The sequence below is a fragment of the Nuphar pumila genome, chromosome 5, assembly GCF_984573655.1.
Source record: "Nuphar pumila chromosome 5, dmNupPumi1.hap1.1, whole genome shotgun sequence".
Classification (NCBI taxonomy): Eukaryota; Viridiplantae; Streptophyta; class Magnoliopsida; order Nymphaeales; family Nymphaeaceae; genus Nuphar; species Nuphar pumila.
In genome coordinates, this window is record NC_143253.1 from 20,348,265 (window position 1) to 20,420,353 (window position 72,089).

Genomic DNA, 72,089 nt, shown 5'->3' on the forward strand with positions numbered 1-72,089 from the left:
TTAAACAGGTCAAGCTCGAGCTAACTTGACTTGTTGTGTATCCCTACTCATACATATATTCATTAAAAAGTGAACCTACTCATACAATCATTCATTAAAGTTTAAACTTACTAATACATATATTCATTCCATTCATTAAAAAATGAATCTACTTATATAATAATTCATTTTATTCATTAAAAAATAAACATGCTCGTACATACATTCATGCATTCTCATATTCACACATCAGAGCACATCTACACATCCATAATATATACATTCAAATGAAACAAATGTTTATACAAATAAAAGAATATACAAATTGTGAATATATTTATACAACAAAAACAAATAGAAGTGAATATTATAGAGGCTACAACTACTGCCCTCATGCTCTTAGTTGTAATATCCAAAAATTTTATAGAATATTAGAATAAAATATGAAGAAGTTTGCTCATTTGAATTTTGGTCCACACTGGTGAATTTTGAGTATTTAACGAGTTATTATCATTTATGGTGACTATTGTTAATTAACAAATTAATTAGGGATTTACAAGGTTCATGATGAGGTATTTAGATCTAGATTTCAGTAGAGATCCAAGATGATAAACCCTCACAAACATAAGTCTAAACTATCTGATTATGCATAGTGGATCCACTAGATCTTAAGTTATCCATATTCAGATCTCTGAATGATTCAGATCAAACTAATTGAGTGTGGGTAGGGTTTAGACCCATATTTGGGTTTAAACTGGATATGGAGGAGTTTTGGATCCAGTTGAGACCCAAATGGGTCTCACTAAAGAGTTGGATCCACTGAAAACAAACAAATCTCACTAATACAAAACAATGATTTGGATCTATTGGAGACCCAAATGGACCTCACTAACTGCATGAGAATTTGGATCCATTTGATACCCAAATGGATCTTACTAACGCTAAATAAGGATTTAGATCCATTTAGAACCCAAATGGATCTTAATAAGGTAAAAATAATTTAGATCCATTCGGGACTCAATTCGATCATATGGAATAGAATAGAATATAAATATTATATTATATATATCATATATATACATATATGTATTAATAACAATGGGTTGGATTAATGGGACACAAATAGGGTCTTACCGAATCCAAAACCAAACCCAAGGCCTAAACCTATTCCATCTCAAATTTCAAGAAATTCAAAACTTTGAATTCTCAAAACCTCTTTCTCCCTTTTTCCTTTTTCCTTTTCACTTCCCCCCCCCCCCCCAAAAAAAAAAAGGCCCCCACTAAAGCCTATAAATACCCTACTCCTCATTTCTTTTTGCCATTCAAGAGTCTCTCTCTCTATCTATCTATTTATCTTCACGCAAGATTGTCAACCTCACTCGGCTCAATTCGGTGAGCAGACATCACTTCTCTCCCTTCTCTTTCTCTGGTGACCAAGGCCACCAGCCACTACAGATGACATCTCAGGGTGGCCAACCTCACCCAATTTTTTAGTGAGCAAAAGTCACCCTCCATCTGTTATTCTTCTTGCACTGACCTCTCCGCTTTTCGGGTTCATGTAAGCACCTTCTCCCTATGCACACCACCACCAACCTTCATCGGGGGATAGGCCATGCCACTGGCCTCCCTCTGCAATTTTTGGTGAGCAGACCCACCTGCTCAACCTGCATGCTCTTCCTCTTCATCCCCGTTGGACGGCCGCATATGGCTGCCCCTCCCTGCTGCAACCCATTGGCAATGCATAACTACACCATCCTCCTTCCCATTCTCTGCTATGCAGTAGTGGCAGTGACCACCACCTGCCTCAGTTTCTTCTCTCCCTCTGCAATTTTTGGTGAACAGACCCACATGCTGGGCCTCCTCCCTATCGTTGTAGAACTTGACACCACCATCGCCACCTATGTCCCTTGAGACAGTGACACCCGTGCCTCCATCCCAATCCTCAAGCAGTTGGACGTTGCCACCTCACTTTTTCTGTGCTTTTTCGACCATCAAAAACCCTTGAAGACATGCTCCTCCTCTCACTCTTCCATTCCTGCCTTTTGAGTTGACTCTCCCTACCGATAGTTGACCCTCTTTACAGTTCAACAAAGAAGAGTCAACCCTCCAAGCTGAGAGTTGACCCTCCCTGCATTTCAACTGAAAGAGAGAGTTGACCCACCCTATGGGTGAGTCAACCCTCTCCCCTTTGCTATTAAGTCAACTCAAGTTGACTCACCCCGCGGGTGATCCTATCCTCTCACTTTATTGATTAAGTTGACTCTTGTGTGGGCAAGTCGACCCTCTCACTTTGTTGATGAGTTGACTCACCTGTGGACGAGTCGACCCTCTCTTCTGCTATTGAGTTAACTCTCCCTATAGTTGAGTTGACCCTTCATGCTCTCTTTCAGTTGATTGAGTCGACTCTTCCTACGGATTGAGTCAACCCTCCTACCATAAAATCACCTTCTCTATTGTAGCCATCACCGATTGAGCCACCTTCATCGTCGAAACCATGTATCACACAAAGTTTGAGGCACTACTACTCATAGGATTTCATGGATTTCAAGGTAGGGAATTTCTACACCTCTCTACGTAGGATTTTAATATTAAAATATACTTGTGAGTATTTTTCATGCTCCAAATAAGTAAATATGCCTATTCTTGTGCATTTACCATGATATTTTCATGTATAACAACTTGCATGCATACTAATTTCAATGTTAGTTTTTCATGTGATAATTCACACACATGCTTATGCATATTTCCTTTACGTAAAATGGTTTGCATATATTACTAGCCATGATATATGTGAAATAGCTTGCATTTATAACAATACTCGAAAAAGGTACCAGTATGATCATAAATATGTGCTTACTTATGGGTTTACATGCATGAAACGATGAAAGATGAATAATATGTATGAAATATCTGTGGTTCAAATTTGAGCCAATGGTTTAAGGAACCGGTTATGTATTATCTATTGGAATATGTGTTTTTAAGAAATATAAGATGTGCATTGACATGAATGTACGAATATTGTTCTGAATGAGCATGGGGTCACTGAGAACCCAGTATGAGGTGCAAGGTGCCCTCGTTCATGAAACAAGAATGTACAAACACACAATTTATATTAAGATCACCTTCACAGGTAAGATGCTCGTTCAACTTCAACACTCGAGCATAATGAATGAGTTATAGAAACTTGTGACTTATTCGTACCTTGGAGAGGTATTTGGGCTAATGAACCTCGAGTCAGTGAATTAATGAACAAGCCTTGACTTAACAAAAAATCTAATAACCCATTCAATGTTTTACTTACCTTAGAGAGGGTATGGGGTACAACCTTGAGTGACCTATGTTGTTAGTTTTCGGGAGCAATGGCATCTCTTGGTCTCTAGTCACTCATAGGTTAGAAGACTGGAGCTATCAATTGTGTCTTAGATGATAGATCCCCAACTACTGCAGCTAGTCTTGGATGCATCCTACCTTTTTTGTATGCCTTAGCAGGGTTTTATCCAGAGTTTTATCCCGGTCACTAACTGCCCGCTTTGGGTCAACTTCAGTCAATTATTTGGGTAAAAATATAATTCTTGAATAATATAACTTCAAAATGTTCTGGACTACGACGGCGAACTTTCCCCATATACCCAGGTGGATACTAATAAGTGAAACAAAGTTCTCTTTACTCTTACATATTTGGTACTTAAGATATGTCTTATTTATTCAAAGTGATTAATGATCATGATGTACATGTTATTTTGTATGTTGTATGTTTTACTACTTTTGGATAATTGTATGATGTTATTTTAATGTTATAATTCTTGTAAAGTGGTGTGTACCTATGAAGCTTTCATGAGTCTGACCTTTTTAAGGAATTTTAGATGGTTGACACACTGAACAATGGATGGAGGGATGCGGTGACAACGTTAGGGGCCAATACTTTTGGAGGGTTCAGGGTCAGTACTTAGGATTTTGTGTATTTTGATCATAAGCACTTGTTAATTTTTTCATCTGTCATTTTGTAAAAAGAATTTTTGTAAGTAATACAAATAGTTCTGAGTTTTGTAAATGGATACTCTGATCTTTTGTGGATTCACATCTATAACCCGCGCCGAAGTTGTTTAAACCCTTGCACGATAAATATTATTTTTTGTTGATTAAAGTTTTAAAAAAAATTATTTTTTGCTAAATTTTTAGTTTTAGATTTTGCAAGGTTACATTATCTCCCCAATCTCCATGTCCTTCGTAGAGATCTCCTTATCCTTGCCAGAGAGCTTCCTATCCTTGCTAGAGAGTAGCGTTGCCTGAGTTTTTGAAAGCTCTTGTAAACTATGTATAATGACATCCTTGCTAGAGAGCTCTTTATCATTTGCTTCAAGCAGATCTTGCAACCTACGAATTTCTGCTCTTGTAAGAGCTAAGTCTACACTCTTTCTACTTGTAATCCTTCGTTGCTTCTATTTTCTCATCCTTATTTGTTTATCCTCCTTTCATTTGTAATTAAAGTATACATATAAGTGTACGAGGTAATAAATTTTTAATGAAGATAAATTTATAAACAAAGTTAATATATGTATAAGTGTATTGTCATCTCAATGCCCCGCTTCATCATGAAATTGCTTGACAACTATTGAGTGTTTGTAGGTACGTTTTCATATTCATGGAGTTTCATGGAATACAAGTCGATGTCATCGCTGCAGTTGTGCCAATTTTCATGTTCAAAGGAGAACAATGTGGGGTAATCATTCGACCAATCCTCCAAACAAACTAACACACTTATTATAACGATAGGAGGGTGACGGGGTTGTTCTTGAACATAACTAAACTGTCAGACCGTTTGACTGGTTATTTGGCGTTCAACTTCATTTATGTTGTGCAACCAAATGTCATTCCTCACGAGGTCCATGGATTGAACAACCGCATCCTCTTCCACTACATATTCCTTGTAAGAGCACCACATTATATATAGGATAAAGCTTCATTCATGGTTAATCCTATATTGCAATATTTATAAAAATATAACCACTTTTTCAATGTATACTTACATATGCTTTGGTGAGTATGTGCAACTTTTCTCTTTCTTGCTTTTCATCTCCAACGTGTGACCTAGTCCACGTAGCAATATGTAAAAATTGAGGGATTAAATCACATCCAAGGAGTCTTCCATTGGATATGTTCTCCCATATTCAAACCTTCAAAGACTGATATACAGATTAATACACAAATTGGTACATAAGGATAACAAAATCATGTTTTCATATCTATCAAATAAAATCAATATTCGTACCTCCAACGACACCAACATCCAGGTCAAATTTTTTTGTTTCATGCTTCACTTGACTTAATATTGTATACAAGTGTGCAAGTGAAGTTGTTTTCCATGCAAACTCAATGACGTGATTCAGGTCTTACAATAGTTCATATATGATGCATGAATCGATTTCACACCAATGTCGATAAATAAATAGACACCAAAGAAGTAGAACAAGAATGCCCTCAACTCCTTCTCTACCTTAGGATCAACTTTTTTCTCCAACATAGTGTATCTTTCCTTTATTTTCCTCACATTATCGTCATATGTATTTTTCAACCATAACAAGTTCAACCTTTCACCTTTGAATGCATCCTCGAGTGTTCCCAATAAAACTTCATATTGGTAGTTCAATTCTCGAAATCGATGTGCATTCACTGGCTTCCCATGACACTTCAGTTCGATGATGCATGTCACGTCTTCCAAGCTGATGGTCATCTCAAAACTAGTGATCTTAAACGTGTTGGTTATTGGATTCTATAACTACATAAAATCTATGCGACCATAACAATTTTTTGATGGTATGACCTTCAAGAAATTTTTAAAATGCATTTGATTTAGTCATTCATTTGCTTTATCTGATAGTGTTAAGAACCATGAATGTTCTTGAAATAATAAAATCAATGCATAAGGCTTGTGAATCATGCAATTACAATAAAATTTGCATTGAATCGATCAAATAAAATTTGTTCGAAGTTTAAAATATATTTGAAAATAAAATTCAAACTCAAATTAATTAAAAGTCTAAATTCAAAGCTTAAAATTTAAAATCCAAATTTAAGTAAAAACTCTTCAAAATACAAGGTTCGTAATCTAGATATCATTTTTGTAAAATTCAGTTTCAATTTCAACTTCAACCCATAATTCAATTCGAACTTCAATTTATAATCTTACAAACTAGTTATCTTACATATTCAATTCACAGTGTACAATTTAATTGAAATTCAAACTCAAACTCAAACTATCAAACTTCAAATTATAATCTTACAAACTATTACACATTCAATTCATAGTGCAAAATTTATTTAAAATTCAAACTCAAACTAAAATTTACACTCAAATTAATCAATGAATTATAAGAATCAAACTAGTTATCTTATAAACATATTTCACACACACATAGACATATATGACAATTTATTGAATGCATGTTTATACTCATACAAGTTATCTTAAAATCATGCTTCACACATATATGACAAATTAATCAATAAATTACTTATTTAAAATAGTGATCTTACATATATGTTTCAAACATACACACATATATAATATCTTAAAGATTGAATTGCAAGAATCAACATAAACACACACATATATATAATTTGAATGTATGTATGTGTATGTGTGTGATAATTTAGTAAATGATTTAATGTAATATTGAAATTGATCGCAAACATCTTACAAACAGATTGCATACAATAACTAATAAAGAGAGTACCTGTCCACAAGCACCATACCTTTTTCGCCTCTAAGACCTCATCCTCAAAGTGTGCACTTGGGATGATCTTCTAGATCTTAAAACTCTTGAACATACTCCTGCATGCTCACCACACCAGTCATCCCCTTTTGTTGAGGTACCTCCTCTACAAAAAGACCCTCACTCTCCTTTTCCTTTGAATGAGGACCATCAACGACATTATTCACCTCAACATATCTACCTTAGCCATGACATCCCTCTTGTTGAGGTACCTCCTTCGCCCTTCCCACCCTCATAGTTTTCACACTATCCCTCTGCATCTCACTGTTGCCATTGTAGGTAGTTGTGTCTCCTACTTCCTCTAGTCGGTCATCGAGGTTAGCAACAACCTCAGACTCAGTCAATAACTCATTCAATTTCTCCACCACTGACTGCACATATGAATCCCTTCTTATATGCTTTCGGGATGTGAGACATGATTTTGTCCACGAGCTTCTTAACCTTTTTCTTTTGTAATGCTTTTGACCACTGGAGGTGTTGTATGCTTCTTATTTGAGTATACCTTTCTTGGTCTCTTCTTACTTATGTTGCATTTATCATGGTATATGTTGGGCACCCATATTTTTTACCATAGAGCAGATTATTTTTCTATCCATATGTCAAACCTATTTCATATTGTATAATAGGACGAATCAACCAACTGGTAAGTTATCAATTGCTCTCTTTGCTACTTTAGTAGGTGTTGGTGTATTGTTGACTCCATGATAATCTCTTCAATCATTATTTTATAACCAGTAAATAAAAAATTTTCTGCAAAAACAAAATGGCAAAATGGACAAATTGGTGATTGAAAAATCATTTTCAAAGCAACTAACAAAATCAGACATTAACTCCTTACATTAAAATTAACATCAAATATTGAGATGCCTAATCACATGCATTGCAAAAAGATGAAAGAGATAATAGATATTCATTAAAATAGAGACACAAGTTTTACTATTATACTTTTCTTTTTTGTTTTCCTTTTTAGATATAATACAATCATCTGAACATGAGTTTATTCTTAATAGAAATATGTATAACATTTGATGATCATGAAATGATAGGGATAAAAAACAATTTATACTAAATAAAAAATGCAAATACTAAAAAATAATAAAAAACAAAAAAGATCATGGCCTTGAATTTGTTTGTCTCAACAAATATTAAAATATTTAAATTCACTAAAACAAAAAATCATGGCATCTAAACAAATGATCAATTTATAATAAGCAATTAACCTTGACTACTGAGCAATATCTTATCTTACACATTTGTCAATATGTTACTTGTGTGAAGAATTAACTAACAATTTTGCAGATTGGCATAGAAATCAAAGACTAAAAAAAGAAAAAATTTGAAAGAAATAACCCCATAATTAATACAAAAAACATTAATCCAAAATGACATCTCTTGCCTTTGGATATCCTAGTTGACATTGCCAACATTCACACTGTTCAATGTCAGCCGCATTCTCATGGGTAATATAGAAAACTAAGTTTGAGCAAATATATGAAGACAAAATTAACCAAAAATAAAATTTACCCTTAATTTTAAATATAATGCAACACGAGATTAATATATTTATTTTGCATAAGATAAATTTGATGCATAAGATACACATGCATGCCTAAAAGTCAAAAAATATGTAGAATAAGAACAAGAAAGCAATTTTTAGAGTTGCACATTTATGTATTCATTTAACAATAAAAGAGAATGCCAATATACATGACAAGTTTCAAGCTTGTTCTTGAAATTTTAAAGGCTAAGACAAACAAATTCATTAAAATAAGTTCTCATATTCAACAAATTTAATGATAAAAAACCTGATCAATACACTTCTCAAAAACAACAAATTTAATAATCAATGTACTAAATTCAAATTTTTAAATAATATGTTCCAGCATGAAGAGGTTGATGAAGTTTCCCAGTTCACCCATGAAAATATTTTTTTAGTGCATTTCTATTCTTTACTAGACTTTGCACTGTCAAAAAAATCATAGCAAATCTAGTAACTACACTACAAATCAACTCAACACCACTAGTGTACTTTATTATTAGGTTCAAAATTTATGCATAATTATAAATAATTTTAGTAATTTCTTGGAAACATTCAACTGTGTGTTTTATCTCATCCATGTTGTCGATGTCCTCAAGCATGATGTCTATGCAATGAGAAGTACAAGGGGTTTAAAAGAATTACTCATAATTTTTTATCAATTCTTTACCTTTCGCTATATAATTTGTTGCATTATCAGTAATAAATTGAATAATATTTTGAAGTTGAACCTCTTTCACAACTTGATTAAATTCTCTAAATAATATATTTGTTGTCTTAGGCATATTAGATAGATCAATTTACTTCAAAAACATAGTTTATTTGGAATAATAGACAATTTTTTTTTATCAAAGTTATTGACTTTCTACCTATCAACCTATCTGTCATGATGCTATAACCAATTTTTCTTCATGATTATCGCATCTCATCACAATATGCCTTCACTTCATTCACATTAATATATATTTTTTCTCTCTTAAAGCATGATATGAAGACATTTTATATTCAGGCCTGATACTGGTTATGACATCTGTCATAGTCTAAAAAATAAAAAAAAATTTGCCACATTGAAAAGAATGCATGCATCATAAAACCATGTTTAAACACGACATTCATCTCTTTGACTAAATATTGAGAAGTTATAGTGGTATAAATGTCGAGTTGTGCTCTAGGAGGAAAAAACTTCTAATAAAGCCTCTAGCTTCAGCTTCTCTCGAATAACTTTCTCATCCTCCTCTTTCTCTTTCTCGTCTTATTTTTGTGTTCGCCACACTACTACTAGCACTAATTACACTTTTCTCCTTTGCTATATAATTTTTTACTTCTGATGCTATGCTATGGACTTTAGGATCCGAAGTAGAGAGCCCATTTTCATCATACATATCCTTTCAGGGTAGCACATAACGTATTTTTGTCTCACTCCTCTCTTTTCTTGTCTTTTTCTCTCAGACCAGTAAGTAATTGTTGGCATTACCTTTTCACGACATTCAACAAATTTTTTGACATGCATGCTGCAATATTGAGATGTATATCAAATAAATGTTGCTTAAACCAAGCGATACCACTAAAAAAATATTATGACAATAGTTTCACTCAATTTTTATTTGGTTTTCACTTATTACTTGAGTGCCTTGTTGCCATGCCGAATCATTTGATGCCATCTTAAAAAAAACCTCAATAGGAGGAAATGAACATTAAATTTTTACCTTAAGCCACTTTCTTGAGTGAATAAATGGTGAAAATGTATTCTTACTTGAGCAAACTGCAAAACCCCTCTCTTTTGCCCACAAATCAACCCAAAATCGTTCTCACGACTTTACACAAATAAGAAAGTCGACCCTCAAGAAGTTTTTTAAAAAATAACATATAAAAAATAAGTTTGGACCCTTTTTAAAGTGCGTCAAAAGAGTATCGTATGATACAATACAATACAAGATTGTATCATACAATACACACAACACTGATAATACATACTAGTATCATGATATGAGTGTGTATTATATCGCTTTTGCCCACAATAACAATATGTATTGCTAATTGTTTTTGCTTCGAGAAAATTGGTCACAAGTTGACCTTGTGACACACAAACATGTTGTCATAGTTCTATTGCATCTTTTGCTTCATTTCTGGTTCTTCTTAAACAATCACGAATCTTTTTTCGATCATAGATTCGGGAATTTCATTCCCAACCTTAACATTCAATACATTCATCTACAAAAAGTTATAAACTGCTCGTAACATGAACAATATCTAAACAAAGATTCGACAGAAAATGTTGATCCAATAAAAAGGAAAAAAAAGTCCGACTGTAATAAGTCTGAATTCGATCCAAAACATCATCCATTTTAAGATCCATATCCGGAACATAATGCAGCGGATTCGGATCAGAGGTTCAACTGAAAACCACCCATTTGCACCCTGGCGTCTGTGTTATGTTGGGTCGCTTATTTTGAACAGCTGGCAAAAGAACAAGGATGGGACTTGACATTTAGGTTCAACCATATGACAAGCCACTCTATTTGAAGTTATAGATACGTCATTTTAGATATTCTAGAGGACATTCTCGACCTCTCACCAGACTATAAATAGCTCCACCTCTCCGTCTTCTTCCCAACATTCCCAGAGAGACCAGCGAGAAGGAAAGACGAGAGAGAGATAAAACCGAACGATCGTGCCCTAGATATCCCGATCGCCTTCTTCGTCTCTTCTCTCCTCGTTTTTTTTGGTGCCCTTTTTCTTGATTTTTTGCGATTTCTTGAACCGTTCGTTCTGATCTTCGCCAATCTAGGGCAAGGAAAGAGGGGGACCTCTCGAGGAAGGAACTGTTTTGTTTCCTGAATAGGAAAGAGGAAAGAAGAATGCAGCAGAGGTTGAAGCAGCAGCAGCAACAAGCCTTAATGCAGCAGGCTCTGCTGCAGCAGCAGCAGCAGCAGCAGTCGATGTATCATCCCGGCGTCATCGCGGCTGCGATGTCTCAGGTTCGATCGATCGTCAGTCTCGTTTCTCCTTTGGCTTTTTTTCCTGGATTGATGTTTCGACTGGTTTTCGGTCCTGGTTCTGTTCTTTCGTCTGTGGAAACGGCTGAAAGCGTCAATTTTCCAGTTTTTTTGGCCTTTCAGCGTTTTTCTTGCACTTTGCACTGGTTCTATGATTCTGCATCCTCATTTGATGCGAATGCTAGAGCTCTGTGTTCGTTAGGGTTTGTGTGATAGGATCTTACAGATTGTTGTTTTTTGATAATCTTCGCAATTTCGTTTTTTTGTGTGTTGTAGGTAGGGTGTTGAATATTTTCTCTTCTCGAAGTTTTTGTTTCTTCTTCTTATAGATTGTTGTTATTGTTGGATTTCGTATGCATTATTGTATATGTTTATCCCGTATCTACCCTGGGTTTATCAAGTCAATTAGATGATAATTTGTTGCCATCTAATGGGGGATGGAGTGGTGGTGGTGGTGGTGGGGTGCTTGTATTTGGGGGTTGCTACAATTTTCTTCTGCATTGCGTCTTTGTAATTTGTGCTTAATACCTAACTCTTTTGGTTCACTAGGCTTTCTCTTTGAATATCATATCTATTATTTGGTTTATTTTCTTCCCAAAACTCTTTTCTTAAGTACCTTGAAGTAGTTCAGCTTTATGAATTCTTGTTTGTGTTCCGTTTCCAACTATGTCTGTGTTGCTATTATCGGCTTCTGCTGATTCTTACTAGCCTTCTCTCAATATAAGGTTTCTTTGACATACATTGGAGAGGTTTGTGCCTCACTGTGCTTTGAACTAGTTATTTGTTGTAAAGAAACCTGTTTCACGGTTGTATGATGGAAAATATTGCATTTCCTCTTTTTGTTCTTGTGCTCAAGAAGAGAATGCTTATGCTTTATACTCTTCATACATTGGGTAGAAAATCAAAATGGTCTTTCTGCATTGTTCTTGACACGATTTATTTGGTTACAAAATGGTTGGAATTTGACAAAATTTTAGTTAATGTTTAGAATTTCCAATTGGTCAACTTGGCAAATCTGTTTCTCTAGGAAATTTCTTGTTCAGATCAATTTCAAAGACTAACTTTTTTGAGCCTTTGGCTGACTTAAAGTACAACTTTCTACAACATTAGTTGAACTGCGACCCTTATGGACATTAGATGAAAGACGCTTCTTTTCCTCCCTATTTTGGAGGTTTGCTGGTTTATTGTTGTTTCTGGCTGTTGGTATATTTTCTTATTTGCAGATGTTTATCTTTTTTTTATGGCCACACTGGGGATAACGTCCTCTGGCTTTGAACTCATGTAAGATAGTGTGACTGTGACCGGTCCAGCTATCTTATTCGTTCCAAGAAGATAATTTGTATTTATTAAAAAAATGTCTGTGAATATATCTTAGATGGCCAGAAATAACTTTTAATAGGATAAACTGATAAAGATGGATTACAGGGAAGTTTACTTTCACGTTGTATGTTATTGCTCTGTTTGAGCTGATTGCATGATTGTTGCTGCCTTCTATTGTATACTGTAAGTTGGAAATGTTCCGCCGACACTGTTTCTGCAACCAAATTTCTTGTAGTGAAGCAATTTGTTGGTTCAGCCTTTTGTTCTTTTGACTTTGTCAGACACTTTTTTTTTTGTTTTCAAAATTTCAAATTCCTGTGATATGGAGTTTTATTCACTCCTTTCACATAGAGGTAGCTAGGGTGCACCTAAAAAATTTAGGTTCAAAATCGGGGCTTTCTGTTTAGTGTTTTTTGTAGGCTTTTCCTAGGATTTATTTTCTTTCTTTTTTACTTTCATATTTTGCAGATGGAGCCGGTTCCAAGTGGAAATCTGCCTCCTGGGTTTGATCCAAGTACATGCCGCAGTGTGTGAGTGTTATTAGACCATGTTTTCTTTTTAGTTAGTTCTTTTGCCCCTTTTACCTAGTGTTTTTGTTTTTGGATGTGTATCATTTTGTTTGATGCTCTTTCACAAATCATGATAAGGAAAAAAGAGCTATACTTCCCTACTCTTTAGCTGGAGAGAACTTGTGCGGTCTTGTCTTGTAATATGCAATAATGGCCTATGTTCATATATTTACTATTTTTACTTTTATCCTGTTTTTCATGTTTTTGCAATTTTTGCACTCAATGCTATAACTTGATTTTGGGTTAATGACTTTGTTTAATCAAGTTACATTTCTTCATAAACTTATTAGTGGTGTCTTATTAACATTCCAGGTATGTGGGTAACCTTCATTTTTATGTCACTGAGGCGCTTCTTGCAGAAGTTTTTCAGAGAACTGGTCCACTTGAAGGATGCAAGCTTATAAAAAAGGATAAGGTTGTAATAAATGCTTAGCTGCTGTTTATTCTGCTACTTGTTTAACCGAGTCACTTTCTAATACAAAACTTAATTATTTCTTCTTAAGTGTCTGTTAGAAGCTCCTTGAGTGATCTTCCTGAGTTTCTCTCTGATCAGAACTACTACTTTAAAATTCCCTGTAGAAGAGGTCCCTTGCCGCCTTGTTTCTTTGAATAGGATGAGTTTGGGTTCCAACTTATTTTATATCTAAAAAACAGAGTTCGATAGGAATGCCAAAAACTTTGAGACATTCTTTACTTGCTCAATGGCTTTGGTTGGAAAAGATAGGGGCGTGCCTCCTCAATTTTGATTGATGGATATGTGATAATACCATCAGCTGCTTGGTCAAATATCATTTGTTGTTTGATTTCTGATTTTTATTTTACAAATTTCCTCATGCATATTTGTGTTTTCTTTTTTTTCTCCAGTCATCCTTCGGTTTTGTGGATTATCATGATCGGAGATCTGCAGCACTAGCCATCATGATGTTACATGGGCAGCAGCTGTAATGATCCTTATTCCTTTAAAGTTTGAAGTAGTGAAGGCATACAAAATCATATTTTTGGTTTTCTTTCTGGTGATAAAATTCATATTTGTAATTTAATGTGCATCTCATATTGCTGCTGTTTCTCACAGTTTTGGTCAGCCTATAAAGGTTAACTGGGCATATGCGAGTGGACAGAGAGAGGACACTTCAGGTTTCTTTTTGTATTCACCTTTCTCTTATTATTACTTGTTATTGGGTCATTTATATTGTCACTTTGCAATTTGCTTAGATTATTGATTTATGTTTCAGGACACTTCAACATTTTTGTTGGTGACCTAAGTCCCGAGGTTACAGATGCAACTTTATATGCATGTTTTTCAGTCTATCCCAGCTGCTCGTAAGTTCTTTGTGTCTGACGTCTGATCTCATGGCATTTTTTGTATTCTTTTTATAATAAAGAGATTTTATTGAAATATGAAAGGGTATACTAATCATAAAAAGGGTGAAAACTTGTTACCTAACAAAAGAGTGAAACACAAGGAAGTGAAAAAAATGGTGTGGGTAAGAAATTAAGAATCCAGTTTCAATTTCGCAAGGACCAATCCAGTTGGAGTTTTCTCTTGGCCATTTTATGTTGGCTTAAGTTTTTTGACTTTTGTTTTTCATGAAGTTATTGGAAAATGATTTGTTTCTTGAAGTTCCTAAAATTATTTGGTTAATAATTTTGCTGTCATGGGTAGACATTGCTTACTTGCTCAGACATGGGAACTCCCTCATGCCCATGTGTCACATTGTGCTTCCAAGTATACAGAATCAAATAACAGAAATGAGGATAATTTGCGTCCTGATATGGTACTGGTTGAATATGTTTATTGGTCTATGTGTCTACTATTTTACCAAGTTATGAGCCTCCATCCATTTTCATCATTTCATCCTTTGTCATGGATGTTAATTCCGAAATATTTTGCATGTTTGACATACCATTTCTGCTTCTTTTTAGAAGATTTGGGCATATTTTAGAACATCCTATATGTGAATAAATATTGCAGGGATGCAAGGGTTATGTGGGATCATAAAACTGGGCGTTCAAGAGGATTTGGATTTGTTTCTTTCCGCAATCAGCAGGTTCATTTTATTTCCTTCTCATTCTTGAGAATTTATATGCTCGTTACAAGAGTATATCTTCAGAGATGGAAGTTTACAGTTTTTGTGCTGCATTGCAGGATGCTCAGAGTGCCATTAATGACTTAAGTGGTAAGCTGCCTTTGGGAACTAGTATCTGGTCATCCATTGCTTTGTCCTGTTATGGGAATTGTCTATTACTTTGTCCTATCATCGGAATTATCAGGTTTATTGTGCTTTGCGTTTTCTTTTAGGTAAATGGCTTGGGAATAGGCAGATAAGGTGCAATTGGGCTGCGAAGGGAGCTGGTTTTAATGATGACAAACAGGCTAGCGATAATCAAAATTTGGTTGTTTTGACAAATGGATCCTCATCTGGTATGGATATAATTCCACTGTCCCTCTTCCAGACAGTGATAACTAATTGTTGCATATGGTGTCTTGTTTAACTGTTCTTCTTGCTAGTGTTTTTACTGCAAGAAGGATAAACTGATAAACTGTGTGAATTATTCAGATGCACACATTTCTCCTTTTCATATATTCATAATTTGAGATCCTGATTGCTCTTTTAAAGTTCTGATTGTATTCCTTTCTTGGTCATCTCAACTGTGGTTTATTTATTCACTTATCCTTTACATTGTTTTCTAGTAGGGGTGGGAATCAGCCCGCTAGGTCCGCGGGGTTGGGAAAACGCTGGGCTTGGGCCTTCATTTTAGACCCAACCCCAGCCCAAACCGGGGCTTCAGTCTCGGCAGAGTTGCCTGTCGGGGGAGTGGGAGCGGGAAGTAATTTGGGGAGCGGAAGCAGAAGGCGAGGCACTTCCAAAATTTTAGGAAGCGGAAAGTGTGAGACAACTTAGAAGCGAACTAGAAATTGTCTTGGAAGCGAGGGGGAAGAGAAAAAAGAATGAAAAATAAAAACACAAAAAAAAAAGAAAAAATAAGGGGAAGCGAGGGGCAAGCAAGCTTCCCCTAAATGAGAAGCACACTTCCTAATATTTTTGCCACTTCCCAACACATTTCACGCTTCTGAAACGCGCTTTGGGGAAGCACACTTCCCCATGTATTATGGCGCTTCCGATAACTCGGTTCTGCCCAGAGTTACCGGTCGAGGAAGCGGGAGCGGGAAGCGATACGGGAAGCGGGAGCGGGAAGCGAGGCACTTTCAAAATTTTAGGAAGCGGGGGACTACTTAGAAGAAAATTCTGAACTGTCTTGGAAGCGACCTAGGAAGCGAGGGGGAAGCGAAAAAATAGGAAAAATGGGGGAGGCGAGGGGGAAGTGAAAAAATAGGAAAAATGGGGGAGGCGAGGGGGAGGCGAGGGGGAAGCGCGGGGGAAGCATGGGGGAAGCGCGCTTCCCAAAAAAGGGGACGCTTCCCCTCACGCTTCGGAAGCACGACGTTTTGCGCTTTGGGGAAGCACGCTTCCCCTTTTACCTAGGCGCTTCCGGTAACTCTGGTTCTGCCCAGCCCGCAATGGGCTGACACGGGCCGGGCCATATATATATATATATATGTGTGTGTGTGTGTGTAATATTTATAACATATATATTTTGTGTATATTCACGGGCTATCTCGATTAAGACCGGTTCATTAGTGGGCCGGGCTGACCTGTTGCCCACCCCTATTTTCTGTAATAAAATGGTGATCTTCCACAAAAGCACAAAAGCTTACAATAAGTGTCTATTGGAGACACTACAATCACAACCTACAAAAAGGTATAAATGGAAGAACACAAGATAAAAATAATAAACTTTATTTCATATGAAAATGCTTAAGAAGCATTGATTACAAAGGAGAGGAGCCATTGGACTAGCTCCAACGACTATAAAGCTAGTCAAGATCTAACTGAACTAGACAAAAATAAAAAATAAAATAATAATAATAAATAAATAAATTATTATATTATTATACTATATATTTATATTTTTAACACCCCCTCAAACTTACGGTACAATGAGCCAAAGTTTGTTTAAGAGGAAAGGATATCTAGGAGTAGCACGAGGTTTGGTGAAGAAATCCGCTATTTGATATTCTGATGTAACATATGGCATATCAATGGTTTCATGTAGATACTCCTCTCTAACACACTGACAGTCCATTTCAATATGTTTGGTGCGTTCATGAAATGTTCGATTGCCGACAATATAGATCACGTGATGCTTGTGTCACTTCAACTCTCATGCCAACTATCATACGTCTGAGTCAAACTACTTCCATTGTCGTGTTTGCCATGACTCGATATTCAGTTTTGGTGGACGAAAAAGAGACCTTCTGTTGCTTTTTGCACCGCCACTAAATCAAGGATTCATCTAAGAAAACACAAAAACTAGTGGTTGAGTGTCTGTTATTGGGATCACCTCCCCAGTTAGCATCAATATAAGCAGTTAAATCTAATGAAGATGAAGCAAACAAGAAGAGACCTCGTGAAATGGAGGACTTAATGTATCTAACAATACGCAAAACTACTCCCACGTGAACAGAAGTGAGAGCGTGTTGAAACTGGCTAGATGTGTGTATATGTGCTATATCAGGTCTAATATTGGAAAGATAAAAAAGTGTTCCAATAAGCTATCAGTAAGGAATGAGATCATCAAGAGGTTCTCCATCATCGATTCTCATTTTGATGTTGACAACTTCTGAAGTATCCACTTATCATCTGTAATTTCAGACCTGAAAACAATATCAAAAGCAAATTTAGATTGAGATAATAAATACCTACGAGAGGAATAAACAACTTCAATTCTTAAGAAATATCTCAATAAACCTAAATCAGTCATTTCAAAATGATTTTTAAGAAGTTTTTTAATGTTTTCAACTCCCTGTTTGTTGCCTTCGGTGATGATCATGTCATCCACATAGAGAAGAAGAAGAATAATCCATGCATAAAAAATCTTAATAAATAAGACAGTTTAATAAATAAAGCAGTGTCAGTCAAACAAGATCTAAATCCAATATCAAGCATAACATGATTAAACCTGTCTTACCAGGCTTTTGGTGCCTGTTGAAGACCGTAAAGAGCATTTTCTAAACGAAGAGCTTTACCCTTAGGGATTCTAATACCAGGTGGTGCTTCTATATAAACTTCTTCAACTAGATTTCCATTGAAAAAACATTCTTGACATCCATTTGAAATATGAGCCATTTTCTAATAGAGGCTAAGGCTATTAGTGTTTTGATGGTGGTCATTCGGGCAGCTAGAGCAAAAGTTTCTTCGTAGTAGATGCCATACTCTTGGGTATACCTCTTGGCCACTAATCTGGTTTTATACCTTTCAAGAGTTCCATTACTCTTGGTTTTAACTTTGGAAACCTACCGACAACCTATAGGTTTTTTGCCCAGAGGAATATCTTGAATAGTCCAAGTGTTAGCCTTTTCTAATGCTTTCAATTCCGTCTTCATGGATTCTACCCACTATGTATGGTTTTTGGCTTGAGTATAGGATGACGACTCTATATATGACTGTATTAATGCAATAAATGCCTTATATGTGGGTGAAAAAGATTCGTATGACACAAATTTTTTGGGAGGCTTAGAAATTTTGGATGACCTTCTGGTTTGTACTTCGGAGTATTTTGCCAATACACATGGAAGATTGGATTCTCTACATCTTGAATATTGTAAACTGGTGTCTCGATGGGTTTGCTTTTCATTAGCAACATTATGTTCAAAATCAATAGTACCTTGGCCCTCGTCTAAATCGTATTCATGGTCACAATCATCAGATTTCAAAGTCAAATCTATCAAAAAAGAATATTCGGTTACTTCCTTGTTTTTTTCAAAAAAAAAAAAAAAACTCTTTTTTTCAAGAAGGATACATTTTTTGATACATACAATTTTTCATTTTTAAAATCAAAATGTTTATAGCCTTTTTTATTATCTGCATAACCTAAGAAGGCACAAGGAATGACATTGGGGAGAGTTTATCATTCTTGTTGGTAAAAATAAAACATTTGCATCCAAAGACTCTTAATCTAGAGTAATCATGAGATAATTTGACAAGTTTCTCAATTGGAGTTATATTTTTCAAAGATGAAGATGGCATTCGGTTAATGAGATAGGTAGCAGTTAGGGCAGCTTTTGCCCAAAACTCATGTGGAACTTGATTTGCTATTAATAAAGTCCTAGTGGTTTCCATGTGTTGATGTTTTCGTTCAGCCATACAATTTTGTTGTGGTGTGTATGGACAAGATCTTTGATGTGTGATGCCATGTAAATTGAGAGTCTTTAAATTCTTTTGACATAAATTTTTTCCCTGAATCAATGCGGAAAATGAAAATATCATTTTAAAATTTGTTTTTAGCCATTTTATAAAATGTCTGAAAATGTGAAAAAATCTCATATTTATGCTTAAAGAAGTTAATCCAAGTATGCCTAGAGAAGTCATCGACAAAAATTACATAATATGTTTATCCGCCTTTTGATATGATCGGTGCAGGACCCCAAACATCCGAATGTATTAACTCAAGTGGTCTAGATGAAACAAAAGTTCTATCATGAAATGTTTATTTTTTCATTTTGCCAAGAATACAATCTTTACAAATAAAACTTTAAGAATTACAAAATTTTCCTAAGATTTTAGATATATGAGGATGGCCAAGCCTTTTGTGCCATATATCCAACTATAGTTTCTAAACATTATAACAGAAGTCATTCTTGGGTAATTCTAAAAAATCCATATAATAGAGTTCTCTTTCTCTATGGGCTTCCCCATTCAGCTTCCTTGACTGGTGATCATGTACCCAATATCCTTGAGAAGAGGAGATATTATACCCATAATCTGATATTTGAGAAACAAATAAAATATTTAGATTTAATTTAGGAATATATTTAACTTCTGGAATAAAGATTTTTTTGGATTTTTGAAGGTTTTCAAAATTTCCTATTCCTTTTATTTCAAGAGATGTACCATCAACTGTGAAAACTTTTGACATATTTGAGTTATTGTCAAGATATTCGGACAAACTATTGATATTTGGGGTCATATGAAAGAAGCATCGGAGTCAAGGCGCCAAAGAAAGTTACCAGGATCGGGGAAGGATGGGACAACTACTTCGGTTGGGGCTTCAGTTGAGGAGGATGCTCCTTTGAGAAGAGGCTAGAAGATCTCCATTAATTGTGCCATAGATAAAGGTGCATCTTGATCTTTTGATTCCGAACCAACATATGTGATTTTCTTTTCTTCTCTTTTCTTTAACTTAGGACATTGAGGCCTATAATGCTCCAGTTCATGATAGTGTTGGCAAATGACTTTTTTTTTTGTCAAAATCACTATTTTGTCTACCAAAGTGAGGCGGCTTATAAGTGCACGCATAATTACCCGGTCTAGATATGGCTATAATGAAATCTTCTTCATGCTTTTGAGAATTCTTCTTGAGTCTATTGTTCTTCATAGTTAGTTCTTCTATAGTGTCAATGATAGAGTGAACCTTTCCTCGATGTAAAAGAGCCGATTTGACTTTTTCAAATTTCGGCCTTAAACCATTTATAAATTGATAAAAGTGTTTCATATATCTTCGGGACAATGCTATTTTGGCTCAAGAAGAGCCAACTCTTCCCAAAGTTTGCGAAATTCGTTATAATACTTCCTAATACTTTTATCCTTTTGAGTCAAAGTTCGAACTTTGTCTTGCAAATTGCACACATATGCAATATCCTATGTCACATGGACTCTTCTATCAGGGCACCACACCCAGGTGGGTGTGGCACTTGGACACAACTTCCTTTATGTTAGGTGAAGTCAACCACACTGAGGTCCATTTTTATCCAAAAGTAGATTTAGTTAACCCTAATGAAGTCTATTTTTGTCTATATATATATATATAAAATGCACACAAATACACATAGTGTTAACTTAAAACTGTTAAAATATATATATATATATATTTATTTATTTATATATATTGTCGCACCCCTACACCCAAGTTTTTTTAAAGTGCCGCATTCGCCCCCAAGTGAATACATATTTCTAAGATATTCTCAAGCTTTATTATTATGCTCAAATTTGGCTAGATTAGAGCATTTCTTGATGTCAACGCTATTAATTAGCCATGACATAATTTTGGCGTGCCCTATCTTCCATTCTTTTCATTTTTTCTCATAGGTAGCCAAAACCTTTTCTCTCATTTTATGAGAGGTACTTATTTTTCATTCTCAATTTTTGTGATAATTAGTTTTGGTTCTGGATTGGAACCATCAACTATACCACACAACCCTTTTCCCCAAGTTAGGTGCTTCATGATTGAAGCCCACATAGTTGGTGTCATTTAACTTCATGGTCATGATGGTGAATTTATCATTGTCATCCATCTTTACAAGAGTGAAAAAAAAGAAAACCCACATCACATAGTTGGTGTCATTTAACTTCATGGTCATGATGGTGACTTTATCATTGTCATCCATCTTTACAAGGGTGAGAAAAAAAAGGAAAGAAAGATAGATGGGAAGAGAAAGGAAAAGAAAAAGAAAGGAGAACAAAAGAAAAGCGAGAGGAAGAGAAAATAACACAATTACGAATTTGCATAGCCAATCTCTCCTCAAGACGTTTTCTTTTTTCAACGAGGGTTGCACAAAAATCACTTGAATTATGAACAAGAAGATGAATCACACTTTGCTAAGGAGGCACGAAAAATGAGGTGAAAACTCTCCAAGATGTAGAAGCTTCCAAGCTCTGATACCATGTAATGAAATGATGATCTTCTATAAAAGCACAAAAGCTTACAATAGGTGTCTATTAGAGATACTACAATCACAACCCACAAAAGGGTATAAATGAAAAAACACAAGATAAAAATGATAAACCTTATTTCATATGAAAATGCTTAAGAAGCATTGATTACAAATGAGAGGGGATCATCCCCATTTATACAAGAAGAGAGTGGGGGAGAAGCTCTCAAAGAGTTGTTGGAGCTAGTCCAACGGCTCTATTTATAGCCGTTGGACTAGCTCCAACGACTATAAAGCTAGTCAAGATCTAAGTAGATCTTGACTAGTGAAAAAAGTCTAGTTCAAACTTAACTAGACAAAAAAAAACAAAAAACAAAAAACAAAAGAAAGAATAAAATAATAATAATAAATAAATTATTATATTATATATTTATATTTTTAACATTTTCTTGTAGCAGATAAGCATATAACAGCGTGAGAAAGATGTAGGTGAACCTTGAAGGCCATAAGAAGAGGGACTTCTAAGAGAAAAGGTTTATGCTAGACACAGTCTCGTGAAGGGTATTATATCATAAGACTACCGATTCGATCTAAACTATAAGCCCATTATACAAATACATATAATGCACTCAAATGGAATGACATTTCTATGTTGGGTTGACATTGTTTTAATAATATTCTTAAGAATCTCAACCTTAGTTGTCGAAGGCGGTGCCTAGGCGCAGCCCACGCCTGGGCGACCAAGTCTGGGCGGTGGGGCCGCCTAGGCTTTTTTGTTTTGAAGAAGCATCATTTGTTTTCTTTTTCGAGGAGGAGGAGGAGGAGAAGAAGAAGAAGAAGAATGATAAGACAATATACATGTTTCCTATGTCACAGGGATTCGGCCAACCGGGTGTCGCACTTGCGTCGATGCTGGTGCGCGTGCGGCACCTGGTGCTGTCAACCCGACCCTGAGTGCGGTCAATGCACCCAGGGTCATTTATGTCCAACTTTTGGACTTGAAAAAAAAGAGGCCCACTAAAATGGGCATGACAACCAGAAAACTTAGGAACTGGTTTGTCAACGTGGCGAGTTTCGAGACACAACTCTTCAACTTTCTTTACGACAACCACATGCTGTAGCCAACTACCAAGGGGTCTCTTCTCCGAATCGTTTCTCTGGGTCAAGCGCATGCTAAACCTGCGAAGGTGCCTGGTTCAACAAGAATCGATTGACAGCGGTGAAGAGATCGATTCCTTCTGGATGCAAGTGTGACTCGCCGAGCTTCTTTTGTCTCTTGAGTTGCTTCGTGGTCGAAGGGAAATGATCCTCATCGAATTCTGCGGAGGGGATTGCAGTCGGGAGATACCTCCATCTCTTGGACAGGATGCTGGTCCTCACTGCAATTTTGATGGGGAGTGAATAAGGCAATGCATTGATACTGCACTTGGTGGCTTTCTTCATCATTCTCACCTTTTACTAAAGATCTGACACCTCTCGTAGTTGATGAGAGCTTAACTTTTCATGAAAATCTGGATGGTCTCAGAGAACAACCATACTGTACCCTGAAAATTGAAGAGAGAACAATCATTCTGTTAAAATAGAGGGTTCAGGAAGGCGAAAGGGTAATGATGCCCATGTTGGCATGTACAGATTGCAGTCCACTGTACCTGCCTGCAAATATTAAATCAGATTTTGATTTCCTTCCAAGATATGCACTGGGCTGGAGGTTACGTACTAGAAAAATTAATACAAAATATCTAAAGTCAATGAGCTGCCAGATTTTGGGGCAGGATGTAATGATCATGGACAATACAACCTTTCTTCAGGGATGACCAGCTTGGTTACCATTCAAAAGTAGCTCAGTTACGTAACTAGGAGAGAATAACTAAAAGAGTCGGATGGAAAACCAAGCATATATGTCCTGGCCAGGGGGAAAATGGGGTCTCGCCCCATTTAGACCGGTGTTCGTACCTTATTTGGTTCTTTTACATGTAATCAGATATCCATCAAATCCTGATATTTGTCTGATTCAATAGCAAAAAATTAAAACCATATATGCATCTAGCAGTGCTTGATTAAACTATTAAACTCGGCTCAGACCAGTAGAGCTTAATGAAGCTTTGAAACTCGATTAAGCTTGGTTATTGCAGTCTTATAATGATGAATTTTAGCATATATATAAATTTTGTTTTTTAAAATGTACTCACGATAATTGTTTTTTATTTCATTAGTGTTATTGTTGTTAACTGTTCAAACTTCAAAATTGTATATATATATATATATATATATATATATATATATATATATATATAATTTTTTATATTTTTGCCCTCCCGCACCCAAGTTTTTTTTAAAATGCCGCATCCCCGCACCCCCACCCATGTGACATGGCATGTTTCTTATGGTTTTTTGGGGGGGTACTGCCTAGGCCCTGCTTAGGCCTTTTTAGGGGCTCACCGCCTAGGCTCTGCCTAGCGCCTATGACAAGTAAGATCTCAACTTGGTTTACATTTTACAATTGGTATGGGGGCTTAGGGGCATAAGAACTCGATTCTTCTATGTGGGTCATGATTCTGCTTCCTACAAATTACGAATCACATCCATTCTCTCAACTAGATGGTGGTTACTTCAAAGATATAGGAACACTCCCCTAAATTGCATGCTTACAACCAATAAGCCAAGTATTCTATTAATCATTCATAAAGATAATAATCTCAATGAATTCAACAATGGACTTGTTTTTAACTTGCAACTGGTTTGAAGTCTTGAATACAGATCCTTCTGTTTGGATCATGCTTCTGCTCCCAATTCATGCTTTGGCAGGTCAGGAGTCAGGTTTCACTCTCCCGAGTAGATGAGAGCCAGCTCTTAAACAGATGGATACTTTATTTTTAAACTGATTTGCGAAGATAATAATTTCAACAAACAAAACGATAGACTTGTTCTTAAGCCAAGATATGCGTCAACTCATAAGCACCTTATATTTACATCCTATATATTTGCATAGGTTTTAAAATAAGTATTAGAAATGAACACATCATATAACTATATAAGGCATCTATATTTTGAATAGAAAACACGAGTGGAAATGTGCATAATAGTTTGGGTAATTTCCTTCAAGTTCAGTAACTTTGATGGTTATGGATATATAAATAAAGGGAGATGATACATCTATTGAAACCTAGTTATGTGTGCAATTTTCCATGTAGAACTTGTATTCCATTCCTTTTTCCCCCCTTGAGGGAGTGTTGTTGCTGCTAGTCAACCCACTCATAAATTATCTATTTTGCAGATGGAGGCCAGGAGAATGCAAATGAGGATGCCCCAGAAAATAACCCATCATATACGACAGTTTATGTTGGCAATCTTGCTCATGAGGTAATTATTGACGATACAAATTTGTATGTACTTGCGCTAGTATTTTGTGTCGTAACTTCACATGTCTTGATAGGTAGAACTAAAATGAATTATTTTGGTCAAAACCGTAGTTAGCAAAACTCCATTTAAAACATGTCTTTTTCAGCAAACTTTGGAAAAAGAAACTCCATCTTTTTCAAGACATTGGCAAAGCACTTTTGAGATAAACATTTAGAACACAAAAATTTATATTTAGAGAAAAGTACTAAGAAAAAAACTAAAGTACAGATCCAATTTTATTGAATCTCAGGTTCTAATCACATACTGGAACTTGAACCTAGTCCTTATATGCTGACTTGATTTTCAATGAAAAATCTCATGTACATATATGTCCATTTTTTACCTGGTTTTACAAACCAAATTAAATTTGTATATACTATCTGCTAATTTTTTTTGTAACTGAGTTTTTCATATGTCCTTTGAATGTTGAACCTTTTCAATCATTTATTCATTATTTTGTAATTTTTTGCCTTTTCATTTATTGCTAAATGTTGTTAGTACTAAAGAAGAAATGAATCACATATAGATATATTGAAATTATCAAGATATGTATACTGGGGGCTAAAACTGTCTTGAAGATTACATGAGGAGAATCAAGAATATTTCCAGTAAAGGTCTAACTATATCGAGGATCAACTTTAAGTCCATAGTCATTTTTCTTGGTTCTAAATGAAATGGAATCGTCAATTCAAGATGAGGCCATGTGGTGTGTGTTATTTGCAAATAATAGTGCTTGTTGCACCAGATGGGAAGATGAACACTGTTCATCTACTGATTTAGAGGAATACTTTAGAACAAAATGGTTTAGAAGTTAATATATAAAAACCAGAGAGTGTGCGTGTGTGGAGTTCAGTGAGAGAGATCTTTTTTTTTTGGATTAGGCAGCAGAGAGAACTTGCAATATAACAATATAAAGATTTTGATCATTGAGTTCTGTAATACAACAGGCTTGTCATTTTAAGGAAGATATGGATTGGATTTATTTTTGTTGGAAGAAAGCATTGATAAACTAGGATTATGTACATTTAAAGAGATGTTTATACGATCGTAGCCAGTGTGGCAAATACTGGAGATATTTTGTTAATATTGCAAAAAAATGATATTTCAGGTTATGTTTTGAACTCCATAATATTGCGATATGTTTGTTCATAAGTATCACGATTTTATCATGATGTTTATGTTTTGGCTATTTTTAGTAAAAAAATTTACTGATTATATATAATTTTTTTATTTCTTCTTACAAATATATGCTTTTATTTTTTAGGTTACGTATTTTCCAATATTTTCTGATAAAAATGCATGAAATATGAAACATTTTAATTTTTCACGGGAATTTGGCTACCATTATCTTTCCATTTTGAACAATTTTGACTATGGTTGTATCAAGTCTAGCACTCTTGTTCTTTGCTAAGACTTGGAGTTGGACAAGCAAAAAATGGCACGGTGCATGTTTTAGAAACACATTTGTTAAAGTGGATATATAGATTAGCAAAAAGATTGAAATTGAATACAATAGATGATATTCAATATTATTGTTAAGAAAAAAATGAGGCGGATCATTGCAGGTGGTTGGGACATGTACATGATTTTTTTAATGACACTGGTGAGAAAGGATCAATGGAACACAAAAGCAAACACAATTGAGAAAAAAAAAAGAATGCCAATGGAGACTTGTAAGGTGGTGAGAAAGGATGCAAAAGTGTATGGGGTGACATAGGTCATAGCTCTAAATAGAAATGAATAATTGGGACTGATGAAGCAGACTGGATGTAGTTGGGATAATGTTTAATGATGATAGCCCTTTTTTCCGGGGGGTGTGGGGGGTTGATGTTGTTAAGATGTACATGTATATATATGTATGTATTATCATACATATATATTTGTTGCATATTGTGCATATATATATTATTTATAATAATGTAATAGGTAAATATCACCGAGGACATGGCATTGGATAGAAATGAATGGAGGACATGTGGAAGACCCAGAATGATTTTCTTTGTTGGTTTATATCGCCGACCCCAATTGTTTTGGGATGAAGGCGTAGTTGTTGTTGTTGTTGTTGTTGTTGTTGTAATAGGTAAATATCATCTAGGGGTATTTTCATCATTTTATTCATGTAATATGGACTGTTCATTAGGAACAGTTCTCTTTTTTATTTATTTTTCCTTTTTTGTAATTTTCCCTTTTAAGCAAGGGCTCTATGGTCTTTTGACCATAGAGTCATTGGTGGCTCTCCAATGGTCATAAATATAACTGTTGGGAGCTCCCATTTGGTCTCTCTCTCTCTCTCTCCCTTGTAATGTGTATATAAAGGGGCTTTGTTCTCCCTCATTTGTGAATGCTTCTCTTAAGCATTTAAGCTCAATAAAGATGAATATTTTTTACATTTTGTATTTTTCTATTTAGTTCCTTAATGTTTTATATGCACTTAGTGCTTGTGTTGTTGCCCTTTGTTGGCTATTGTTTTGTCCTATAGTGGACTTGTGTTTGTGTACATTGTGGTTGCGAACTTGTAAGCCCTTAATGACATTGGTTTGTGCCTATGCACCTTTGTAATTGTAATCTTGTAAAGCCCTTTGTGGCATTGTTTTTGTATTTTCCGCTATTTCATTACAAATATCCCTAAGATTGCCATGCTCCAATTTCATCTTGTTATCAATGGAGCTGCATGTATTTTGCAGTTTTTCTAAAACCATATCACCTCTAAATCAGGTAGCATGTTCAACATGATTCTCATTATCCAATGGAATATAGGTTTCCCACAATATTTTTTGGAGAATAATTAATGGAATCATTTCATTATGGGTCAGGACTGGACTGTGGGTTTGGGTCAACCAATTGGTTTATGTGTCGGATTTGGATTTTTTTTTGCCACTTCTGTGTGTAGTTGCTTTCTTTAATTTTTATCTACTTGTAACATATTTGGAAGTCTCATAGCTTGAAAAAGTCAAAAAGCAAAATTTGGTGCCAAGGTAGAGCGACCAGAGTGCAAAAATTTTGGTATTAGGGATGTAGAAAGCATCCAGTGGTGATTCATATTTTGTCAATTTATAAAAGGGAAGAAAATTATAGAGATTATTTTTTCATGATAAGGCCTCAAGATCATTAGGTTTGTTACAAACAACCAGGAAATGTGATACTTCCATGAGTTTTATTCCAAGTTAATCTCTGTTCGGTGTATTTGTAGCAACTTGAGGGGATGAAGATCTCCCAAAATGGCATTCCCAAACACTTGTGGAGGTAGGTGGTATTAATTACACCCTCATTAAATTCCATCTCCAGCTCCCAGGCAGAGCCTTAGTAAAAATCAACAAGTTTTTCGAATTCTTCTTCTGTGAATTGCTAGGATACAATATTGATGCACTGTATCATTTGGCACCTATGAAGGTATTTTAGTGCATCTATTATTGGTGCATTCCACCAGCATGATACTTAAAAATTGTTGGCTTAAAAAGATTGTTTCATTTGTTAGTGTGTTAAATGCAGTGGATGTGCACGGTACTTGCACGTGCACAAAGTTGAATGGTCCTTATGCATGCACAGTTTCCATTGAGTGATTTGGACGTAAGGTCATTAAGGTTGAAGGTTTGCAAGATTAGGAATTGCCTATATGTGACTGGGATTGGTTTTGGGAATGTTGAAATCAATACTCTGAAATGTTTGAGCCTATAGCTTTATGCATGATTGTTTCTTTTTCCATTTAGGCTTCAGACCTGGATGGAGCTTGGATGCTTATTTTGGTGGTTGATTTTGAATTTTATGCTTGGTTAGGTCACTCAAGCGGAACTTCATCGTCAGTTTCATATGCTTGGAGCTGGGGTTATTGAGGAGGTCCGTATGCAAAGGGATAAAGGATTTGGTTTTGTAAGGTACCACTCACATGAAGAAGCTGCTTTGGCTATTCAAATGGCTAATGGAAGGATTGTTTGTGGAAAATCTATCAAGGTAAGCCTTTTATTGCATGTTTTTGTTAAAGCTGATGCATGTAGTGGAACCGGCAGCTTCTTGTTTAAAAATCTGTCTGTGCCTAGTTCTAAAGGTAGTTTGGAAGGGAGAACCTGTAGCAACCAGCATCAAGCTGCTCAACAGACAGCAACTCAGGTTGGCTTCATGGGTCAATTTGAAATAGTCCTGGCGTCTGACTTTGGGCAACTTTTCATTGTTGGAACTGGTATTAAGTTCTCTCTTCTGCACAATTGAAAGAACCGACAGTATGAGAATGATTGAATATTATTTCGCCATTTGATCACATTCTATTCAATCTGATAATTGATTGACTTGCATGACCTTGTAATTTTTCATGTTTGGTTCTCTGTGATTTTGGAAAGTGTTTCTGACCATGCAGTGTTCATGGGGCAACAAGCCAACCCCTCCGGGGACAACTTCAAATCCGCTGCCTCCACCGGTGCCCCCATTCCCAATTCTTAACCAGGATTACTCTGCAGCAAGCCTTCTAGCTTACCAGAGGCAGCTTGCATTAAGTCAGACTGCTGGTTCCGGCCAAGCATTAAACCAGGCATCCGGCGGCCATGGTCCCATTGGTGGTTATGATGGATACCCAGGCAACACATCAGCACAACAGATGTATTATCAGTAGATGAATAGAAACTAGCACCTTCTGGTCTTGTTGAGCCTTCTCATTTTACCTTTTTCCATGTTTTTCTACTTTTGCTTCTAGTTTTGAGACATGTCTTATGTCGGTTTTTCTTGTTACCTTTTTTGTAACTTATCTAAATTTTTGGATTCTTGTTTTTCTTTGGTGTAAGCATTCTTGTTTTTCATTTTTCTTCACTATTAAATGCGAGCTTTTTTTTCCCGTAGTATGTGCTGATCTGTACACCTGTTGTAAATAATTGATTTTTCTTTCCATTTGGGTTTTCTATTCTTTGTGTGGGATTTTAGTCTCAGTTCCGAGAATATAATAATTGTTCTCTCTCTCTCTCTCTCTCTCTCTCTGTGTGTGTGTGTGCGTGTGTGTGTGTGTGTGTGTGACAGGCAAGCTGGGGGTGGCCGCATGCATTCAAATATTGTGATTTTCAGAATGCACCTGAATTTTGAATTTTTAGTTGTTGGGATTCTGGCGGATATAAGCTGTCATAGATTTCATCCAATAAATATTTATTTCAACACCTCGAAACCATTGTACGTTTCATCTTCTCAATCAGACCTCGGAGATGTAATTCATCCTTGTTTGTTTGATAGGAATCATGTCTTGATCATTTTTGAAATATAAAAATTTGATTTTTCAAGGCATGAAATTTTAGTACGTGGGGGGCTGTTGTTTTTGGAAATCTTAAAAAGCATACGTCTATGTGACAATTATATGATCCAAAGCTTGTTTCCTTAAAAAAAAAGCTTGTAGATAATAGGTTGATCAATAAAAACTCAGCTATCATGAAAATTTAGTTTTTACTAGGTGGGTTTAGGTGTTTTTGGATCTCTCTCTGCGCGCAGTTTGTGTTATTGAGCTATTGTGTAGGAAAATTGTAGGTGCAGGCCGTGTTGACTTAAATCTGATCTCACAAGTGTGTTCACCATGGCCTATTTTGCTAGGACAATGCAATTGTTTTTAGGCATAAAAATATAAACTTCAGATTGTAAATTTTTGTAGATTAAGGGCCTTTGATTTTTGAAGCTCTTCAAAATAGGAGAGCAGATCAAATGATCTGCCAAAGTGCGAAGCCGGTTATATGTTTTCCCCTGGAACACGTAGGTGCATGTTCTCGGGTCTGAATGAGCGCCATGTATGTAAGCACGTGGGGTGCATTTTTTTGTGTGCGTCGGCATCACTTAGCATCGGAGTCTGGTTTGTTTGGAAAGACTTAATTACCCTTTTTTGTCGTTAGCATCATGAAACAACGTTTTGAGTAAAGGACAAAAATGTCCTTTCGCCAGAAGAGAGAAAGGGTTACAATCATCATAGTTTTCACTCTAAGGAGTAAACAATTCTGCTTTAACAGGAGCTCCTCGCAATATATCATCCTAAATGTTCTGGCTCACCCTTTGACGATGACCATCTGTTGTAACAGGAGCTCCATTTGACGATGCAGCCTTTGACGTCGTCTGTTGCTGTTGGAGCACCCCTTTTCGTTGTCTATTGTCGTCGGAGCGTAGTCGGAGCACCGTTGTCACCATTGGCTGCTCTACCTTCTAGGTGTTTCTCCTCCACTGTCGGATCAGCAAAACTTGTGTCCTTTGGGTGAGTTTTGTGTAAGATTTCGTTATGTAAACAAATCGATTTTTGTTATGTAAATCTGAATATTAAATCTTACAACTGATTATACTCTTCATGCTAAATAACACCTATTTTCATACTGAAACAAATCGATTTGTACCTATCCACCTTCTAGGCGTCAAAAAATAGTTAGCACAATTTGTTCTTATAAAGGCCAAACATTACAACAATATGTAGTTATTAGGGCTAAATTTCTACAACAATTTGTAAGTTTGAATTTAACAATGATTTATACATTTAATGTTGCAGCGATTTGTTCGATGCAACAACGATTTATACGTTTCAAGTAGTAACAATTTAGCCAATTTATGATCCATGATTTATACATTTAAAGCAGCCATGATTTATACATTTAATGCAGTAGTGATTTATGATTTACAACGATATGTACTTATGAAGGGTTCAATTTCTTCAACGATTTGCGATTAAATTTATGTGTTGTGAAGGTTAGCAATGACTACAATTCGTAAGACAATAAAGCCTTCGTCGTTGGAGGGGATGACTCTTGGAGAAATCATCTGCCAATCCGATATATATGAGGGTTATGTAAAGTACCAAAATATAATGAACATTGATAATGAAAAAAACAGGAACAAATTGTTGGATATTTATTATGCTGAGCCTGATCCATCAGACATTAAAGATAAAAAGTAAACGAAGAAAGATGAGGAAGAACTAAAGATAAAGAAGAAAAAGAAGGATGACAAAGAGAAGGAAAAGCAAACGAAGGAGGAGGAGAATGAAAACTACACACACTTATGAGGCAAAGGAATCTCTTCCTGCCGACCATGCAAAATTAAATCTACATGCACATCATTCTTCATGTTATCTGTCATGATCGTCAGTTGCATCACACTATACTATGCATGGATTTGTTATTTACCATGCCAATTAAAGAAATGACTTATCCTATATGTGTGTTGACGATAGCGATTCACGTGACAACGATTTAATGATAGCTACAATGTTGTGAAGCAATTTCAATTTTAATCGTTAAATGAACAATGATTTAAATACGCAAATCGCCACCATAATCGCTCAACAATGTAAATGCCCCACACACACATTTCAATATCATAATAAAACTATCTTACAAATTGATACTAGCAAACACATAATATGTTACAAATCGATATACATATCACATAATATATTTGCAATCGATACAAAAATTCAGCATAATAGCTTACAAATCGATATTAACAACTGTGATTTGCGTTATACTATTCCAATATTTTCTATACAAAGGCAAATCATTGTGGCTGACATATACGTCATTGCGTAAATTGCATAAATCGTCAACCAGAATCCAGGTCTCACAAGGCATATCGATTTTTGACAACGAGCAGGATGTGAAACGATGTTTAGTGTTGAAGCCCAAATGTTACAACGATGTGTGCTTATGAAGGGTGTGATTTCTATATCGATTTGTATGTTTAAAGCAGCGATTTGTACGTTTAAAGCAAGAACAATTTATAAGTTTGATGAAATAGCGATTTAACTCCGCCTTAGTATTATAAAAGATATGTATGAAGGAGTAGTAACCAATGTCTGCACTTGTGGAGGGGTGACAACCAATTTTCCTATAACGGTTGGGTTACATCAAGGATCTGCTTTAAGCCCTTTCCTATTTGCTATAGTGATGGATGAGCTTACGAGATCAATTCAAGAAAATGTGCCATGGTGTATGTTGTTTGCTGATGATATTGTTTTGATTGATGAGTCTAGAGCTGGGGTTAATGCTAAGTTAGAATTATGGAGACAGACATTGGAAGCAAGAGGTTTTAAGTTGAGTAAGAGTAAGACAGAATACATGGAATGTCGATTTAGTAAGCAACAAAGTAGTGATGGGAGTGTAGTGAAGCTTGGTGAGCACGAAATACCGGTGGATGATTCTTTCAAATATTTGGGATCTATCATTCAAAAGTATAGAGAAATTGATGGAGATGTAAATCATAGGATAAATGTTGGGTGGATGAAATGGAAGAGTGCAACTGGAGTGTTGTGCGATCGTAGAATGCCATTGCGGTTGAAGGGAAAGTTTTATAGGATGACTATTAGGCCCGCTTTACTATATAGTACGGAATGTTGGGCTGCCAAGAGACATCATATTCAAAAAATGAGTGTAGTTGAGATGCGTATGCTGAGATGGATGTGTGAAAATACAATAAAAGATAAGATTCAGAACGAGGAGATACGTAAGAAGGTAGGCGTTGCACCCATTGAAAATAAGATGAGAGAGAATCGTTTACGGTGGTTTGGACATATTCGACGAAGGCCTAATGATGCTCCAGTTAGAAGGATGGAGAAATGGAAAAATATATTAGTTAAAAGAGGTCCGGATAGGCCTAGGAAGACATGGATGGAGGTGATAAGAAAGGATATGAATGCTTTGAACCTCACCGAGGACATGGCATTGGATAGAAATGAATGGAGGAGAAGGATTCATGTGGAAGACCCATAATGATTTTCTTTGTTGGTTCATATCGCCGACCCCAATTGTTTTGGGATGAAGGCGTAGTTGTTGTTGTTGTTGTATATGAAATAGCGATTTATACATATTAACGATAACAATTCACGTAACAACTATTTAATTATAGGTATCAACCTATGAAGCAATTTTCATAGAAATCGCTAAATGAGCAACGATTTGAACATGCAAATGGCTACCTCATGTCGCTACAATGTTAATTCCTTACACACAGTTTTCAATTACATACTACAATATCTAACAAATCGACACTGGAAAGCACTTAATATTTTATAAATCGGTACATATATCCACTAATATATTACTATACCTAACCCTATACCATAATCCCTAAACCCTTAATATCTTACTAAACCCTAATCCTAAACCTATAATATATTACTAAACCCTAAACCGTAAACCCTAATGCCTAAACCCTAAACCCTTAATATGTTACTAAACCCTAAACCTTAAACCCTAAACCCTAACCCTGAACCCTAAACCCTAAATCAAAACCCTAAAACCTTTAAGCCTAAACCCTTTAACCCAAAACCCTAAACCCTAAACCCTAAACCTAAACCTATAATATATTACTAAACCGTAAACCCTAAACCCTAAACGCTTAATATATTACTAAACCCTAACCCTAAAACCTAAACCCTAAACCCTAAACCTAAAACTAAACCCTAAACTCTTTAACCCCAAACCCTAAACTGATTTTTATGCTGATTCTTAATATCGATTTAAGATATTATTTTGATTCTTAATATTGATTTAAGATATTGTTTTGATTCTAAATATCAATTTTTAAGATATCAATACAAATTTCTAAATTGATTTAAGATATTGTTCTGAATCTTAATATTGATTTCTATGTTGATTCTTGATATTGATTTAAGATATTATTTTGATTCTTAATATTGATTTCTATCTTGATTCTATATATCGATTTATAAGCTATCAACAAGAATTTTCATATCGATTTGTGGCCGACAAAGACGTCATTGCGTAAATCGCCTAAAACATGAACCACTTTAAGGTATATGTTATTTTATTATAAATTTTTTTACGGGTCCCATAAGCATTAAACTCCTCTGCTATAAAAGCAGATCCTCACAATATTACCCCATAAACGTTCCAAAAAAATATATAACGCTTCGTCTTCTTTTGTCGAAGCACCCTTTGTTGTCTCGATGAGTTTTTGTGTTGTGCAGGTTACCAATGGCTTACATTCGTAAGAGAATAAACACTTCATCGTTAGAGGGAAAATCTCTTGACAAAATTGTCGAACAATATGTTTTGTATGAACAATTAGAAGCGTACTACAAAATAATGATGATTGAGAATGATAAAGAAATGGAGCAATTGCTGGTAAAGTATAAAGCGGAGCCTAATCCATCAGATATTGAAGATGATAATCCAACGAAGAATGATGAGGAAGAAGTACAAATAAAAAAGAAGAAGAATGGTGACAAAGAGAAGCAAAAGGAAAAGGAGGAGGATAATGAAAAAAGCAAAGGAAATCAAGGCAAAAGAATGAGAAGGTGGACGATAGGGAAAAGCAAATGAAAAATAAAGAGAAAGAGGAAGAGAAGGCAGAAGGAGGAGGAGGAGAGGGAAAGACAAAGGAATAATAAAGAGAAGGAGGAAAAAAGCAAAGGCAGAAGAAGGAGGAGGAGAGGAAAAAGCAAAGGAAGAATAAGGAGGAGAAAGAGAAGCAAAGGCAAAAGAAGGAGGAGGAGGAGAAAGAAAAGCAAAGGAAGAATAAGGAGAAATATGAAGAGAAGTGAAGGCAGTTGAAAAAAAAGGAGGAGGAAGAGAAGCAAAGACAGTTGAAAAAGAAGGAGGCAGAGGAAGAAAAGCAAAGACAAATGAAGAAGAAGGAAAAGAAAAGGCAAATAAAGCAGATTCACAATGAGGAAGAGAAGGAAAGGCAAAGGAAATAGAAGGTGGACGAGGACGAGAAGGAAAGACAAAGGAAGGAGAAGGAGGACGAGAAAAAGAAGGAAAGGCAAAGGAAGGGAGGATGAGGAAGAGAAAGGAAGAAGAAGGAGGACGAGGAAGAGAAGGAAAGACAAAGGAAGAAAGAGGAGGACGAGGAAGCGAAGGAAAAAGAAAGAAAGAAGCAGGAGAAAGAGAAGGAAAGGGAAAGAAAAAGGCAGAGGATGGACGCGAAAGAGCGAAGAAAGGAAGAAGTACAAAAGCAGAGAAAGGGAGGAGATGAAGAGGAGAAAAGTGTGACCAAGGTACGTTAATCGCTATTGCATGTCACGATGTACTATTGTAGGTATTATTATGTATAGTGATTACTCTATATAGCGAGTACTATGAATAGTGATTACTCTATATACCGATTACTGTTATAGTGATTACTATGTATAGCGATTAATTATGATTTGATATTTTGTGTTACAGGCAAGGCAGAAGAGAAGCAGGTGAAAAACTGAAAGAGCGGTGTAAGTGGCCTGTAGTTCTGTCGTGGTACAGAAAGCTGAGTGAATATCAGAAGGATCGATTACAAAAGATGCACTTTGGCAGCCTTCTGGACTAATATTATTTTAAAAATTGCTGGAACACCATGACCCACTTGGTCAATAAGTGAAACCATAAGACAAACACGTTCCAGTTTGGGGGTTTTGAGATGACCATGACCCTAGAAGATGTGGCACAGATTACGGGTCTCAAGTGCCATGAAAGTGTTGTCCTAACAAGGGATTCAAACTATAACCCAAGGGACAATTGCACGGCCCTTCTAGAAATGTTGATGGAGGAATAACGTGAGTGTACTTCTGGTGGAGGTAATTCCACAACGATGAAAGTTTGTTTTTTTCGTAATAAATGGGAAGGTCGGTCCGCTACATGTGCATATGAAGCAGCTGACTAAGAGTTCTGCGACTTCCTTCTTTATTTTTTTAGACTTACTTTATTTTTCGATTGTTCTGGTTTGAGAATAAGTTACTTGTGGCTTCAGTTCCTGGAAGACTTAGATGAAGTCGACAACTGAGCATGGGGTGCTACTATGCTCACACACTTGTACAATCAACTTTACTGTGCGAGTAAGAGTACAAAAACCTTCGAGGGGTTTTAGTCATTTGTTCAGGTATTTGTTTATTACATATTTAGTACTTGTAGATTAAGCTCGTCGAAGGTTGTAGTCTTACTAATATATTATTTTTGTAGGCCTGAACGTGGAAGCATATTGTCGCTTTGCGTCCTTAGTGTGACCCTGGGGTTTATGATTTTCTCAAGATCGATCAGTGGGCTTCAATAAATGTTAAGGAGGAAAATGCTCAGTTCATTTGAGATAGACTGCAATTAAATGAGGTAAATAATTTAAAATCGTTGTAATGTTTAGCATTCTTAAGTAATCATCGCTTTAGGATTTTGTCTTCCTTAGTACAAATTGTTATCTCTTTAGCATCTAACTTTCATTAGCGTAAATCATTGTAATGTTTAGCATTCTTAAGTAATCATCGCTTTAGGATTTTGTCTTCCTTAGTACAAATCGTTATCTTCTTAACATCTAACTTTCATTAGCGTAAATCGTTATAAAGTTTAGCATTCTTAAGTAATCATCGCTTTAGGATTTTGTCTTTCTTAGTACAAATTGTTATCTCCTTAGCATCTAACTTTCATTAGCGTAAATCGTTATAATGTTTGGCATTCTTAAGTAATCATCGCTTTAGGATTTTGTCTTTCTTAGTACAAATCGTTATCTCCTTAGCATTTAACTTTCATTAGCGTAAATCGTTATAATGTTTAGCATTCTTAAGTAATCATCGCTTTAGGATTTTATCTTTCTTAGTATAAATCCTTATCGTATTTAGCATTTTGCATAAATAATTATGTCTATATCTAAACCACAATCTCGATTGTACAGGTTGTTTAGAGATCGTATGAAGATAGGAAAGACGAGGACGAAGAGGTTGTTATTGTAGCTGCAAGACTGCCTGTCTGTGATATTTGGCTCTTTAGCAAATATGAAGCCGAGTTGCATCATGGTAGTTGAGTACTCCTACAAGTTGGCTTGGGACATTCGGTACCAAAAGTGCATGTGCTATTGAGAAGGAAGATGAATAGTGGTGGGGCCAGGAACGTGAATTGACACGAATGCTTCAGAAAATAATTGGATGGCTGAAACAAAGGAGGTGTTCGTGCCATACAATATGATTATAAAGAATGACAATATGACCCCAACTATTTCAAACAATATTGGCAACCCATGAGTCTAAATCAACAGATTGAAGAGAAGCAACTTGAAAGTAAGGACACTCTTGTCCCCGATCATGTCGTCTTCCAGCATAGACGTAATGTCCATCGTGTCTCTTTGGCACTTTCTGTGATTCCCTCTATTGCAGTAAACAATAAAGAGCAAACATAGCTCCTAAAGGAGAATATATCATCTGACAAAATGTTAGTGATGCTGGAGAGGGAGAATAAGAAGTTACGGAAGGACGTGTAGAATTTGGGGAGACAAATTGGGTCACTGGTTGAGATTATTACCAATGGGTTTAATATGATCAAGGGAACGAAGATGCCACTGAATAAAGAGACTCCACCAAGGAAAATAAAGAGACGATTTGTATGTTCATCTGAGTCGTCAAGTGCTAGTGAATAAACATATATGATTTGTGTATCCCGATAATTCTATGTTATAATTCTATCATTCTTTGTTGTAATTATATAATTCTTTCCTTAATAAGTGTAACACAGAAGTGCCACTGAAAAATCAACAAGAATACATAAACTTAGGTTTGTAATTATATAATTCTTTCATGATTTGTACTTACGTTTTCTAAATCGTATAGCAATCACTGGCTTAGGGTTTATTATGTATCACGATTCTTGTGATAACGATTATAAAGTTACTATAATTTGTACTTATGTTTGCTAAATCGTATAGCGATTATTAGTTTTGAGTTTATTATTCATAGCAATTCTTGTAATAGTGACTACTCAGTATAGTGATTATGAAGTTAGCATGATTTGTACTTATGTTTGTTAAATCGTATAGCGATTACTGGTTTAGGATTTATTATCTATAGTGATTTTTGTAATAGCGATTACTCAATATACCGATTATGAAATTAGCATGATTTGTACTTATGTTTGCTAAATCGTATAATGATTACTGATTTAGAGTTTATTATTTATAGTGTTTCTTGTGATAGCGATTACTTAGTATAGCGATTATACAGTTATCATGATTTATACTTACGTTTGCTAAATCGTATAGCGATTATTGGTTTAAGGTTTATTATTTATAGTGTTTCCTGTGATGGTGATTACTTAGTATAGCGATTATAAAGTTACCATAAATTGTACTTACGTTTGCTAAATCGTATAGCGATTACTAGTTTTGAGTTTATTATGTATAGTGATTCCTGTAATAGTGATTACTAGGTATAGCGATTATGAAGTTACCACGATTTGTACGTAGGTTTGCTCAACCGTTAAGCGATTTCTGGTTTAGGGTTTATTATTTGTAGCATTTCCTTTAAGTGCAAGGAACGCCACATAAGATTAGTTTAGGGTTTAAGGTCTAGAGTTTAGGTAAACATCATCTGACATACTACTAATGTTATGCGATGTGTCATTCATTTACACGTACTAATGTCGTTTCAATGATACTAGCAAATGAAACAATGTCTTTTAATTAATGCGAAATATAATTTATTTATTTATTATATTCTCTTAGCATGATTTTTTAAAAATGGGCGGGACGTGAAACGACGTGAAATGAAACGTTGCTTAAATTCGGTAGTGTGTTTTGCAAGGAATACAAGACATTTCCTTTAAGAGCAAGGAACAAGCCACGTTTCATTTTCTTGCTTTATGAGCAACGAACAGAAAAACCAATGTTTTAGTTAACCACCATCGTCGCAAAAACTGTATCGATGTCGAAGGACGTTGTGATTCAGTCGACCATCCACAAAAAAGGATACCTTTGATTCCTTTAATTTGCTTCTTCTTTTTTATGTCATTTACAGTTCGCTTACTGAATATAATACAATTGTTCCTTTACTGAATATTCAGGAAATTTCAGTGCAACATCCACAAAACAAGGTGCTAGAAAACTCAACAAAGTACTCGAAGAGAACATTGACTCGATGCGAGATGAATTTGCAGAAGGACACACTATCAATAATTTTGTACGTATAAAACCATTATCAGTTATACATTTACGTATGTCATGGACATGTATATTAACAAGTGCATATTTGTTGTAAAAAGACTATACACAATTTTGTCATGTAAATTCAAAGCAATGGATTATTCATGTCGGTCTGCGTCGTCACCCCTTATTTTATGGTATATCGGTTATCTTATATGTTTATTTTCTTTTTTTATTTACTAATGTACCTGCATGTTTTAAACTTACTATTATTATTGTTTTGTTCAACAGAGTATCGTCTGCCGAATGCCATACAAGGCTGGATTTCTAGATGGACTACAATACTGGGGTGACGATAACCAAATGGAAGACTTTTCGTCAAGTGAAAAGGTTTATGACCATATCGATTTGCAAGATATTAAATCGATTTAAGATATTGTTTTGATTCTTAATATTGATTTCTATGTCGATTCTTAATATCTATTTTAAGCTATCAATAGGAATTTACATATCGATTTAAGATATTGTTATGATTCTTAATATTGATTTATATGTTGATTTCTAATATCGATTTAAGATATTGTTTTGATTCTTAATATTGATTTTTATGTTGATTCTTAATATCTATTTTAAGCTATCAATAGGAATTTACATATCGATTTAAGATATTGTTCTGATTCTTAATATCAATTTAAGATATTGTTTTGATTCTTAATATTGATTTCTATGTTGATTCTTAATATCTATTTTAAGCTATCAATAGGAATTTACATATCGATTTAAGATATTGTTTTGATTCTTAATATTGATTTATATGTTGATTCCTAATATCGATTTATATGTTGATTCCTAATATCGATTTAAGATATTATTTTGATTCTTAATATCGATTTATATGCTCATTCTTAACATCGATTTTCAGATATTGATTCCTACATTGTGGCAATCAAAAAAACATTGGGTCATATACGTGTTGGATGTACGAAAACAAAAAATATGGTTATATAACTCCTTGGACTATAACATTGGTGTAGACCGTGACATTATGCATTTGGTAATTTTTTATCTATAAGATTACCGTATCTTCTACCGTGACCCAAAATTTACTTGCTTTTGCATAAACCACAAATTGAATTTTTGAGAGACATGTTGGGTGTCGACATTGGCCCGTGGAGGATTCACGTCATCGAGGATGCTCCTTTACAAAATAATAGCGTTGATTGTGGCATCTTTGTAATGAAGTATATTGAAGCAATATACTATGGATGAGTACCAAAATTCGCCGTTGTATGTTGTATAATTAAATATATTTTATTATCGTATATTATTGTTGACTGCATTTCTTTATTGGTCAGACTTTCGAGTTTTTTTTAGAATGATATTTCTGGATTTTGCACAGAACTATGCAAAAAAATGATGGATTTTCTAATTGCTAAAGATACAAAACCCCAGATTGCAAGATTACCTGTTTGACTCGAGGCCCCCAGAAGTAAGAGGAAGCCATTTTAAACGTCTACCTGTTCTCAAGGATAACGTGAAGAGGGTTATGTTCTACTGCTGAGAGAGAGAGAGAGCAATTTTTGGTTCAACATTCAATCTCTCGAACATAACAAAATTTTTGTGTACAAACATTTGTAACAGATTTGGTAGTCTGTGTATACAAATTTTGTAAGACTGTGTACAAAATTCACATTGATCCATAAACCAAAAATATGCACCTGGCACACGTGTGTTGAATACGCAAATTGCCACCTCAAGCACATAAATTGCAATAATGTCAATTTTGCAGGCACAAGTTTCAAAATCATAATATAAATATCTTACAAATTGACACATCTTACAAAATTACGCACCTGGCACTTGTTAGTATCGATTTTTAATATATTATGCTGAATTTGTATATCGATTTGTAAGATATTATGTGTTTTTTAGTGTCGATTTGCGAGATATTGTTTTGCTTGTTAATATCAATTTATAATATATTATGTCGAATTATAGTATAGCAATTTGTAAGATATTATGTGTTTTATAGTGTCGATTTGTGAGATATTGTTTTGATTGTTAATATCAATTTATAATATATTATGTTGAATTGTCATATATCGATTTGAAAGATATTATGCCGAATTGTCGTAAATCGATTTGTAAGTTATCAAGCCAAAGAGAAGTGAAAAATTTTACCAACTTTCTTAAAAATGAGAACTTCAGGGTCATTAATTGATGAAATAGAGAAAGGTTCATTAGCGGGTTCAATCTTTGGCTTCTTAATGTCAGTCTGAATATTGTTTTTGTCATCACACCCTCTCTTTTCTCGAGCAAATGAATGAGGCGAAACCGCCTTCGCAACCCACCTTTTTTAGAATGAATCTTTATGATATAGTGTCGATTTGGTGATATTGTTTTGTTTATTAATATCAATTTATAATATATTATGATGAATTGTCATATATCGATTTATAAGATATTAAGTGTTTTCTAGTGTCGATTTTTGTAAAATATTGTTTTGTTTGTTAATATCAATTTGTAAGCTATTATGTTGAATTGTCATATATCGATTTGTAAGATATTATGTGTTTTCTAGTGTCGATTTGGTTATATTATTTTGTTTGTTAATATTGAATTATAATATATTATGTTAAATTATCGTATATCGATTTATAAGATATTGTATGTTTTATAGTGTCGATTTGGTGATATTGTTTTGTTTGTTAATATCGATTTGTAAGTTATCAAGCCAAAGAGAAGTGAAAATTCTTACTAGCTTTCTTTGAAATGGGAACTTCAAGGTCATTAATTAATGAAATAGGGAAAGGTTCATCAGCGGGTTCAATCTTTGGCTTCTTAATGTCAGTCTGATTACTGTTTTTGTCAGCACACCCTCTCTTTTCTCGAGCAAATGAATGAGGCAAAATCGCCTCTGCAACCCGCCTTTTTGAGAATGAAGCTTCCAGATACAGTGTGGATTTGGTGATATTGTTTTGTTTGTTAATATCAATTTATAATATATTTATGCTGAATTGTCGTATATTGATTTATAAGATATTAAGTGTTTTATAATGTTGATTTTTGTGAGATATTATTTTGTTTGTTAATATCGATTTGTAAGCTATTATGTTGAATTTCCATATATCGATTTATAATATATTATGCTCAATTATTGTATATCGATTTGTAAGTTATTATGTGTTTTCTAAGGACAAGTTTTATGATATTTGTAGTATGATTTCTATTGTACAATTACAACAAAGAATTATAATATTATAACAAAGAATTATAGATTTATAGCAAAGAATTATAGAATTACAAAAAAGAATTATCGATTTACAATAAAGAATTATAGAATTACAACAAAGAATTACAGAATGTTAAACATTACAATGATTTACACTAATGAAAGTTAAATGCAACAACTATTTTGTAGTTGAAGAATCCATACGTGATTCATGTGTTGTGTTGCTCACTTTTGAATTGAACTGAGTTTGTCATTAAACAAAATAATATTAGGCACTACATTAAGTTCAACAAGAAATGCAAACATCCTCCCAAAATTGTTACATACCAAAAGACTTGTCAAACTCATGTCATCGTTCCACTCAAACAGGTCAGAAAGATTGCAGGTTTTAACATTGTAATGCATGTCTGTAGGGTATTGCTGCATGTTAAAAATTACACAAGTTAGATATTGATAAGTTGCACGTAATATAATTTACATGGGAAGCAATATACTGTATTATATACATGTTCATGCGAAGGACTTGGTTGCTTAGGGGTTGTTTGTTTCTTATATATTTTCTTGCAAACCAATTCCAATGTACCCTTTGTTCTTCGACGACTACGATCAGAGGTAATTTTCCTTTTGATACCTTTTGCTAGGTAAATATTTTCATTATAATCTATAAGGTTTACTCTTGATTTGTTGAAGATGATGTTGACGCTTTGGTGCAACTTATCATAAGGGTCAGGAGAAGCATGATTTTTACCTACATTGTTTGATCTTGTTTTCTTAGATTAGTCTTCATGATCTGCAACAGACTTATGGTGAATTAACTATACTTTTTTAAGTAATTCTCTTGATACTTTTCTCATACATATATAAGTTTCTTTGCTTTTCGATGTCAAATCTGCAACATGCATAAGTGACTTACATAATTATTGATAACGGGAGGCTATATGGTACTTCTCATCAATACCAGATGAACTGATACTATTTGTATCCAACAGTTCATCTTTGCTTGTCTCATTCATCTTCGCATTATATATGACTCAAGTATTTCTTGTATTTTCTCTTGATTAAGTGCCTTTAATGCACCACGACATAAAATACTTTTGAATTCAAACATTTTGCACGTACATTCAACTGTTTCGTTGTCAATATTGTATGTAACATGTGCTTCTTTCCTTTTTGGTTGCTCTTCGCCCTTCCATACAATATGGTATTTGTGCATATTCACATATTGCATACGTCCTTTTATGTTGCAATTCATGACATATATAACATTTTTCTTAGTCCATTCAAATACAGTTAGTGTATACAGATCTGCAGGTCACATCAATATTTTCATGCACAAAGTTACAGGGCGGGTGTTGAAGCATTTCACATCTTGTTCAAGCTCATTCTGTCTAAGACCGTCTATAAATAATTCATATTGTTTCATAAAGCAAAACATTGTTAAACATGAATACAAGGTTTTTTTCAATGTAGCATGCATAGATTCAGCTCTTTGTGTGTTTATCATACCTACACAATAGTATTGTCTTCCATATTCCAATGCCCACTTCTCTTTGTTTGCATATAAATTTTGTAACCACACACAGTCTTCAAGGTCGTATATATGAATCATTTGCTCCCAATCAGACAGAAAAGTGACATTGTCCATGCTCTCAAGTACACACCTTTTAAACTTTTAATCAAACCCTAACTTTTGATTAAAAATGTATCCTATATTCTTTGTTGCATTTTGAAAGATATGCCACAAACATAGGTGATGATGTGCATATTGCCATACATGAGACACTGCAACCGCAATTACATGACCATCATCTGTAAGTACAGCTCTAGGGTGCTTCCCATTCATTGCTTGTGTAAATACTCTGAACAACTACTCAAAGGTTTTCTTGGTCTGGTTATACAAAAAAGTGTCGCCTAATATGCAACTTCATGAGTGATGGTTCACTCTGACGAATTGTGTAAATGATTACTGTTTTGTATTAATCTTCACTGTCGTATAAAAAATAAGCACATCATTGAATCATTCATAATTTATTCTTGACTTTGAATCTGCCCAAAACATATTCACATCATACCCATCTTTATCCAATTGCATTGCACTAAAGAAAGCAGGGTCATTGCTTGAATTATTCTATAAGTAATCAACCAAAGAACATATTTCTTCATTCTTCATGTTGTCTGACATCTTTCTTCTCAAATAATTTCTTAGATCCATAGGTGTGAATGGTACATTCTCGCGATCACCATCTATGTGCGTGCACAAATTGTATGTCTTCCTTGGTGCAATGCTGGCGCTATCAGCTATTTCAGCAATTACAGCATGTACTTCAGTTACTTTACGATGTGACCTTAACATAGAAGTCATAAATGAATGAGCTAATTCATGGTTATGATCATTGATTAAAGTACAAACTAAATATTTCTCATTCGGAAGTCTTCTTAACACCATTCTCGCTGGAAACTACATCTTGAATCTGGATTGCTCTTTGTTGGATTTCCACTTGACTTCTTTCAACCTTGCTTAGAACAAACATATGCCTTTATCACCACGACACCCAGTGCATTTTTTGCCCAAGAATACCTTCTAACACTGAAGCCAAGTTTTAAGGCATAATCATTGTAATATTTGTATGCAGCTTCCTCATTATTAAATTGCATTCCCTCTATGGGAACAGAGTCAAGTGTACTATCATGTAGACTTGAGGTGCATGCACCTTTGTCAAGTGCACTGTCATGATTGTCTACCTCATTATCAAATTGTATTTCGTCTGCTGGAATATCATTATCGAATTGCATTTCGTCTGCTGGAATATTCAAGTCTAGAGTGAATCCAATGCCTGCACCCTTCTTATCATGTGTATCATTAGTGCACATATTCACTTCTTCAGGTGCATCGATAGTACGGATGCCCGTTGCTCCATGACTTTCCAGTGATTGAGACACAGCATCTTCACTGCAACTAGTTGATATGTTCAACACTACCATAAGCAAAATATCAATTTGTGTTAGCCAGTGCATACGTTTAATACAATTTATTCAATATGCATATAACAACGGCTATCGATTAGTTAAGCAAGCCAAAGAAACGATTGAATGAATCACACTATCAAAGAAACAACATAATAGCTTACAATTAGATAATAACAAACAAAACCATATCTCACAAATCGACACTAGAAAATACATAATATCTTACAAATTGATATATGATAATTCAACATAATGTATAACAAATCGGTATACAACAATTCAGCATAATATCCTATAAATCGATATACGACAATTCAGCATAATATATTACAAATCGATATTAACAACCGTTTATCATATCTCACAAATCGATACTAGAAAACACATAATATCCTATAAATTGATATACAGGAATTCAACATAATATATTACAAATTGATATTAACAAACAAAATAATATCTTACAAATCGACACTAGAAAACACATAACATCTTACAAATCGATATATGAAAATTCAACATAATATATTACAAATCGAGATTAACAACCAAAATAATATATCATAAATCGACACTAAAAAATACATAATATCTTACAAATTGATACACGACAATTCAGCATAATATATTACAAATCGATATTAACAAATAAAACAATATCTCACAAATTGATACTAGAAAATACACAATGTCTTACAAATCGATATACGACAATTCAGCATAATATATTACAAATTGATATTAACAAACAAAACAATATCTCACAAATCGACACTAGAAAACACATAATATATTACAAATCGATATACGGTAATTCAGCATAATATATTACAAATCGATATTAACAAACAAAACAATATCTCACAAATCGACACTAAAAAACACATAATATCTTACAAATTGATATACGACAATTCAGTATAATATATTACAAATCGATATTAACAAACAAAAAATATATCACAAATCGATACTAGAAAATACATAATATCTTACAGATCGATATATGATAATTCAATATAATATATTATAAATTGATATTAACAAACAAAATAATATCACCAAATTGACAATATATCGGCAAGATTCATTCTAAAAAAGGTGGGTTGTGGAGGTGGTTTCACCTCATTCATTTGCTCGAGAAAAGAGAGGGTGTGCTGACAAAAACAGTAATCAGACTGACATTAAGAAGCCAAAGATTTAACCTGCTGATAAACATTTCCCTATTTCATCAATTAATGACCATGAAGTTTCCATTGCTAAAAAAGCTGGTAAGAATTTTTACTTCTCTTTGGCTTGATAACTTATAAATCAATATTAACAAACAAAACAATATCATCAAATCGACACTACAACCGCGATTTACGTTACATTGCATATATTGAGTGAATGGACGATACCGGATGAAGTAGAGGCCCTTGATCACATCTGTAACCAAGTATTCTTGTCAACAGGTCTCAGCGTTTTACAAATATCTTCAAGTTTCCAACCGTCAAAACAATAAAATCTACTTGCAATAACAAAATGCCTTAATGACACTCACGACGACATACGTTCTTCAACAATAGCGTGATGACATGGGAAGGTACTCACTACTCTTTAATGACACTTGTTGGAATGTTTGTGCGTCGTTGCTTTTTTCCATACTGCCTAACGAAAATGAAGAAGAAGAGATGACTGCAAAAAGAGATGGCCGACAAATCCCTCTATGATGCCCACCAATGATCGACCAGTCGTTCGATTTATAGTTATCTCGATGAGGTAGGAACGAACTCGAGAATGTTTTTTATCTAACACAAGGCAAGAATGAGAAGGTGGCCATGTGTTGTAACACAAGCTAAAAACAAATGTGGAACGTGCAAAACTATATATGGAGAGCGAGAAGACATTTTCGTTTAACACATATCTATCTTATGAGAGGACATTTTTGTTAAAAGCATATCTATTTTTTTTATATGTTATTTTATTATAAAGTCATCATGGGCAACATTGACATATGAATTATTGCGGGTCCCAAGATATTCTTTTGTACACATCAAAACACACGAATTTGTGTTCGGGGAAGAACACACAGCACCCTCTCGCCAAAGTGATTTGGCACTTGTAGGATGAAGCAATGGATGGGGAAGATGTCAAATCACTTAAAGTGATTTGACAGATCACCAGATCTACTCTCTGAAAATGGTACGTGCGTCATAGTGTTTCGATGGGTGATGGGGGGTTTTCCCTTGGCCTGTCCAAAAGAAGGAAAAGTGTCACAATCTCATAAACCAAAAGCTAGTTTTCCACATTTTTATGCTCAGATTTACAAAAATTTGGTATGCTATCTCCAACTGAGGAGAGTTTTTCTTTTTAACAATCTTAAATGACGTCTTAGAACTGAAAGTTCAAAGCATTTTTTTTTTAAATAAGGATCTCTCATTTTTTCAAAATAAGTCTCTCTCTCTCTCTCTCTCTCTCTCTCTCTCTCTCTCTCTCTCTCTCTCTCTCTCTCTCCTGCGTGCGCGCACACCCTCCCTTCTCACTATGTGGTTTTTAATCTTCTGGATTGACTCGCAAAAAGCTCATTGAAATTCATAAAAAAAGTCTTAGGACGAACATGAACAACAGGCATTAGGCTTGGATTGGCTTGTTTTAGGTATATTTTTACATCACCAAGTTTGTGTATATAAATGGTGGAAGTATTTGTCTTGCAAGCAATAAGTTTAGAGTTCAAAATTTGTTGCTTTTAGCTCTAAAAAAATATATTTATTTTAAAACAATGTATTTAGTTTGTAAATGATTTAATTCGAATTCAGATCAATAGATTTAGAGCACAAATACTATTATTTCTAGCTTTGAAAAAAAATTGGTAGTCAAGCTAGCTCGAGCTTGTCATGAGGTCAAAGCTCAGCTCGGCTTGCCTGTAAGAGTGAGCAAAGCTTGTCTGCGTCAAGCTCAGCTTGTTTGGCTTACTTGAATTGTAGTAAATAGTTGTATTTACCAGTCCTACTTCAAACTCGAGTGGGATTTAGGATCAACTATTCCTGCATCTTAGTCATATTGGGAAGAAACTATATACTTTGGAAATGTTGCTGTTGACTGATATTTTCAGAAAACCAATAAAACCGGATAAAATCATGCTTCTTTTAAAAATAGTGTTTTTATTATCATATCAACATGCTTTTGTTTTTAATAAAATTTTGACAACTTACACTTTTTAGATTTTTTAAATCTTATATATATTGATACTTTTTGAAATCTTTTTTTATTGAGAGATTTTTCTTTCTTGAGAAAATCCTGATTACAAGATCTTGTGACACACACACACATATATATATATATATGGAGAGAGAGAGAGATGTAGAATAACTACTATTATTGGCAATTGGCAATCATGCAACTAATAGATACAATTTGTTTTTGTGACACCAATAACTCATAAACAAAAACATTTTTTATATTTTCTTTTAAACCCACGGAGGGCTTTCTTACACAATGAAATTTACATAAAATACTCTAAAACCTCTTAATTTCCAAAATACACAACGGCCGTCTAGATTATTCTCATTTTTTTTTTGCTTTTTTATTTGATAGTTAAGCTACTGCAACACCAGCAGAGAAAAGCCTTGGAGCAGAGCAGGGGGAAACAGAGTAGTCGCAGGGCTTCCTGGCTCCACGCCCACATTTCTCTTTGTACTCGTCACTCGTGATTTGTTGGCATCTACACTCCACACTACAAAATGCTTTATCTCCCCTATAAAAGAGAAAAGAAAAACCACCAATTTAGCAAAAGCACCTCTAAGTTTATTAAACATTAGAAACCAAATTGATATGCAGAAGAAAAAACTTATTGAAGACATGATCAGCATACCAGTTGAGTTAGAAAACATACTCAATTAAGTTTATAAGAAACTTAGAGCACTTGGACTGACTGGTTAAATGCTCCAAGTGGCATATATACATGGAAACTGCAATATGTTTAGCAACCAAATATGTTTGCTGCTATGAATCAAGATTTTCGTAGATTTTTTTGCAAATCTAACTTTGCAGATGCATTCGGTGTGGTTCTTTTGCTAGGAATTGATAGTTGGATCAACATAATCAGATCAAGAAATGCGATTTTTTATGCTTGGATATTTATGAAAAATTTATTCTGTTCGATTTTCAACCATTAGAAGATCCTTCTTATACATAGTAATCAGGTGATCCAAGAGTTTGTTTCTGTAAAACCAAGCATATATGGTGAAATTTTTGAAAAAGTAAAAAAAACCTATAAAAATCTTGGTTCATGCCCCTAAAACATATTTGGTTGGTAAACATATTTTAGGCCACCATTAGGACCCCCTAAAAATCATAGTTTTAGGCATTTTATGCTAGGTCTAAGCTGTTAGATGTGTTTATCATTACTCATTTATCAAGAGAAGCTTTGTTCTGAATTGATTTGATGTCAAAATGTGAATATTTTATCATCAAATTTTAGTTCAATATCAGCCATTGATTTTTTTACCTCTTCAAAATACACATCTGAACATAAAGATGCTTAATAAAAAATGTGTTTTCTATTAAATCAACAATGATAACCACATTCAATGGTTCAAATCTAGTATAAAACACATAAAACTATGATTTCTGGAGGGTCCTAACGGCGACCTAACGAAAAGGGGCATATATATATATATATATATATATATATATATATATATATATATAGATATATATATATATATATATATAGAGAGAGAGAGAGAGAGAGAGAGATGCAAATCTTCCACACCATTTATCTCTTAGACAGTCAAGACCCTTTTAAAAAACATATTTGCATGTATTTTTTGCTTAATCTAAACCAATAGATATGATCTCTATGCTTTATTTAATAGAAAACATATGTTAGTTGAAATATTTTCATATTTAGATATGTTTTTAACTCAACAAAAACCAGAATGGTTCATATTGAGTCAAAAAGTTGATTAACTAAAAATAAAAAATTTTGTTAAATTGATTCAATCCAATCATGGTTTTTACTGAATAAACAATGATAAACACATCTATAAGTTTGGATTAAGCAAAAAACACATATAAGTATATGTTTTTTAAAGGGGCCTGAGACGGTCTAGGAGATAAATGGTTTGGAAGATACACATTACTCTCTCTCTCTCTCTCTCTCTCTCTCTCTCTCTCTCTCTATATATATATATATATATATATATATATATATATATATACACACCTGAGGCTTTTGGAGTCTTAAATAAAACCATGCTCATTGCAGTATTAAGGCCTCAAGTCGCCCACAAGGGTTTGGTTCATTTGGTAGGGGCAACATTTGAATGTCACCAAGTTGACAGGATGTCACAAGTTCGGGTGGCATCCCTTGCCATAAGGTCTAAGCTGGGTGTCCTCCGGCAAGGGAGACCTCAAGGGTTTTACCAACCGGAGGACAACCAATGTGCAGTCTGTGATGGGAGGGTTTTTCCTTTGGATTATAAAAAGTCCTCAAGTCTAGAAGCAGACAACTGCCATAATTTTGACAGAAAAAATCAGTAGGAATTTAATCAGTGATTAAACTCTCCCCATGACAACCATTCCAAGGAATGCCCATAAATTTAGGTGCCTATTAAAAAGGAAACACCTCAAAGAAAAATCACATAAAAGCCCAGGAAAAGAAAAGATGCAATTATGAGCTTTTCTCCTCATAACTGCTGTTCTTAAGGGAGAGGCCATATTTAGACCCACAGAATAGAATAATTAAAATCATCAATATAAATTTGCATTGTGATTTGCAATTTTGGGTTGTGGGAGAAAATACGGAGTGAAATAATGGATTTTTCCAATTCAATTAATGAGGGGTTCATGCCATTTTTGCTGTCAGGAATGCCATATGGTGTTAAATACAAATGGATATGAATGCATGGAAATAAGCTTGATTAGTTCTATAAAAGTGAAAACTCCGCCTGTGTAGTTATACACTGCCGGTCCCAAGCCCGGATAAAGGAGGAGGGTTGCGGTAGGCCTGTGACAGCCAGCATAAAAACTTTGTCATATCCTATGAAAATGAACCAATATGAGAATTTCGTTGGGGCGTTCCCTACTGAGCGACGCGCTGTACTCTCTAGGCCCGGAGGCAGTGATAAATGTGCAAGGGTTGCTAGGTCGTCGCCCAGAAGCGACGCGTCACACCGGCGCCCGGGTGTGGTGTCAAATAGGCAAGGGTTCCCTCACTTTGTTGGACGGGTGGGGGTAAAGAAGTTAGTCCAAGACCATAAAATTAGGTTAGCCACTTGGAACATAGGGTCTTTAACTGGTAAGTTGGTAGAGTTAGAAGATGTTATGTGTAGGAGAAAGATTGATATTTTATGTCTTCAAGAGACCAAATGGGTAGGTGAGAAAGCTAAAGTGATAGAACCTTGGGGATATAAGATTTGGTATACAGGAATAAATAGGAATAGGAATGGAGTAGGGATTGTTATGAGTCGTCAGTTTATAGATAATGTAGTTGAGGTCCGTAGGAAGGGTGATAGAATTTTACTTATTAAATTAGTATTAGGTACGGATATTATTAATATTATTAGTGTTTATGCACCTCAAGTAGGTTTAGATGATTCCATTAAGCATCAATTTTGGGAAGATTTAGATGGAGTAGTACAAGAGACATCTTATGGAGAAAAACTTTTCATCGGCGGTGACCTTAATGGACATGTAGGCATTAGTAGGGATGGATTTGAGAATATCCATGGAGGCTATGGTATAGGAGAAAGAAATGAAAGTGGAGAAAGGATTTTAGATTTTTGTTTGTCCTATGATATGATCTTAGCAAACACTTGGTTTAGGAAGAGGGAGTCTCACCTAGTAACATTTAAAAGTGGGGTTAATACGAGTCAGATAGATTTTTTCCTACTTAGAAAGAGAGATAGGGGTTGTTGCATCGATTGTAAGGTTATACCGGGAGAAAGTGTAGCTACACAACATAGAGTCTTAATTTTAGATCTTAGAATTAGACAATGCCGCAAAAGGGATAGACATAGGATAGATCCTAGAATTAAGTGGTGGGCACTGAAAGGAGCTAAACAAGGAATGTTTGTAGAGCAGGTAGTTAAGGAAGTTGATTGGTGTCTCGAGGAGGATTCAGAATCAATGTGGAATAAGATAGCGGGTGGTATGAGAAAAGTAGCTAAGGAGGTATTGGGTGAGTCTAAAGGCGGTGCACCACTAGGTAAGGATACATCATGGTGGAACGAGGATGTCAAATTAGCTATTAAGGTTAAAAGAGAGTGTTATAGAAATCTAAGTAAGAGTCGTGATAATGAGAATTTGGAGAAGTATATGATAGCAAAGAAGGAAGCTAAAAAAGTTGTTCGAAACGCGAGGGCTAAGGTATATAAGGAGGTTTATGACAAGTTGGATACCAAAGAAGGCGAGAAGGATATTTATAGGCTTGCAAAGATGAGAGATAGGAAATCGAAGGATTTGGGTATGGTTAGATGTATCAAAGATGAAACGCAAAGGGTTTTAGTCAAAGATGAGGAGATTAAGGAGAGATGGAAAGATTATTTTGATAAGCTATTTAATGATAGTCATGCTCAAGATCTTGGAGACTTCTCCATTCCTTTTCATGAGATAAATCGTGACTTCATGCGCAAGATTCAAAAGAAAGAAATTGCAGAGGCTTTGAAGAAAATGAAATCAAGAAGGGCAGTTGGCCCGGATGGTATACCTATCGAGGCTTGGAAATGCTTGGGAGAGAAAGGTTTAGAATGGTTGACAAATCTTTTTAACTTGATTTGGCGAACAAATAAGATGCCTAATGAGTGGAGGAAAAGTACTTTGGTGCCTTTGTATAAGAATAAGGGTGATATACAAGATTGCACAAACTATCGTGGTATAAAACTCATGAGTCATACTATGAAACTTTGGGAGAGGGTGATTGAGTCTAGGTTGAGGAAGGTTGTCATGATATCGGGGAATCAATTTGGTTTTATGCCTGGAAGATCAACTATGGAAGTTATACATCTTCTTAGACAACTTATTGAAAGATATAGAGAGAGGAACAAAGATTTGCATATGGTTTTTATTGATTTAGAGAAGGCATACGATAGAGTACCTAGGGACGTTCTCTGGTGGACAATGATGAAGAAAGGTGTTTCTCTCAAGTACATTAGTATAATTAAAGATATGTATGAAGGAGTAGTAACTAATGTTCGCACTTGTGGAGGGGTGACAACCAATTTTCCGATAACGGTTGGGTTACATCAAGGATCTGCTTTAAGCCCTTTCCTATTTGCGATAGTGATGGATGAGCTTACGAGATCAATTCAAGATAATGTACCGTGGTGTATGTTGTTTGCTGATGATATTGTTTTGATTGATGAGTCTAGAGCTGGGGTTAATGCTAAGTTAGAATTATGGAGACAGACATTGGAAGCTAGAGGTTTTAAGTTGAGTAAGAGTAAGACTGAATATATGGAATGTCGGTTTAGTAAGCAACGAAGTAGTGATGGGAGTGTAGTGAAGCTTGGTGAGCAAGATATACCGGTGAATGATTATTTCAAATATTTGGGATCCATCATTCAAAAGTATGGAGAAATTGATGGAGATGTAAATCATAGGATAAAGGTTGGGTGGATGAAATGGAAAAGTGCTACTGGAGTGCTGTGCGATCGTAGAATGCCATTGCGGTTGAAGGGAAAGTTTTATAGGACGACTATTAGACCCGCTTTACTATATGGTACGGAATGTTGGGCTGCCAAGAGACATCATATTCAAAAAATGAGTGTAGCTGAGATGCGGATGCTTAGATGGATGTGTGGAAATACAATAAAAGATAAGATTCGGAACGAAGAGATACGTAAGAAGGTAGGTGTTGCACCCATTGAAAATAAGATGCGAGAGAATCGTTTACGGTGGTTTGGACATATTCGGCGAAGGCCTAATGATGCTCCAGTTAGAAGGTTGGAGAAATGGGAAAATATATTAGTTAAAAGAGGTCGGGGTAGGCCTAGAAAGACTTGGATGGAGATGATAGGAAAGGATATGAATGCTTTGAACCTCACCGAGGACATGGCGTTGGATAGAAATGATTGGAGGAAAAGGATTCATGTGGAAGACCCAAAATGAATTTCTTTTTTGGTTCATATCGCTGACCCCAATTGTTTTGGGATGAAGGCGTAGTTGTTGTTGTTGTTGTTGTTGTTGTTGTTTAGTTCTATAAAAGTGAAACAAAACAAAGGTGGTCCAAACTTGGAGACAGATTTTGTAACAGTTTAATTTAAAGGAGGCAATGTTCCAATACAACAGACAGATGGTGAACAACTAAAGCCAGACCTGCTACATTTATATCATTATCTACGATTTTATTTCACATATATATGAACTAGGCACTGATCTGTTTACATTCATTGGCAATAAATGAGGATTTAGAAATAGTTTATTAAAGGGTGATATGGGTGGCATGATTTTAGAATTATTCTTTTTACTATTTTACTAAAGATAAAAAAAATAGAAAATCATTATATTTATTCTATTTGTGGATTTGACGCGACTCTTATCTAAACCCAATTTTATAATAATTTTAAAAAATTTACCGCTAGTTCAAAAGTAACTGTTTAAATTTTTGTTTAGTAGCCTGACTAATCTAGTCTAGCCGCATGAAAAAGTACCTGAAAATAGCTATATTTGTCAGAGGTGGTACCAGATTTAGCAGTCATATGCAAAATGGTACCGTTTGTCTAGTAGAGGAAAATAAATCTGAATGAAAAAATGCATCTTTCTTTTAAATTATGTTACCTCCAGTAAAGAAAAGATTACTAAAAGGAAGATTGTGAAGGCAGAAGATGGTTTTAAAGAAAAAGAAAGGACAACTAAAGTAGTCAGCCACATGCCTTGAAATCATAAACTATTTCACTTTAATAGAATCAAAGTCATCGATTTGAATTAGGACAAGGAAAACAGTTCCAATCCTCTAGATCAGATCCACTTAAATCGACATCAGATCAGAATCGTTGAATTAAATGGGTAAATAGTGAATCGTACACTTTGGAAGAATGGTATCTAAATTATTGGCTCAAATTGGAGCCTAGCTAAAGCTGCTAAATTACATGAATTACTAGATCAGGCCCAACCAAGATGGCTTCATTATTCACTGGTGATACCAAAGTTGGAATACCCAATATAAATTAATTTGAACAAAATACTACACAGTTCACACAACCACCATTATTGATTCAACCCATCTACTGCTGCTAAATTCATCCGAACCTCTATATGAAACCCCAACCAACAAAAGATCTCAATATTTCTATCACTAAAAGGAAGGTCGGTAAAAAATATACAAAACCAACATCAATTCCCAAACTAAAGCCAATTTCACTCTACCTATTTTTATCTGAAACAGTAGTAGTGAAAAACCTCCCAAGACCATAGTGCAAATAAAAAGAACCAAACCCATGCAAGTCTCTTAGAAATATATATAAAATTCAAAAAAGGCAGAAAATCATGATAAAATTCCCTACACCCATTCCATGATGGACTCAGAACACAAATTTGTGGAAAAAATTTCCCAAATATTTGTTGATCAAACACACAACCACCACAAAGAGATATATACCTAGACACCATCATAGATAAAAAGTGATATTGGCAAGAGATGCAAGCATGAGGCATCCATTTCTGCAAAGAACAGCAAGAAAATTGAGGGCAATAATCCAATAATTACCTGTACATGTAGATATCCTGGTCATGAAGCCTTTTCCTGCAGAGGTAGCAGTATTTGAGAAAATCATCATTATGGAAAGTGGTCCCTTGATACCTGGGTGGTGATGCAAAAAACACACAGGAGTTCCTCCATTGATTCTCAACCTCTTCCCCCCGACTTTGCTCATAGAAATATTCATGCTTTCTGATTGAATTGGGACCATGGTGGGATATCACACATGTGTAGCTCTCTGACAATTCAGACTCAAGCTTTGTGTCTCTGAATTTGGGTGACTCCCTGGCAAAAGCAATTGGGATGGGCTGTGAGGCTGCTGGGTGGTTCTTTATGGGGACAGCCAAGATGGCAGAGATGGTGGATTTGGAGGAAAAAATTGCATCCTGGGTCTTGTTGGTGTTGCTCATAGCTGCCACAATTCCCAGTCCTATACCCTCAGAATCCTTCCGTTGCCACCCTCTTGGTGACTTCACAAAATTGGATGAGTTCTTCATCTCTAGTGGTGATGTTGGGCTCCTTTGCCCATCTTGATCAGTGAAAGCTAGGAAAGATGGGAGCTTGATTGCAGGTGTTTCTGCCATGTTGGGCATGTGTCTAGATTTTGATGAATTCTTGGGGTGTGCCCTTGTTCTCTTACCAAGCATGGATATATCTAGCAGACCTTAGCAAAAATCTAGAGGTTTTTTCCCCTTTTGGTGGAGGAAGAGGAAAAGAGAAACAAGCACACACACACAATGGAGAGTTGAGGAAAACTAAGGGGAGTGGAGGGGTTGGCAGATTTGGCCACCTTCTCACCCCTTTCTCTCAGGGAGGTGGGGATGCTGAAGCAATATAAGCCCACCCAGAATCTACTTTGATGATTAGACAATAAAAAACTATTTAATTTTTTATGGGCAATTTAAAAAATTAGAAAAAAAAATTATAGGTGGAGATTTCTATATAAACATAATTGTGGTGGTCCAGCCACATACATCATAAATTGGCAACTTGTGAAACAAACGGAACTCCTTTCTTTTCCCTGTGCTAGTTTCGGAATCTTTTTTTTTTCCTTGTGTAAGTTACAGAAAGTTCTTGGTTTTCTAAAAGAAAAAGGCTCGCAGCAAGTGGGAGTTTAAAACCATAATCATATCAGTTGCTTTTTAAATAGGGAATTATGAGAGACCAGCTATGAATTTGAACCATATGATATTGGTGAAGTCTCTGTAATTTTCAGTTGCACTGTTTAACAATCTTAGTTACCATGATTTTTTTTTCACGTAGTTACAATTAAATGGGAGATTTATTGGAGTCGAAAATCATGACCATTCAAGACAAGGGCCCTTTTGCCGGACAAAGAGACCATGACTGCTTGTGCATTATTCTCTAGTGCAATGGATGAGCTCAAGACATAGACCATTGGTTTCTGAAAATGGACGCTCACCAATCATACTTCTGAAATGTGTGTGCCATATTGATATGGGAAACATGGGTCCCACACACAGTACACATCTTGCCTCTTACTCACTTTTTTTTTTTTCAATATCACCAGTGTAGTGAAAAGCGTTGAGGCGCTCCACCAAAATCTGAGGCGTGAGGCTAGAGGCGTAAGCCTGAAAGTTTTTTTTATAAAAAACTTTAAAAAAAAATTATAAAAATATCTAAAATTATAAATAAATAAAAAAAATCTTTATTGATGAAGCAACAACCAATAAAAAATAAAAAATCTCAAATAAATACTGAAAAAAAATATGAAAAATAAACCAATTTTTTTCGCATGAACTGCAGCATAGAATATCAGTAAGCATCCTTGTGGACAAAAAACAAACGAATTATTCTTTTCTAAAAAGAATCAAAATTGCCCTAAAACTTAACACATAAATCACTTTTTGTCAATGTGCTTAATACAAAAATTCAAAATTGTCATTAGGCTTAATACATCTATACCCTGTTATAGAACTTAACATAAATAAATTTCTGTCAATATCCTTAATACGAAAATTCATCAAAACCGAAAACATGCAAACTAGGGATTTCTACTTTATTATTCTTTTTGTCAAACACATGTATCAGATTATTAAGCCTATAATTTTTTTTAATGCTGGAAAGGCATATCAGATAGACTTGAAATCTATGTCACATGGGTGCGGGTGCGGGTGCGGGTGCGGGTGTGGGTGCGGGTGCGGGTGCGGGTGCAGGTGCGACACGGGTGTGGCGCAATTTCAAAAATTTTGGACATGGAGACGTGGCTATATATATATATATATATATATCCATAGTGTGCATATATGTAGATATTGTCCTCTAAAGTTTGGCACCAGCATGAGTGTTTTTATAAACTTTGCAAATTATACTTTTGCCCTTTCAGAAAGGGGGTTCGCACCTGTGTCGAGGCATGTCGACTCGGGTGCGGCGTCTCGCTAGATGAGTCTGTGTGACTTAGGTTGAAATCTAAAAAAAAATAGCAAGCCTCCGCATATTCCTTGTGTATTATTGCACACCATTGGAATAGTCAACTATCAAGAGTGAGTTGAAGTCACCCTTCACACCAACAGTTCAAAGTTTGTGGGGGTGAATACTTGAGTAACCTCTTCAATCTCCTTTCAAAAAAGTTCTTTACGGGCACTTATGCATTGTTCATAGATTGTCGTTAAGATGAACGATAAGGGATCACCATTCAGGAAAAGAATGAAAATTGAGAAATCTCCCAAATTCACCACAGACCAACCAAATCCTTGTGCCAAGCCATTATAATTTCCTCTGCCCTACCTATTGCTGGACGCACCGCGTAATTGCAGTTCCTCCATATTTCGTCCATGAGAGCCTTATCCAATGAACTAATTTTGGACTTTTGAATACCCACTTGACAATGCTGGGCCAGACCCTGGGTCGTGCTCCATATCATTGAGAATCGGCTCCAACGTTCTAGCGTTCAAACCGTTATAGAGGTTAACGATCTTGGAAGTATGTTGGCCCGCAACAATTGTGAAATGCAACGTGTTTCGCCCTTATTGCTATGAAGATACATGGAGATATCATTAATATGGAAGCCTTTAAGCCTTCCCCTTGAAAACGGTGTGAGATAAGGGCTTGGAAGCCAAATAAATCAAGGTGTGTGCGCCTCAGTTCGAGGCGCGCCTCGCCTCAAGGCGTGCACCTCAAGGCTTATGAGGTGCACGCCTCAAGGGTATTGCGCTTTATACCTACGCCTCAAAGCACAAAAGCCCTCGCTTTGAGGCGAGGCGCGCTTTTTGTGCCTTGAGGCACGTTTTTAATAACACTGCTTATCACCAATAACAAAAAGAAGCCCTTGATGCATAAGATTCACAGTTCCAAGGATCTCTTTTAGTGTCTTTGCAACAACAAAAATCTAAAGAAATCTCATTTTTGGTGGAAACAATTTCAAGCGGTATAAAAAATTCAAGTTCTTCTGTGGCATCCAAACGCACCCCAAATTCATGCTAGTGCAATCAGCACTCAGCCCTACAGGATTAGTAGATGATTACCATAATGAAGACAAACATATCCCTCCCAACTATTTTTAACAGAAGCAAAATTGTGGTTTTCTTTCTTCCCTTTTAACCTTTGTATTTATTAAAAAAGAGAGATTGGGTGATGTGACCCTGTAAGGAAAAGCATCCCCACACACACTTCTGTGAAAAAAAAAATTTAAATGGCCTTGCCTTTTTAATCAGCCAATCCCAATAATCAAATTTTCTTCATTTTATTGGAAATGAGAGAGAGAGAGCAGCCACAGGATTTCTCAAAACCAACAACTTGAAACCATGGTAAAAACGTCACACTTCCTATGCTTCCAATTATTCATAACCTTCCAAACACATCCCCGTATTTAAAAAAGGGGAATCTCGCCGGAAAAGTTGGTGGCCCAGATTCCGGACACTAGTGAACGTTGCTTGATGCGCCAACGTACTTCACATGTGCTAGAGTTCAAATCATAGTCATAAATATGGCCCTTATTTTGGAAAAAATATCGTAATTTTATAGTGGCATTTTAAAACCGATAAGACACCATAAAAATACAATATTTCCAAAATATCACACGTAAATGTCATGAGTTTAACGGAATTCCAGTATGCTACTAACATTGTTTTATATTTTCTTTATATATATTTATATATATATATATATGTGTGTGTGTGTTCTCATTTTTTTAAAAATATATATGTCTATATTTTTGCGATTTCTCTTAGAGAAACAAGAATTTTTAATTTATCGCGAGATTTTTTCGAGTTCATCCCACCATCGCCATCATGTTGAAAAAACTTATTGCCTTTTGTGTGATGAAATCACACCATTGTCATGCATCCATTTGGGGCCCACAAGTGCCAATTCTGGTCCGCTGATCTCCCAGATGGACGACAAGGGATGGGATATAGATGCCTTTTGTAAGATTTCGCAATTGGGCTAGCATATCAAATTGATGCCGAAGCAAAGAAGACTGTAAGGGTGCATTTGATAATAGGGGTGACCATTGGGCCGGCCATGCCTGCCTCGATTAGGGTCCGACCCGTACCTTGGCCTAAGTTTCGCCCCACTGAGTTATCCTCGGGGTCGGGGTGGGCCCTTTATGCCCAACCCGGTTAATGGGTGAGGTCCATCCCGATTCGAGCCTGATATCTAATCGGGCCAGACCCGCCCGACTGGAATCAAGCTATTTGCGGCCAGAGCCTGACCCCTTACGGGCCAGACACCCGACAGGCTGTTGTGCACCGGGTCGATGGCCACCCCTATTTGATACCCTCGAATGGATCCGACGGATCTGCTCAGATTAATAATGTGAGGAATTGAGGTCCGGCCCACCGGATCCATCGGATCTCATGTTCTCTCCTCCCTTTATTATGTCTCACAAAATGAGGATCTCGTATCTTTGTAGTAGTCTCGGGTCTCAGATCCCACGTCAGATACAACTCGGATCTTGGTGTAGGGCCTACGCCAGATAAGCACCCCCACACCACCTCAGATCCAGGATCCGAGGATGTCCAACGCCCCTTCATTGATATTATTGACCACATCATTGGTCTCCTCAGCTGGCTAATATCAGCGATATTTTGAAAATATCACAAAGAAAATAAGATAAAATGTTGTGGTATTCTCGTTTTAATGAAAATATCGTAATTTTAACATGATATGCATGCTTTTTCAATACATATCGTAGTTTTAATTTTAATTTTTTGCTTTCAAATTTTCCTTTTTTTAAATATATTTATTTTTGCTGGTTAAATTTTGAGAAAGATATCATAAAAAAAATATTTTTTGTCGAAAAAATATAATCCAAGAGTCTATTCCCACTAAATCAAGCATGCTAAATACATCTAACGGTTCAGATCTATCATAAAACACTTCAAACTATGGGGCATAACGAGGAAATGGAGCTTAATATGTTCAGTTCTCATAGGCCCCATTTCTTCTTATGCCTCATTCTGCCCCCATAGGTTTTTGTTTTATGATCGATCTGAACCATTAAATGTGTTTTAGCATGGTCAATTTAGTGAGAATAAACTCTTGGATCATGTTTTTTCAACCAAAAAACATATTTCTCTAAGCTGAAAAAGTCAGTACCTTCATAACCATTTATTTGGGATCATCAAAAAAACTTGTGTATAGGTCAGCTTTCAGTGATTGAAAAGTCGGTTGCACTAAACAAAACCTATAGATGACATCTACGGTGTTAGATGTGAAAAAAAAACTTAAAACTAAGATTTTTGATTGATCCTAATGAGACCTAACGAAAAAAGAGCCTAAGAAACACATTACTGGTATATATAAGAACTAAACATATTACGCCCCATTTCGCGTTCTGCCCTGTTCTGGTGGGTGGGTATATATATATATATATATATATATATATATATATATATATATATATATATATATATATAATGTTTGCTACCTGGTGGATAAAGAACCCTTGAACCAACGGGGCTTCCACTTGTAGCTAGTGTATGTCACCTTGTGTTGGGACTTTGCAAGTTCAAATCCCAGCGGAATCAATTGTTATTCCAACCTTGTGATAAAATGGATTTCAGAAAAGAGATCTCAAGCCTAGAAGCACGTTTTTAAGATCGGTATCTTTAGAACTTCAATCGCCTCACTTCGGGAATTCCGAAGATACGAAAAAGGGTTTTGTTACAATTGAGTTCCCAGGATACGATTAGGCTTGAACATCAAGAGAGTCACTGCTTCGCAAGAACAAATGATCTCTCACACACATGAACTCTGCAAGCCAAACCGGGAAGAAAGAAAGGAGAAAACTGGAGAGTCAGAAATTCTGATGATCCAAAAGACGAAAAAGGAAGAGATTTATATACTAGTCAGGCCAAAATGTTTTGAGATAAATGAGATTAATGGTCATAATCCTGACGGTTTGAAAATAAAATGAAAAGGTCCTTGAACGGTCACCCACCTTTGACTATCAATCAAAGGCCTTCAAAACCGTCCAACAACCACAAAGCATCATAAACTCAATATAAACGCTAATAAAACCTTTCAAACGGCCAGATATCTCAAAACCGAAAAGTCAAAACGGATATTTGCGCCTCATATGCACCTCGCATCGCTGTGAGCGTGCGAAGTGCAAAGTATGCCATCAAAACGCCACATTGCGCCTCAAGCACCTTTGCGCACACGCATGCGAACGGCGCATTCGTTGTTGTACGATGCGCAGCAACGTCCGCAAACCACCTAAAGACTCAAGGCTTACCAAAGTAAAAGAATAGATAACAAACTCTCTATTTAAACCTCTTGAAAAACTTTTCTCTCCTAAATATGAAACTAAACTTTTTCAAGGTACTTTTGGTAGTAAACAAAATCACCAAGATTTTAATTTTAAAACTTTTATAACAATCATTATATAATTGGTAGGGGTATGCCTAACCCAAACTTGCCATTCAAAAAAAAAAACCTTTTAAAAATATAACATTTTTATTTTTATTTTTATTTTTATTTTTATTTTTATTTTTATTTAGTTCACATAATAAGTTTAGTAAGAACTAACTTTTGGAATATGTTTTTTTAATATATATTTTTTTATTAAAAAAATCAAGAGCCTACTTGCACCAAATTTACAAATCTCAAAAAAAAAATATTTTTTTTTTTACATGATGCATAGTTGGATCATACTATTTTGACCACACGTCCATGAGGGCAAATCAGGTGAAAACAATTTACACCTAGGAGTGTAGGAGCGAAACGAAAGGATGGGGTAACTTAATCCTTGTTTGGAATCTTGTAGTCGGTGGTAGCTAAGGATGCAGTTAGAGAATCCCCAAAAAATTGTGATTTTAGAAAATCCACATGTTGTTTAGGTAAGTTGATCGGTTCAGTTGAGGATTTACCACTTTCATTTGTACAATTGTTTGAAGTGCAGTTGAAAAGCTGAAATTAATACCGAAAGAGCATTGAGAAGGTTGTCAGTAGGCACCGGTGTGGGAACTGGTGTAGTATTTGGCAACTACTACCTCACTTAGGAGGGAAGTGAAATGTAGAACTGAACGTGTTAAATACCACCCCAGTTCCATACAACTGCATCCCTCCCAAACGACCTTTGTATTGGGTATTTCCCACTTCCCACTCCAGCTACCTCCGACGCCTCGATTCCAAACAAGACCTTAATTCTGTTTCGTCAAAGGAGGCAAGGATTGTTCAGCACGTGTCGAACGTTTATTCGAGCCTGTACGGAACGCGACGTCGCGTGGTAAAGAAGATAAAATTTGGAGCTCCAGATAAGGGAAAGGCGCCCGCGTCCGACGCTCCGGCCTATTGGACCACGTGGGAGGCTTACATCCGTGCGATAGGGGCCTTAGAATGGGACGGACCGATGAGACGAGCGCATCGTTTTCAGGGCTCCGTCAGGATGCGGACTCTTCCCTCGACGTGGGCTGACCACTTTATTAGGGCGTGGGCCCCCACCACTATGGGATGCTTTGGTGTGGGCCCAACCATTAATGAATTGAAAAGGACTACTGCCCTTGATTTCTTCTGCTTTCACAGGGAAGAGGATTTTTTTTTCCTTTTTTTCTTTTTATTCTTTTCACCTGCTTTTCCTTTTTTTTCCTTAATTAACGGATTAACTCATTATTTTGTTATCGAGATTAATTAATTTTTTATTATGTAAATTACAGGCTCGCCACACCTCTTGATATGGATGCCAAAGGTATGGATTTGGGTCGAGATCTAGGTACCTAGCTAGCCCAAATCTATTAATTGGTTGGATTTGGTAGTGGGATAACGTGCTGGATCTTGCAAGGATGATTTGAACTCGACCCAGATAAAATCCATAACAACCAGAATCCAAACAATGCAGGCGTCTGATTTGGCTGATGTAGTGAGCAGGTCGGGTCGGTAAGGAGTCTACCAGTCAAGTTTTGAGACCAAAACTGGATCTGTTACTGCAAGGTCTGATTCATAATCACAAATATTGCCAATATTTTGAATTTTTTCTATTTTATGGCAAGAAATTTGTGTGGGGTGAAAATCTCGAAAAAGCACGAGAAAATCAATATCCTGCCTATTTTGAACTTTCCAATCCATTTTCATTTTTTCCATGTAAAATCCTTATAACAAAAACTCTTTGACCTCATCAGCTTTGGATACCGAATCAACTCTACTGCATCGGTTCTGATTCAGATCCGATTATGGATCTGTCGCTTAAATTTTGGATTTGGATTTGGATTTGGATTTATGGTTGCACCGAGGATTGACCAAGTTTTCAAGGGCCATTTTGTAATTTATGAAGAGTGTCAAATCTGTGGCTGTAGAGTTTCTTCAGATGAGCTTTCAGGGCAATTGATTGATTGAAAACGGGACTTCAATATCTTTGGCTGTCAAAATTCATGCAGTTTCTTGGTTGCTTTCAAGTAATTAATATGAATTTCATAATTAAGGGTGGGTGTCAATTTGAGCTTGTACCATCAAATAGATGGAATTCCCTGGCAATCTCTTATGTGGGTCTCTCTCTCTCTCTCTCTCTCTCTATATATATATATATATATATATATATATAAAGTTAAAAGTGTTATTTTATCTTAGCAATTTCTTAAAGAGATAGAGATTTATCTTAAATATTTGAGATCTAAGTGGGTTAAACAGAATTTTTTCATACATCAGGCAACTATATGTAATTGTCCTTGTATTGTTTCTTTTTAAATTTTTACAAAAATATTGGCATAAATTTTGTATTATGTAATATCAGACAATTTGGTTAAGTGAGGCATGAGAGCTACAGGGTATTGATGCTTTTTGTTAATGTGGGACATCCAACATACAAAAGAGAGAAAAATATTCTTCTCCTAATTTTTATACTGGTATAAAAATACTGATAATTATCTTGTAATGAATTTTCAATTTTGGACCACATGGTCACACAAATGGGAGAGACAACAGAGTACAACAAAAACTACGCCTTCATCTCAAAACAATTGGGGTCGGAGATATGAACCAAAAAAGAAAATCATTCTGGGTCTTCCACATGAATCCTTCTCCTCCAATCATTTCTATCTAATGCCATGTCCTTGGTGAGGTTCAAAGCATTCATATCATTTCTTATCATCTCCATCCATGTCTTCCTAGGCCTACCCCGACCTCTTTTAACTAATATATTTTTTCATTTCTCTATTCTTCTAACTGGAGCATCATTAAGCCTTCGCCGAATATGTTCAAACCAGCATAAACGATTCTCTCTCATCTTATTTTCAATGGGTGCAACGTCTACCTTCTTACGTATCTCTTCGTTTCGAATCTTATCTTTTATTGTATTTCCACACATCCATCTAAGCATACGCATCTCAGCTACACTCATTTTTTAAATATGATGTTTCTTAGCAGCCTAACATTCCATACCATATAGTAAAGCGGGCCTAATAGTCGTCCCATAAAACTTTCCCTTAAACCGCAATGGCATTCTACGATCGCACAACACTCCAGTTGCACTTTTCCATTTCATCCACCCAACCTTTATCCTATGATTTACATCTCCATCAATCTCTCCATATTTTTGAATGATAGATCCTAAATATTTGAAACAATCATCCACCGGTATTTCTTGCTCACCAAGCTTCACTACACTCCCATCACTACTTCGTTGCTTACTAAACCGACATTCTATATATCCTGTCTTACTCTTACTCAACTTAAAACCTCTTGCTTCCAATGTTTGTCTCCATAATTCTAACTTAGCATTAACCCCAGCTCTAGACTCATCAATCAAAACAATATCATCAGCAAATAACATACACCACGACACATTTTCTTGAATTGATCTCGTAAGCTCATCCATCACTATAGCAAATAAGAAAGGGCTTAAAGCGGATCCTTGATGTAACCCAGTCGTTATAGGAAAATTGGTTGTCGCCCCTCCACAAGTGTGGACATTGGTTACTACTCTTTCATACATATCTTTAATTATACTAATGTACTTGAGAGAAACACCTTTCTTCATCATTGTCCACCAGAGAACGTCCCTAGGTACTTTATCGTATGCCTTTTCCAAATCAATAAAAACCATATGTAAATCTTTGTTCCTCTCTCTATATCTCTCAATAAGTTATCTAAGAAGATGTATAGCTTCCATAGTTGATCTTTCAGGCATAAAACCAAATTGATTCTCCAATATCATGAACACCTTCCTCAACCTAGACTCAATCACCCTCTCCCAAAGTTTTATAGTATGACTCATGAGTTTTATACCACGATAGTTTATGTAATCTTGTATATCACCCTTATTCTTATATAGAGGCACCAAAGTACTCTTCCTCCACTCATTAGGCATCTTATTTGTCTGTCAAATCTTGTTAAAAAGATTCATCAACCATTCTAAACCTTTCTCTGCCAAGCATTTTTAAGCTTCGATAGGTATACCATCTGGGCCAACTGCCCTTCTTGATTTCATTTTCTTCAAAGCCTCTGTAATTTTTTTCTTTTGAATCTTGCGCATGAAGTCACGCTTCATCTCATGAAAAGGAATGGAGAAGTCTCCAAGATCCTGAGCATGACTTTCATTAAATAGCTTATCAAAATAATCTTTTCATCTCTCATTAATCTCCTCATCTTTGATTAAACCCTTTGCGTTTCATCTTTGATACATCTAACCATACCCAGATCCCTCGATTTCCTATCTCGCATCTTTGCAAGCCTATAAATATTTTTTTCGCTCTCTTTGGTATCCAATTTGTCATAAACCTCCTTATATATCTTATCTCTCGCATTTCGAAATATTTTTTTAGCTTCCTTCTTTGCTTTCATATACTTCTTCAAATTCTCATTATCATGACTCTTACTTAAATTTCTATAACACTCTCTTTTAACCTTAATAGCTAATTTGACATCCTCGTTCCACCGTGATGTATCCTTACCTAACGGTGCACCGCCTTTAGACTCACCCGCTACCTCCTTAGTCATCTTTCTCATGTCACCCGTTATCTTACTTCACATTGATTCTGAATCATTCTCTAGACACCAATCAGCTTCCTTAACTACCTGCTCTACAAACATTTCTTGCTTAGCTCCTTTCAGTGCCCACCACTTAATTCTAGAATATATCCTATGTCTATCCCTTTTGCGGCATTGTTTAATTCTAAGATCTAAAATTAAGACTATGTTCTGTAAAATAGGGTAACAAAGTAAAAAACAATTATCCTGATTATTACCTATTTTTTTTGGTAAAATAGGGTAACAATATTGTTCAATACCATACATGATCCATCATAAATATTTACCACTGCACTTTTTTTGAGTCAATTGGAACCATTGCTTAAAATGGGATGAGATGTGTTAAGAATAAAAAGTGAAGAAACATGAACTATTTTGAGTAAATTTTAATAAAATGCATGGATAAAGGGGGAAAAAGCATGAAAAAGAGAAAAGAAGGAGATATGCCATGGAAATGGCACCATCAAAACTTTTCTGAGTAGTTTTTTGTGTGAATAGTCAAAAAAAAAAAAAAACTGATCACTGACCGCACATTTGTCTGGCCTCCGGTTGGTAAATCCCTTGAGGTCCCCCCTGACCACCACCGGAGAGTACACCTAGCTTTGACCTTGTCGTAAGGGATGCCACTCCTTGCGACAAGTAGTTTTCATTTGAAAAAGTGAAATAGATTAACCACTGGTTTACAAAAGACATTTTTTTTTACAGAGAAAGCTGGAGTTAGGCAGACCCCTACTAGTTATACAATCATCATACCATTGGAATTCGAACTTGCAACGTCCCAACACAAGGTGACATGCACTAACTGTTCTAACTGTTCCTGCCAGACAAGCCCAGCCCGGTTGGTGCGTGTAAGATAAGACATTCTTAGTATAATATATGGACGAAAATAATAGTGTTAAGCTAATACATGGTTGAAAAATCAACTTAAATTGGAACTATATCATTGGAAAGAACCTAGAGAATTAATGTCCATATTTAGTTTTGTTATCCTAACGTATAGCATTATAAACTTCAAATTGTTTCATTAACTTTTTGAAAGAGACATTGTTTCATTAATTTAATGGACATCATCATCTACCAAAAATTAGTTTCATTTGTTATACATAGCATGTAGAGAGAGAGAGAGAGTTTCAATTTCACTAATTTGATTTTTCATGGTAGCATTCTCCTAGCACCATGCAGGATATTTATAAAATTTATAATAGTTATTATTTTTCAAATTCCTTGGAAATGTACCATCAAATTAATCAAGTTTACCTCTTATAGGGTTCTAGAAAAGATCTTTGTTGATGGTATAAAACATTACTGTGGAATTGTTAAATGAACCTGTTTTCATAGAGAAACTCCTCTTAACTTTAGATCCACAAGACAGATATGTTTAAGTGTTTAATGTTAAACCACAAGCAAGATATGGAAATATGTTGTCGAATATTGAAATATTTGACATGACAATGAAATATTTAAACGTTTAGATGATTTTCCCCGTTATTAGAAAAGAAGTGATGCACATAAAGCCTGTATACAACGAGTGGTCAGAAGAATACAGAAACAACAGTAGGTCCCTCTCCCTATAAACAATAAGAAGAGGTCAAGGGATATATCAAATATATGGAAATATAAACATATCATAAAAGAAGGCCCATATCTTTGGTGCAATACTTTTCAATGCCAACGTATCCGTTACTTCATCTAGCATTTTCAATCTTGGCAAGTTGTGATAACCAAATAAAAAACTGGGACCAAGCACATAAAAATCCCAAATTTTGAAAAGGACGCTTTTATCACTTTTTTTAAAAGTTTCTGAATGACTGTAAACTGAATATTATTTAAAAAAAAAAAGACTTTGCAAACTGAATAATTTATCGTCTAAGACGCCCATATCACTTGGTTAAGCAAAAAGAACAAAGAAAAGGAAAAGAACCCTCTCTCTAACACTACTATTTATGAGGTGCAGAATGAGGACATCACTTATCATAACTCTCTCTCTCTCTCTCTCTCTCTCTCTCTCTCTCTCGAGTTTTCATGAGTAAACAATTACGATTCATGACTATGGCAGGAGTGTAGGACCATGGTGTGTGTGGTCCCTTTCGCTATTGGACAAGGATGCCATCATTTCACCTAAAATAGTTGTAGACTTGTGATTCAATAGTTTTTCTCTCTAAATCAATTCGGTGGGACCCCTTTCCAGGTCAAGAGGGCCCCACCTATTTTATATCTCTCTTGTCGTTCGTCATTTGGAATCAAACGCAACCCTACAGGTTGTTTTAGCAATTTCAACCCTATGACTAATAGGGTTTTCAGAAATTCAGTAAAAGTTGGCTCATGGTGCAACTAAATCACTTGGGATAGTTTTAACTGATGTTGCACTTTTTACACTTTGAGTGAATAATGGCACCTTCCCCATCAAAGTTCTGTCCTCGAGAAGCTCAAACAACTTCTCTTGGCCCATTTTAGTCATTATAATACACCACAAATAAATCTCAGGATCAACTGTGGCTCTGTTTGATGGTGGACGGCTGCCTGCTAGCTTCACATCAACCAAAAGAAAGGAAAAAAAATAGAACCACAATTACCCAATACGCAGGGAGGCTGCCTGATAGCTTCACATCAACCAAAAGAAAGGGAAAAAATAGAACCACAATCACCATACGCGCAAGGATCTCTCTCTCATAATTCCATAAGCACCATCACACACAATAGATATTTGGTACTAATGAAGGTGCATACAGGCACACTCTTTTTTTTGAAAGGCAACCTGGGGTTAGGCTGACACCTACCAGAACAACAGCCGCCCCCATGTGGCAGAGGGATTAGATCTTGGGCCTTTCAGCTTGACACAGGATCCCGCTTATCACATGGGATACCACCTCAGTGGTATACAGGCACATTCTTTATTAAATAGTTGGCAGAAACTATCAAGAATCAATTTTTTATATTTTTTAATTATTTATAAATTGAATCATAGTTATAACCAGAAAGCAAAATGGATAGGGGACGCGATGCTTAAAGCGAAAGGGGGAAGCAAGTGTAAAAAAATAGATCAAGAAGTTGGATCCATTTTGGAAGTGATTGTAGAACTGTAAAAAGACAAAAAGGAAACGTGAAAGAAATGAGGAAGAAACAAGGAGGAAACAGAATATAAAAATATTAATGCAAAAAACACACACAAAAAAAAGAGAGTGGAAAGTGATGAGAGTCAAGTGGAAAACAAAAGATATGAAAGAGGAAAGCGATTTGAGAGGAGAGTGGAGTGCACTTTTTTTTTTAAAAGGCAAGATGGGGTTAGGCAGACCCTACTAGTTATACAACTATACCATTGGATTTTGAACCTGGAACGTCCCAACACAAGGTGACGTGCACTAGCTGCTCCCACATGACAAGCGGAGCCCCATTGTGGTTCTTGCAAATGAAAAGCGAGTTTCTCCCACTCTGAACCATGATGCTTTCCCTCCAATAACTATGGGTCATACCATATAGATGTCATCTACATTGTTTACTTAGTAGGGAATGTGTTTTAAATCATGTCATTGTAATATTTAAGCAGGTTTTTTATGGGCTTTATAAATCAATGGCCTACAATATAACAAAATTTTTATCACTCAAAAAATCTTGATCTTGCGTCATGAAAGCAAGATTTGGAAAACCTCTTTTTTCGCTAGGGGAATTGGTTCCTTTTGAG

At 35.5% G+C, this 72,089-nt stretch overlaps 2 protein-coding genes across 4 annotated transcripts; one reads left to right on the forward strand and one right to left on the reverse strand.

Annotated features, from left to right (window-relative positions):
* The first annotated feature begins 10,910 nt into the window (after nt 1–10,910).
* On the forward strand, nt 10,911–30,106 carry LOC149837043 (oligouridylate-binding protein 1-like). Of its 3 annotated transcripts, none has more exons than XM_090007219.1 (12): nt 10,911–11,267; nt 13,074–13,135; nt 13,487–13,589; nt 14,039–14,115; nt 14,247–14,308; nt 14,407–14,494; nt 15,147–15,222; nt 15,321–15,351; nt 15,474–15,596; nt 25,159–25,244; nt 29,058–29,231; nt 29,632–30,106. In XM_090007219.1, exons 1-12 carry the CDS (start codon nt 11,148–11,150, stop codon nt 29,881–29,883), a joined length of 1,254 nt encoding a protein of 417 aa, XP_089863345.1. In that variant the 5' UTR covers nt 10,911–11,147; the 3' UTR covers nt 29,884–30,106. The 3 variants fall into 3 exon arrangements, with proteins under 3 accessions (XP_089863345.1, XP_089863346.1, XP_089863347.1); XM_090007220.1 differs by lacking the exon at nt 29,632–30,106 and adding an exon at nt 29,326–29,436; XM_090007221.1 differs by lacking the exon at nt 29,632–30,106 and adding an exon at nt 29,318–29,351.
* Nucleotides 30,107–49,648: 19,542 nt separating this feature from the next.
* Nucleotides 49,649–57,833, reverse strand: LOC149837044 (FCS-Like Zinc finger 14-like). Its single transcript, XM_090005775.1, has 2 exons — nt 56,996–57,833; nt 49,649–50,041 (listed from the first exon to the last, which is right to left on the reverse strand). The coding sequence occupies exons 1-2, from the start codon at nt 57,631–57,633 to the stop codon at nt 49,882–49,884; spliced, it is 798 nt and encodes a 265-aa protein (XP_089861901.1). The 5' UTR covers nt 57,634–57,833; the 3' UTR covers nt 49,649–49,881.
* Nucleotides 57,834–72,089: the final 14,256 nt, after the last annotated feature.

Excerpts from the sequence above, each read along its gene's own strand:
- LOC149837043 (XM_090007219.1), top strand. The coding sequence starts at position 11,148 with ATGCAGCAGAGGTTGAAGCAGCAGCAGCAACAAGCCTTAATGCAGCAG. Across the intron at positions 14,116-14,246 it reads ATGTTACATGGGCAGCAGCT|TTTTGGTCAGCCTATAAAGG; the intron begins GTAATGATCCTT and ends TGTTTCTCACAG. Across the intron at positions 15,223-15,320 it reads TTTCTTTCCGCAATCAGCAG|GATGCTCAGAGTGCCATTAA; the intron begins GTTCATTTTATT and ends GCTGCATTGCAG.
- LOC149837044 (XM_090005775.1), bottom strand. The coding sequence starts at position 57,633 with ATGCTTGGTAAGAGAACAAGGGCACACCCCAAGAATTCATCAAAATCT. Across the intron at positions 50,042-56,995 it reads CAGGATATCTACATGTACAG|GGGAGATAAAGCATTTTGTA; the intron begins GTAATTATTGGA and ends TCTCTTTTATAG.